The 72,089-nt window shown below is 37.3% G+C and overlaps 2 protein-coding genes across 2 annotated transcripts; both read right to left on the bottom strand.

Moving 5' to 3' along the window:
• Positions 1–30,528: 30,528 nt before the first annotated feature.
• Positions 30,529–43,157, bottom strand: MEPE (matrix extracellular phosphoglycoprotein; the record flags this gene model as incomplete). Its single annotated transcript, XM_080797443.1, has 4 exons — positions 30,529–32,007; positions 37,538–37,630; positions 38,551–38,604; positions 43,104–43,157. 4 exons carry the CDS (start codon positions 43,155–43,157, stop codon positions 30,529–30,531), a joined length of 1,680 nt encoding a protein of 559 aa, XP_080653569.1.
• Positions 43,158–57,121: 13,964 nt separating this feature from the next.
• On the bottom strand, positions 57,122–71,258 carry IBSP (integrin binding sialoprotein). Its single transcript, XM_080797127.1, has 7 exons — positions 71,179–71,258; positions 68,655–68,722; positions 68,511–68,561; positions 68,336–68,413; positions 63,992–64,054; positions 59,000–59,164; positions 57,122–58,179 (listed from the first exon to the last, which is right to left on the bottom strand). Exons 2-7 carry the CDS (start codon positions 68,706–68,708, stop codon positions 57,634–57,636), a joined length of 957 nt encoding a protein of 318 aa, XP_080653253.1. The 5' UTR covers positions 68,709–68,722; positions 71,179–71,258; the 3' UTR covers positions 57,122–57,633.
• Positions 71,259–72,089: the final 831 nt, after the last annotated feature.

The raw sequence follows: 72,089 nt of genomic DNA, 5'->3' as shown, positions 1-72,089 counted from the left end.
GGTTTTGTAATTTTCAGAAACTGGTTTTCAGTTTTTGAACTGAGAACCAGTTTTCAGTTTTCCTACATCAGTTTGGAATACCGCTTCCTGATTTATGAGGGCAAAGCCAGTGGAGAGTACTTGTTTTCATAAGCCGTTTTCACTCTAAGTGGCACTTCTCAAAAACACCATGATTCTATGATTTGGGCTTCTCATATTTATTTTAAGTTACTGTTTGGGAAAAGTTCCATATTACAGTAATGAAAACTATCTTCTTTTAAGATTAATTTCAACCATTGTTGGAGGTATTAATGCACAGTTGCAAGTAATTTACCCTTTCTCCACTCCTTAATCTATTTTACATTACCATTTTCCTTTACATGTTATAAAAATCATTTGCAAAAAAAGCAGCTAGATGAGAACTTTAATAGTACTTGAATCTCAGCTCTGGGTTAATGCTGCATGCAGTAGAAGAAAAACTTTGAGGAGTTCCAGTGTAGTTGTAACAGCTGAGAAGACAAGATTTATAGGCACGTAAAATTACTGAATGAATTAAAGGCATAAAATCATAGAACTCAGTTGATTGAGCACCTGACTCTTGGTTTTGGCTCAACTCACGATCTCAGGGTCCTGGGATCAAGCCCCGTGTTGGCCTCCTGATTCAGCAAGGGGGTCTGCTTGAGGAATCTCTCCCTCTTCCTTTGCCCCTCCCCCTGTTCATGTCCTCTATCCCTAAAATAAATAAATAAATCTTTAGAAAAATGGTAGAACATAGTTAAGCACATAGCGAGTGAAACAAAAGTATTCTATGTTACATTTACATAAATTCTTTTTCTAAGTTTCTCAAAAGAATTCAAAGAGTGAATAATGAGAGCTAACAATTTTTAACATTCATTGCATGTCTTATGCTGAACAAAGGGCCTTTGGGTGTATTATTTAATCTCCCACAACACTCTTTCCAGGTAAGCATTATTGTTACTTCTATCTTAAAGGAGAGAACACCGAAGCCTATAGGGACTAAATCATTTGTTCAACATCAAAGTGCCCAAGTTTGGACCCATTTCAGATTCTGATTCAAAACCCTGAGATGCTCTCAACCTCTTCGAACTTCAGATCACAGCCAACTTTCTAGGTCTTGAGAATGATTCAGTGGGTCATAACAATGATGTTAAGAAATTAAATAGTAATTAGCAGGGTACCTCCTACATAACATTGTTTTGTGAAACTTCTTTGAATATGTGTGTGTGTGTGTGTGTGTGTTTCAGTAGAATGGGTCATGATGTGAAATGTAATGCTTACTCTTTGTTGGAGGCAAAAATAAGTTTGAAAATACAACCACCATACTACTGTCTCTCATAGAAATCTTAATTAGGCATATAGAGAAGATAGAAAGAGGGATTTTTTTTTCTTTTTTTAGCTGAGGGATGAAGAGGTTGAGACCCCAGAAGCCAGACAAGACTACTTCTTAAAATGAGAAATGTATGGAATTAGGAATTCAGTTTGGCTTCACTGAGTGACAGCAATATGCAACATACTGCGCTAGATGGTACAATGACTACAAAGCTATAACGATGCCCTCCCTTCCCACACAAGCTTCAGGTCTAGAGGAATAGGTAATATCAGGGAGAGCGGTGATGGGTAAGAGAGTCATCCTGAGTAGTGTGAAGAGGCAGAGTAGGGGTCACCATGGTGATTTATTCGTTTATGATTTAAGGGATATTTAGAGAATATTTTATTCCAGGTCATCTCCCTGCCGGTTTCTATGGTATCTGAACTACCAGCAAAACTTAATGCTTGTGGGGGAGATGGTTTCCTTTTTGAGGGAAATGTAAATGATTTCCAGAGGAGTAGATATCAACTTTGTGGGATTAGTCTATAACACACAAAAACTTACCCCAAGGTTAGCTAGGAGGTGAGATTCCAAATGCCTTGACATTTATTGGGTGCAAAAGTAAGAATGACTTTTTTTTTTTTTAAGATTTGTATTTATTTATTTGACAGAGAGAGATCACAAGTAGGCAGAGAGGCAGGTAGAGAGGGAGGAGAAGCAGGCTCCCTACTGAGCAGAGAGCCCGATGTGGGGCTGGATCCCAGGACCCTGAGATCATGACCTGGGCCAAAGGCAGAGGCTTAACCCACTGAGCCACCCAGGTGCCCTAAGAATGACTTTTGAACGAAGTGTTGCCGGGTACTAGTTATCCAAGAAAAATAAGAGAAGCCAGAAGCTAAGAAGGGAGACCAGATTTTACAGTTTTACTTAGGACAGGCCTGGGCTAGAGTGGTACACCCAAGTGACTAAAAAGTAGGCAGAAAGGGAATAGAATTGGGATTCTCACAAAAGAACTTGCAGTCGGCTGGCACTGTTTGCCCATCAGTTGCCACTCCCCCTTTGCTGTCCCATGTCATAGCTATGCATTCTCAGCTGAGACGGGAAAGAGGACCGGTTTTCCATGGGAAAAGGGAACTTTAAAAATGATGTGGATTGTGAATTGAATTCCCTTTGATGCTTGTCTAAAGAAACAAGTAAGGATTAGAATTACACCTACCTAGTTTTGACTTTTGAACTTTAGTGGTTTCATCAAGAAAGTCAATTCTCTGAGATGGATAATCTGCTCTTTTTCAATCTTGTGTAAAATGCCACAGAAATATGGCTACCATAGGCTCTCTAGCAACCTTCCAATAATTTAATTCCTTAAGTCCGTATTATTTAGAAGCCACGACAATTGTGTCTCTTTGAAAGTAGCACCCAAAGAGACAAGGCCTCATGAACCCTGGATTTTATCTGGGTTATGAAGTTCATTTAATTATCCCAGAACCCCTTTAGTAAGGCTGCATGGTCTGGAGGGAGTGTTTCGGTTCCTTCCAGCTGCCTCAAAGGCATTAAACTGTGTTTTGTGCAACTTTAAACACCGATCTACATGAATGCTACTGGTTCAGGGAAGTCCAAAGATCTAGTACCTACAAAGGAAACAAGCATCCTAAATGTTTTCTTGGCCTTAGGAAGGAAATCTGTCTTCTAATGGTAGAGAAATGATTCTTCAGAGAGATCTTGCTGCAAATCAATGTCATTCTTGGGAAATGAGTAGAAGTCCACCTTGTTCCATTTACTATCTTAAAACAATAGGATCCTCCCTCAATGAACAGTAATACAGGCCATTTCCCACTGTCCATGGTGGACTCAGATTCGTTCATTGTATTGTGAATAAAGTCTTTCGGTTGTCAGGGGAGGTTTACTGCTCTGAACTATAGTGTGAGGATGTGTGTTAATCAGTTACAGTACAAATACCCAGTTGGACTTCTCAAAAATAATGCCAAGTCCCAAAGATCAGAAAGGCATAGAGGTTTTGCATTAAATTAGGAGCACAGATGTTCCAATTCATTTAAGAAGGAACACCTTACCAGTGATGAATGTCTGAAACACCTGAATCAATTTTACCACTCACGAAGCAAAATATGGCTAGAATTAAATGCAATTGAGGGCTTCCTTACTACATTTAAAACAATTATAGTAAGAGCATTTAATATGAGATCTATCTTTTAAACAAATTTCAAGTGTACAATATAGTGTTGATAAGTATAGGCACGATGTTTTACAGCAGATCTCTAGAAATTACTTTGCATCACTGAAACTTTATACCCATCAAAGAGCAACTCCCCATGTCCCCCTGGCCTCTGGCAAACCACCATTCTACTCTGTTTCTATGAGTCTTTTACTATATTAGGTACCTCATGTCAGTGAACTCCTTACTACCCTTAAGGTGGCATGAGTGTGGTAAATGAGATATAAGAGGGAAAATTGAGCAATATAATGGTCAAGGGCAGGCGGACATTTCCCAGATGTAGCTTGAAAACATTCCAAATTTATAGTTAAAGATAAATAATGTTTTTTGTAAATTCCTTGTTCCCAGTTGTGAGCTGTCTGATGTGATCATGACCTTGTCAGCAAATTCTATTTTCATTGTGACTGGAAAATCTTTTACCTCATGTTCACTTTGGGGAAATTTTAGTCCTTACTGTTCTAATTTCTTCCTTCACTGATTTGCCTTCTTCTCTTTTGTCTGAGAACCTTCATGGAAAGTTCCACTCATTGGTCTAAGAGTTTCTTCCCCAATGTCATCCTAAAGTGCTATTGTATTATACAGACTTTATCTTAGTAATTGCTATTTCCCTCACATAAAAAGATACTGTTCTTTATTGCTGAGACCTAAGTTGTGAGGCAAGATAGCTGGCACAACCTCAATTCAGTATTACTATTAATATGAGTGAAGTAGTGACAGAAGAATTCTATGGAAGTAGAAAGAATACCTGGTATTTTAAAAATGGATTTTATGATATCCTCAGTTTCTCCTAAAACTATTATGTGATTAATATCAGTTAAGATAAAATTTGTCCTGGTGGTGGGTATTATGGAGTGCACGTATTGCATGGAGCACTGGGTGTGGTGCATAAACAATGAATTCTGTTACACTGAAAAGAAATTAAATTTAAGGGACGCCTGGGTGGCTCAGTTGGTTAAGCAGCTGTCCTCGGCTCAGGTCATGATCCCAGGGTCCTGGGATCGAGTCCCACATCGGGCTCCTTGCTCGTCGGGGAGCCTGCTTCTCCCTCTGCCTCTGCCTGCCACTCTGTCTGCCTGTGCTTGCTCTCTCGCTCTCTCTCTCTCTCTCTGACAAATAAATAAATAAAATCTTAAAAAAAATTAAATTTAAAAAAAAGATAAAGTTTGTTTTGTTATGAAACCCTTTTAAATTTTTCAGAAAATATTTCCCAATGATTTAAGTAAGTCTGTGATGTGTCATAAATGCGCCTAGAAATTGATGGATTTATATGGTGTATATGTAGAAATATAGTAACCTCACTCCAATACTCTTACCATTGGCATATACCAGATTTGAGTAACACTGTAAATTATCCTGTACTGTAGTAGTTAGGGAAGTGCATCAGGGTTAATATCTACATTTCTTCATTTATTAGAGAAAGAGCGAGGAGTGTCTGGGGGAAGGGGCAGTGGGAGAGGCAAAGAGAGGATCTTAAGCAGGCTCAATGCCCCTCATAGAGCCCAATCTGGGGCTTGATCTCACAACCCTGAGATCATGACCTGAGCTGAAATCAAGAGTCAGATGCTTAACTGACTGAACCACCCAGGTATCCCAAGATTTATATTTAAAATTGGATGCGAGACACCAGGGGGTGGTTCAGTCATTAAGTGTCTGCTTTTGGCTCAGGTCATGATCTCAGGGTCCTGGGATTGAGCCCTAAGCCCCACATCTGTCTCCCTGCTAGGCAGGAAGCCTGCTTTTCCCTCTCTATCTGTCTCTTCCCTTGCTTGTGTTCACTCTCTCTGTCAAATAAACAAAACCTTTAAAAAAAAAAAATACTAGCCAGAGGATAAACTTACATGCCTTCTGTTTAAAACAAGCAAACAAATAAATAAAATAGTCTGCATTTGGAGAGGAGGGGAAAAAGGGAACATTCATGTGTAGTTTCTACACATTTTCTCCAATTATGATATATAGTTCAACTCTATTCAATATGTAATTAGTCCTATGCTTAGTGCTACAATAACGAATGTGGGAGATAGAAAAGAACTAACTGTTCCACCTCGCCCCAGGGAGAAAATTACCATTGACAAGATAAGACAGCCCTCACAGGAAACTGCACTGTATCAGGGAATTAGAGAAACTTAGGTTCAGAGCTTACCCCTTGAAATCATTCAGGTGTATTTTTGCAGAAACCTAGCACATGATGAGATTATGAGTGAACCTTAAGTTGTTTAAGAGCCCATATTTTTGTGGTTGTCTCTTGAATTAGACATGGCAGCTACAGGAAGCCTAGGAAATGAGGCGGACAGAGAGTGGGCAGGGGTGATGCTTGTTTTGTCCCACTGGGTTTCCATGAAATTTTGTATTAAGTGGCCTTTAGTATGTTTGCTGAATCCCACCCACAGGGGAAATGTTGCTGTTTTATTGGAACTTGAGGTAAAATAAACTTCCATGTCCTGGACTTCCTGGCCTGCTTCAGCAAGCCAGCCCGGAAGGTACTATGTCCAGGGGGCCCCCTGCCTCTCACCCCACTGTAAAGGCCTTGCTTTTGTTGCCCTAAGGAGTACACCTCTTCTTGACATCCCGAATCTTCTTATTCTTTTACTACAAGGAAACAAAGATTAAAAATACAAGTTTTCTGTCTAAAAGAGGAGGGAAAGACAAAGTCTCTAACTTTCCTATCAGTGGAAACCACTCGTATCTAACTAGCGGTGATCCTGCAGGGCTGGCTCCACGGGCAGGCTGGCTTGTGGGTAAGTGGCCTGTGTTGCCACGTGGACGCCACACTCGGAAGGGACCCACACTGGGACTAATGCTCTGCGGATGCCGTCTTTAAATGAATGATTATCTTTGAACTTGTGTTCTCTGAGTGAAGTCTGGTGAGCTAGGGAGCATGTGCTTGAGAAGCTTTATAATTTAATACTTCTAACAACACCTTCCCCCTGCTCTCTGAATAAGAGGCCCTGCGTTTGTACTGGGCTTTGCAAATTATGTGACTGCTCTCGTCTCTTTGGGGAACTCTATAGTTTTTTTGTATTCTACTAATAACAGCATGCCATTTGAGAGTTTTCTCCAAGAAGTGGTTATATTCACCTATTCAACTTATATCATGACATTTTGTTGCAAACCTTCTTGAGGCTACTCTGTAGAGTCATTCTACACTAATAACTGACCTAGTCTGTTTAGGCTGCTATAGCAAAAGTGCCATAGAGTGAATGCCTAAACAACAAATATTTATTTATCACAGTTCTGGAGGGTGGGAAGTCCAAGGTCAAGGCACCAGCAGATTCAGTGTCTGGTGACAGCCTGCTTCCTGGTTTTTGGACAGCTCTCTTCCTGTAACTTCACATGGGGAAAGGGGTAGGGTAGTTCTCTGGGCTCTCATTTATAAAGGCACAAATTCCTTTTCAGGAGGGCTCCACCTCCCAAAGGCTCACCTCTAAATGCCATCTTATTGGGGTTAGGTTTCAACATATGAATCTGGGGGCACACATTCAGTTTACAGGGAATCATGAACAGGAGTTAACTATCATTAGTATCAGTATAAGTAATTCTAAAATCAAACGTAGTTGTCAAATGTAGTTGTCATGGATACTGAGGGTATTTCTAAAGATTTTCAGAAATGTAGCATATAGCTTCCTAAGAGGACTATCTTCAAGGAGATTTCACTTGGATGTATAAATACTGATAATTTAACAACTCAGTCTTATAATTATTAGTCATGATTACAAAAAAGTTACCTGTAGAATTAAAGTAAGCTGAAACCTTGCTCTCTGATCTGATTTCACATCTTAAAAAGACCCAAATTTTCTATAGACCTGTTTGGGGTAAATGATCTAGTTCAAGAATGTGAAACACCTAACAACTAACATTTTCAACTCAGGATAACCTCAATTACAGAGAAAAATATCCATATTTAGCTAATTCAAAATTATGCATAGATATAACCTCTAATTATAATGATACAATATGCTTAAGTAGCAGGATGAGCTTTAGAGAAGTCAATTTAAATACCCACCTATAATGTTGGGGACTCACCAAGAAAGAATAAAGGCTTATCTGTGCCATGCTAGCTACACCACAACTCCCCCTACCCCCCCAAAAAGAAGGTAAGAATTTCCTTTTCTTTTTTTCTTTCTTTCTTTCTTTCTTTTTTTTTTTTTTTTTGGTAAGATTTTTATTTATTTATTTGAGAGAGAAAGAGGTGAGGGGCAGAGGGAGAAGCAGACTCCCACGAGCAGGGAGCCCAATGGTGGGGCTTGATGAGGGGCTTCACCCTAGGACTCCAGGATCATGACATGAGCTGAAGGCAAACACTTAACAGACTGAGCCACCCAGGTGTCCCTGAGAAGGTAGGAGTTTCTAAGGTTCAGTGTTTCTTGAATCTTATTGTGTTTAAAAAATATCCGATAGGGCTTCAAAACTGCAAGCTTCCTGTGTGAACCGAGAGAGACCCTGGTTCTTTTGATCTGCAGTGAGACCCAGGAATCAGTACTATTAATTCCTGGAAATATTTTCTTCATTTGCCCAAGTTTTTTCTGACCTCCTTGGCTGCTGCTTCTTTGTGTTTTTTGCTGGTTCCTCCCCAGTTCTCCTACCTCTAAACTTGAGTGTGACCAAAGGTTCCAACCCATACTTAGACTGCATTTCTATTTTTACTCACTGTTAATGATCTCATCCTCTCTTATGACTTTCAAACTATCTATATGCTGATGACTTCCAAATTTATATCTCTTGTCTGATTTTTCCATAAGTTTTAGAGATTGGGTGTCCAGCTGCTGCCATGACATGGCCTTTTGGGTGTCTAATAGGTATTGTCTTCATTTCAGCTCTACCAGAAAGGATTCAAATACTAGCAGATTTTTTCTGTCGTTATATTTTTGTTGTTATGTTTTATATTGGAGTAGGGGAGATAAAGGTAAAGAAATGGAGAAATGAGACAAAGAAATGAAGAAATCCAATAAAGGATTCATTGTCAAACCAGCTACCCTCCGGGCAAATGGAGTGCTGGGAGAATTCTGGAGACCAGTGTAAAACACAAGCCTCACTTATTCCTCCTGAAGGGCGAGGGAACTGGGGTATTTATACCCCCAATCCTGTCAGTTACTGGTTGACAGCTGCTCTTGGAGGATATTAATTCTCTAGCACATCCAGCCACTTTTGGTGGAAAGCAGACTCCTATGGCAAAAGAGCATCATCAGGCAAAGATGTAAATTTCTGGAAATGGGAGTTGGGCGGGTGTACAGTGGAGTGGCTAAGAGGACAGATGAGGACCATAAACCACTTCTGCCACAGACACTTCAAACTTAACCTGTCTTCTGATAGTCATTGCTTCCAAACCCACGCTTCCAACAGAACTTCCAATCTTAGAAGTGCAGCTCCTTTCTTCCGTTGCTCTGGCTGAAGACCTTGGAGTCATTGCTGAATCTCTTCTGTCCTTCATCCTCCAGATCCCATCAACCAGCAAATTCTGTCCTCTCTACTTCTGAAATACACCCTGAATCCAAGTCCTTCACTTCACCGCTATTCCAAGCCACCATCACCTCTTGTCTAGATTGTCCCAATAGCCACCTTAGCTGTCACACTGCTTCTACCTTTTCACCCGTCTTAACCAGACAGCCAAGAGGTCCTTTTAAAATGTAGGTCTGGGGGTGCCTGGGTGGTTCAGTGGGTTAAAGCCTCAGCCTTGGCTCAGGTCATGATCCCAGGGTCCTGGGATCGAGCCCCACATCGGGCTCTCTGCTCAGCAGGGAGTCTGCTTCCTCCTTTCTCTCTCTCTGCCTGCCTCTCTGCCTACTTGTGATCTCCGTCTGTCAAATAAGTAAATAAAAAAAAATCCTTTAAAAAAAAATGTAGGTTTGGATGATGGAGCTTCCCTGCTCAAACACAGATACTTTTGCATTCCACTCAGTGAAAGCCAAAATACTTCCTATGACTTATACAGTGTTATGTATTGGCACTTTCCTGCCCTAAATTCATTGTATCTCTGACCTCCTCTCTTACTCTGACTACTCTCTTTTTGCCAGTCATATCAGTCATACTTAATGCTCCTCAAACATGCTAGGCAGGCACAGTCCTGCCTTTGTATTTGCTGTCCCCTCTGCCAGCAGTGTTCTTTCACCTGATATCATTTTGGCTTGCTTCCTAACTTCCTTCATTTTTTTAGTCAAAAGTTATTTTTCATTGAGAATTTTCCTTGCCACCCTATGGAAAATGTTAGTCCTTCCCACACATTCCTAACTTAGTATTCCTTAGTATTTGGCGCTATATAGCATACTATATATTTTAATTTATTTAACTTATTTATGACCTGTATCTACCCCAGATCTTAAGCTCCTAAAGGCAGGATTTTTTGCTTACCCTCAATGTTTGGTATTATTTTTTGGCTCTCAGTAGATATTTGTTGAATAAATGAATAAAATTCATAGTACTCTACTTTTTTTAATTAAAAATTGTTAATTGAAGTATAACATACAGTTTTATAATAGTTTTAGGTGCATAATATAATGACCCAACATTTCTATACATGACTCAGTGCTCAACACAGTAAATATACTCTTAATCCTCTTTAGCTATTTTACTTATCCCCTCACCCACTTCCTGTCTGGTAACCACAAGTTTGTTCTTTGTATGTAAGAGTCTGTTTGTTTGTTTGTTTGTTTGTTTTTTATCTCCTTTTTGTTTATTCATTTGTTTTGCTTCTAAAATTCCATATATGAGTGAAATTAAATGGTATTTGTCTTTCTTTGACTTATTTCACATAGCATGATATTGTCTACATCCATCCGTGTTGTCACAAATGGCAAGATCTCATTCTGTTTTATGGCTGAGTAATATTCCAACGTATGTATATACCACATCCTCTTTCTCCATATATCTATCAGTGAACACTTAGGTTGCTTCTAAATCTTGGCTACTGTAAATAGTGCTGCAATAAACACAAGCGTACATATACCTTTTCAAATTAGTGTTTTCATTTTCTTTGGGTAAATACCCAGTAGTGAAATTACTAGATCATATGGTAACTCTATTTTTAATTTTTTGAGGAAACTCCATACAGCTTTCCACGTGGTTGTACCAATTTGCATCCCCACCAACAGTGCATGAGGGTTCTTTTTCCTCCCTATCTTCATCAACACTTGTTATTTCTTGTCTTTTTGATTCTAGCCATTCTGACAATTGTAAAGTGATATCTCATTGTGGCTTTGATTTGCATTTCTCTGATGATTACTGATGTTGAGCATGCTATCATGTGTCTTTGGGCTATCTGTATGCCTGCCTTAGAAAAATGTCTACTCAAATACTCTGCCCATTTTTAATTGGATTATTTGGGTGGGGTTCTTTTGGTGTTGAGTTATATGACTTCTTTATGTATTTTGAATATTAACCCAAATACATTAATCAGTTATATCACTTGCAAATATCTTCTCCCATTCAATAGGTTATCTTTTTGTTTTGTTGTTGGTTTCCTTTGCTGCACAAAAGCTTTTTATTTTGATGTCATCCCGATAGTCTATTTTTGCTTTTGTTTCTCTTGCCTGAGAAAATATGTCTAGAAAAATATTGCAAGGGGTGATCTCAAAGAAATTACTGCCTATATTCTCTTTTAGTAGTTTAATGGTTTCAGGTCTTGCATTTAGGTCTTTTAGTCCATTTTGAGTTTATTTTTATGTATGGTGTAAGGAAATGGTCCAGATTTATTCTTTCATATGTAGTTGTGCAGTTTTCTCAGGACTATTTATTGAAGAGACTGTCTTTTCCCCATTGTACATTCTTGCCTCCTTTGTCATAAAGTAATTGACCATAGAAGTGTGGGTTCATTTCTGGGCTTTCTATTCTGTCCCATTGATCTATGTGTCTGTTTTTGTGTTGATACCTTACTGTTTTGATTATTATAGCTTTGTAGTAGGTCTTGAAATCTGAAATGGTGATCCCTCCTGTTTTGTTCTTTCTCAAAATTGCTTTGTGTTTCCATACAAACTTTAGGATTATTTGCTCTAATTCTGTGAAAAATACTGTAGGTATTTTAATAAGATTGCATTGAATTTGTAGATAGCTTTGGGTAGTATGGTCATTTCAACAATATTATTTCTTCCAATCCATGAGCCTGGAATATCTTTCCATTTGTTTGTGTCATCGTCACTTTCTTTCACCAATGTTTTATATTTTCCAGAGTACAAGTCTTTCACATCCTTGGTTAAGTTATTCTGAGGGATTTTATTCTTTTTGGTGCAATTGTAAGTGGAATTATTTTCTTAATTCTTCTTCTGCTACTTCATTATTAGTGTATGGAAATGCAACAAGTGTCTGTATATCAATTTTGCATCCTCCAGCCTTACTGATTTCATTCGTCTGTTCTAGTAGTTTTTTGGTGGAGTCTTTTGGGTTTTCTATATAGACTATCATGTTATTTGTAAATAGTGGAAGTTCTACTTCTACCTTAACAATTTGGATGCCTTTTATTTGTTGTTGTTGTCTGATTGCTGTGGCTAGGACTTTCAGTACAACTTTGAATAAAAATGGTGAGAATGAACATCCTTGTTTTTTAAAAAAATTTTTAAAAGATTATTTATTTTAGAGAGAAAGAGAGAGAGAGCATGCAAGCAGGGGGAGGGGCAATGGGAATGGGAGAGGGTGAGAGAGAATCCCAAACAGACTCCCCACTGAACATGGAGCCTGATGTAGGGCTTGATCTCTGGACCCAAGATCTTCACCTGATCCTAAACCAAAGTCAGATGCCCAACAAACTAAGTCACCCAGGTGCCCCATGGACATCTTTGTCTTGTTTCTGATCTTAGAAGAATTCTCAGTTTTCACCACTGAGTATATATTAGCATAGGCTTTTCACATATGGCTTTTACTATAAGTATGTTCTCTCTAATCCTACCTTGTTCAGAGTTTTTAAAATCATGAATAGATGTTGTACTTTGTCAAATGCTTTTTCTGCATCTAGTGAGATGATCATATGGTTTTTTCCTTTTATTCAAATCTGAATCATAAAGCCTTTCAAAATTAATTCATATGCCATATCTGACAATGAGAAGAAAATACCATTTCTCCATGGCAAGAAAATTATTTACCAAGACAGTAGAAGAGATTAACATTACTTAGTATAACATGCACAGTGGCACAAATTGGCACACTCTTTTCAAGAATGATGAAAAATGGCTACAATATTTCCCCTTCTTTAAACACAACCTTAGTTAAGTAGTTGTTACTTGAGAAGTTGCATGTCTCAGGACTTGACTTTGTGATTTGTTTTTGCCAATGGGTTTTTAGCAACCATGAGGCAAGCAGGGCATTGGAAGGACTTACATGTAAGACTTTCAGGAGAATGAGACAGAGGTAGCCTGCTGGAGGACATAGAGTGATGAGGAAGAGAACTAAGCAATATTGCCTGCCAAACACCAGACACGTGAGTGAGGCTGTACCAGATCATCCGACACTCAGCTAATAAACCAGCTTACAACAGTGGCCTGAGAGAACCCAGGAGAGAGTGGTTGAGCAGTCTAGTCTGAAAGAGCCACCTAGCCAAGTCAAAGGTCTATGAGCTAAGTAAAACTGTTATCGTTTTGAGCCCATATATTTTAAGGTAGTTAACAATATTTATTGATATATTTTCTTGAATCAAATCTACATTTGTTTTCACATTTTACGATTTTCCTTTGGTTCCTAACATTTATTTATTTCACATTCCTAAAGGGATTTCTACTGAAGTGTATATGTCCCTAATTACTCTCCAAATATATAAGAATTAAGCCCTACCCTTAGTATTTGATGAATATATCCTATCCCTTCCTCCATCTAAACCACATGATTTGACCTTCTTATTTAAAGATTTGCTGACAGTAATATGTTATCATTAAATAAAGAAGATTAGCTTAATATGTTCTAAGTATGTAACCTATAGAAAATAGCCTACTTATTTAGGCTGCTTCCTATAATAGGTGTGCTTTGTACCATGTTGTGAATGACATACATCAATTCAGCTAGTCATAATTTTCAAGTTTTTCTAAGTATCAGTAGTCTCCAATAACTAGGAGTGGCTGGGAGTTACAGGACTCCTTCTCCAGAAACTTGCTACCATAGTACTATATTATAGTGAAAACAATCTCAGATAGAAATTGCAACATAATTAAGGATGGATTAGCAAACAGACAAAAACAACCAAGGCACAAGAAGACCTCACTGTCTGTTGTTTTAGGCGTTTCCAAAAAGTACCTTGCATGAAAGATTCACTCTTAGGCAAATGCAATGACATTTTGATGACAGGTTCAGCTTACCTTCTACTTGAGTTAGGAAATAGAATCCCCCATTAATTGGGAGGCTTATTCTAGACCTTAGTCTAGATGAACTAGGCTACTGGGTACATCAGACTCTTTCACTCTGTTCACTTAGAAAAGAGATACTTGTATGATCTTCCTAGCTTGCTGTATGTTTTTGTGGGTTTATTTTGTTGGGAGTTCACTCAGCTTTTTTAATCTATAAGTTTTGTCTTTTGCTAAATTTGAGAAGTTTTCTGCCATTATTTCTTCAAGTACTTTTCCGTCCCTGGCTTCTTTTTTCTCTCCTCTTCAACTCCTATGACAGGAATATTAGAACTTTTATTATAGTCCCACTGGTCCCTGAGGCTCTTTTTTTTTTTTAAGTCTTTTTTCTCTTTGTGTTGAGATTCGGTAATTTCTATTGTCCTATCTTCCAGTTCATGGATTCTTTTGTTTGTCTCTTCCATTCTATTGAACTCATCCACTGAGTTTTTTTATTTCAGCTACTAATTTTTCAGTTCTAAAATTTCCATTTTTTTAAAATATTTCTGTTTGTTTTCTGAGACTTTCTTTCATTTGTTTGGAATATGTTTATAAATTTCTCATTGAAGAATTTTATGATGGCTGCTGTAAGGTTATTTGTTAGATGATGCTAACATCTTTGTCCTTTCAATGTTGGCATCTGTTGATTATCTTTTTTCATTCAATTCAAGATTTCCTGTTTCTTTTTATGATGAGTGATTTTCAGTTGAGTCCTGAATATTTTTATAATAAACTATGAGACTCTGGACCTTGTTTAACTTCTGTTTTGGTTGACTTTCTCTGACTCCGCTCCAAAAGAGGAGAGGTATGCCCTGCCTCATCAGGGTCAGGGGAAAGTGGAAGCTCCAGTTTCCCACGTGGGTTCTGATAACATCTAGTGCTTGTGTGTCTGTGGCTCCACATTACTCCAGGCAATGAGATTTCTGGCTTCCCATGTGGTCTCCACTGGCACCATAAGTGGGTGGCATCATTAGCACTAGGTAGTGGTGAAAGTCCTAACTCTCCACTAGATGTTCTCTGACATCACTTCAGTAGAGAGGTGTAGGATGGAAGTGGATCTATACTCCCCTCATGGTTCCCAGGGATACCACAAAGGAAGCTCCTCACAGGCTGGCTAAAATGAAAGTCTCATTTTCCTTCTTAGCCTTCTCTGACACCACCCCAGTTGTGTGGGTGAGGGCACGGGACATCTTCTTATAGCCTCTCCAATGTGGAAGTCTAGACTCCTCACTTAGCCTTGGCTTGCATCTGTGGGAATAGGGCCACACATTTTTCTGTAGTGTTTGGAAGAAGTAGAGTAATTATTATCTAAAACGTTCAGTCTTGCTAGGTTGCCCTATTCCTGTTCCTTTGACTAGAGAGTGCAGGGTTTTGTTGGGGCTTATTTTTAATTTTTTGTCTACTACTGTTGGCATTTCTGGGTTGCCAGTATCTCCAGCTCCAAGTCTGACATGTATGAGGCAAAAATAAAACTGAGGAAACTTAAAACCTTGTCATTCCTTGGATTTCATGGTCCCTGGAGTTTAATTCTCTCCATTGCTCAGAGTATTGTTTGGTTTGTTTTACATATATGTCCAGGGATTTTAGTTGTAGTAAATGGAAGGAATAGGGAAGATACCTGTACTCCATCTTCTCAGAAGTGAAAATCATCTATCATTATTTTTAAGAACAGTTTTAAGCTCACAACACAGTTGAAAGGAAGGTACAGGGATTTTCCACATACCCATTTCCCTCACACATGCATTGCCTCCACCATTGGCAACATAATTCACCAAAATGGTACGTTTGTTATCAAGGATGAATTTACATTGACACATCATAATCATTCAAAGTCCATAGTTTATCTTTGGGTTTACCCTTGGTGTTATACATTTCTATGGGTTTGGACAAATGCGTGATGACATATAGCCATAATTGTAACATCATACAGAGTATTTTTCACTGCTCTAAAAATCCTATTTATTCTGTATATTCATCTCCCCTTCTCCCACTGGTCTTTCTACTGTTTCCATAGTTTTGCCTTTTCTAGAATGTCATATAATTGAGATAATATAGTTCGGTAGCCTTTTCAGATTGGCTTCTTTCACTTAGTAATACAAACTTAAGTTTCCTGCATATCTTTTCATGGCTTGATTGCTCATTTTTTTTAGTGATAAATAATATTCCACTGTCTGGATGTAACACCATTTATTTATTCATTCTCCTCCGGAAGGAACTCTGGTTGCTTCCGAGTTTTGGCAGTTATGAATAAAGCTGCTATAAATATCCCCTGTGCTGGTTTTTGTGTGGATATGTCTTCAACTGCTTTGGGCAAACACTGAGGAGAGGGACTGCTGGCTGATAAAACGAGTATATTTACTTTTGTAAGATACTGCCAAACTATCTTCCAAAGTGTCTGTACCATTTTGTATTTCTATCAGCAATATGTGAGAGTTCCTGTTGCTCCACATCCTGGCCAGGAATTGATATTATTAGTGTTCTAAATTTTGGCCATTTTAATAAGTGCATAGTGGTATCTCATTGTTTTAATTTGCATTTCTTGATGCCATATGGTGTGGAACATCTTTTCATATGCTTATTTATCACTTGCATATCTCCCTTGGTGAAGTGTTTGTTAAGATCTTTGACATATTTTTTGATTATGTCATTTGTTTTCTTATGTTGAATTTTAAGGGTTCTTTACTTATTTTGGATAACAGTCCTTTATTAGGTGTGTCTTTTTGTAAATTTTTTTTTCCCAGTCTGTGTCTTGTCTTTTAACTCTCTTGGCAGCTTTTGTAGAGCTCAAGCTTTTAATTTTAATGAAGTCCAGGTTATCAATTGTTTCTTTCATGTATCATACCTTTGTCGTTGTATCTAAAAAGTATTCACCCTACCCAAGGCCATCTGGGTTTTTTTCTTGTATTATCTTCTAGGAGTTTTATTGTTTTGCATTTTACATGTAAGTCTCTGATATATTTTGAGTTAATTTTTGTTGAAGGGTATGAACTCTGTGTCTAGATTAAATTTTTTGTATATGGGTATCCAGGTTTTCCAGCCTCATCTGTTGAAGAGACTATCTTTGCTCCATTGTATTGTCTTTATTCCTTTTCAAAGCTCACTTGACTATGTTTATGTGGGTTTGTTTCTGGGCTCTCTATTCTATTCCACTGAACTGTTTATTTTTTATTGTTTTTGTTTTGTTGTTTTGTTTTTGTTTTTGCCATACCACACTGTCTTGATTACTGTAGCTTTATAGTAAATTTTGAAGTCAGGTGGGGTCAGTCCTCCACTTTGTTCTTCTCCTTCAGTATTGTGTTTGCTTTTCTGCATCTTTTGTCTCCCCATATAAATTTTAGTATTGGTTTGTTGATACCCATAAAGTAACTGACAGTATTTTGATTGACAATGCATTGACTTTATACATCAAGTTAGGAAGAATTGACATCCTGACAAGATTAAGTCTTCCTATTTATGAACATGGAACATTTCTCCATTTATTTATTCTTTGATTTTATTCATCAGAGTTTTGTAGTTTTCCTCATATAGATCTGTACATATTTCGTTAGGTTTACACCCAAATATTTAATTGGGGGGTACTAATGAAAATTGTATTAGCACTTTTAATTTCAAATTCCATTTTTTCATTGTTACTGTATAGGAAAGCAGTTGATTTCCTGTATATTAACTTGTTTCCTGCAATCTTGCTAATCATTGCTTATCAGTTTCAGCAGTTTGTTTTTGTTTTGATATTTGGTTGATTCTTTGGGTTTCCAAATAGATGATCATGGCATCTGTGAACAGAAAAAGTTTTATTTCTTTCTTCCTAGTGTGTGTGTGTGTATATATATGTATATGCATATACATATATATATATCTTTTCCTCCTTTTTGCTTTATTGCATTAGTAAGGACTTCCCATATGATGTTGAAAAAAAGTGGTGAAAGAGGATATTATGATATTTAAATCTAAATTATCACCATTTTTTGCATAGTTTTATCACTATTCTGATTTTGCCATTCTTTTCTTTTCTTTTCTTTTCTTTTTTGCCATTCTAATTTTAATACTAATACTGGTTGTATGGATTTTAAAAATCTGGAAGAGCACAGGGGAGCCAACATTAGCATGTAACGGGGCACTGCCCTAGCCTCCACCTTGTTCAAAATTTGTACAAATAACTGAGATGAATGTTAAAAGACAATAATATATTTGGTAGAGTGGGTGGCCCCCATATGGGCCTCTTTGGCATGAAGATTACTTTGAGTTAAAACGTAATCAAGACCCAGCCGATTCAGAAAAAGCTCTTCCTCTTCAACTGCCTAAAAAGAATTGAGATGTATAGGACCTACTCTAGGAAGAGGGCTATCACAATAGATAACTACATTACATTATGAACTAGACATGGTAGACAGAGAGGAACCTAGCTACACCTGTTTGGTCAAAGTCCTCTATGTGCCATTGTTTCTCAGTGGCCCAGCAAACATTGTTTACCAAATATTTACTCTTTTTCATCTTCCTGCAAATTGCATTCCTTCCCTTTGAAGTCCCAGATACCTACCCCCATACCCTCATGTTACCAGACTCTCTTTGGAATTTCCATGTCCGTGTGGAATCCCCATACGTACAAAATTAAATTTGAGTTTCTACTGTCAATATGATTCTTAATCCAGCTAGAAGGACCTTTGAAGGGGACAGGAAATTCTTGCTCCTTGACATTTGCATCTCAAAAAACTGGCAGCAGTAGTTAATATGTAGGATCATAAAATCAAGATTCAAAAAATGTTGATAAAACAATATCATAAATATTATTCTATGCATCTTGATTCAGAAAATAAATTATATAATATAGTATAAAGAGCAGTATTGGTCTGGTATTGGTTCTTATGGAGCAAGCAACAAGCAAACAACAAATGGAAGGAAGATAGTGCTTATGTGATTAGAAATTTAGAAAACAAAGGAAACCATTATTAAATCAGCTTGCATTTTGGGCCAAGCACACATCTTGTAGATGCTACAGAATCTATATTAACAGAAGGGAGTGGTCAGAATAAGGGAGGTAATTGTAACATTGTATGCTAAGATGTGTGGATGATATGTGGGCATTGTGCCCAACTAATTGGAAGTGACAAACCTGGTCCACTGAAAAGTGTTTAATTTGATGAGGAAAAGGGTAGAGAACATGAAAGATGCCATGTGGAAAAAGAATAAATCATTGCCTAGAACGAGAAGTGCAAGGTAGTGAGCTCCCTGTTACTATGAATATTTAAGCAATGGCAAATGGACCAGCTGTCAGGGATTAAAAAAAAAAAAAAAAAGTGATCCTGCTTTAGGTGAACACTGGACTAGATGACCTCTGAGATCATTTCTTCCATGAATCTATGCACCTTTATAGGCTGAGTTAAGAAGAGAATGGCGAAGTGTTAATCAGAGGCTTTAATCTCACAAAACAGAGAACAGCTGGTCTTTCGTCTTTAATGAGATCCAGATATTAATACAAAGAACAGCTATTTTTCATTAGGATAAGTAATGGGATATGAGCATTATAAAAGAGAGGCACCTGCTCATATATTTTAAAAAATAACTTCCTATAGGGAGATGTCTGCAAATTGAAACACGAATAAGAAGAAAAAAGACTCTTTGTCTCAAGTGTTCTGCTTAATTTTGCACCAGTTTAAAAAAAAAAAAAAGTGAGTGAGGTTGCCATCTAGTGACTGTTTTCTGGTTTTCAGTTTAGGAGGTTCTGGTATGTTAGTCTCGCTTGGAAGTTTCCCCAACTATGGATTCCGGACCTCCACCTGAAACTGGAATCAGAATCTTTGGAGATGGGGCTCCAGAGGTTCTGCTTTATTTTAAATATCTTCAGATGATTACTCTGGGCCTAGTTTACCACCAGTGTTTGGAATTAATTGCCCTGGGAACATGCAGTGTGTGGGATGAAGTGCTGCAGGAGCAAATTTATGGGAAGGGCAGTATTTACCTACTTGCTCCAAAAACCGGGTTTTAGGCATATGCAACTTGGTGTTGCGTCTCTGTATCTCTGATCCCAAAATAGGCTTGGCACAGCTAGAATTGACCCTCCTCTATACCTGAAGATACACAATCAAAGATGTTTACTGTAATACTAGTTTTAATAATGATTGACTAAAAACTATGCACATGCTCATCAGTAGGGTTTGCCTAAAAAAACTGACAGTAAATACAAGCACTGAAATGACCATTTAAAAAGAATGAGGTAGGGGCGCCTGGGTGGCTCAGTGGGTTAAGCCTCTGCCTTCAGCTCAGGTCACGATCTCGGGGTCCTGGGATTGAGCCCCACATCGGGCTCTCTGCTCAGCAGGGAGCCTGCTTCCCCCCTTTCTCTCTGCCTGTCTCTCTGCCTACTTGTGATCTCTCTCTGTCAAATAAATAAATTAAAAATCTTTAAAAAAATAAAAAGAATGAAGCAGTTCTATATATGCTGATACCCTAGTTGTATTATGTGAGAAAAGCAGCTATATTTTTAGCAGAGGTGATTCTGAGTCAATGGTCTGGAGTCAATCTTAGAAACACTGCATTAATGAGTAGAGAGAGTAGTATTTGTGACCTAAAGCCATGGATGGAACTTAAGGATTTTCATTTTTAACATATTCCTCAAATGATTCTAATACAATCAATGTTTGAAATTACCAGCATAAGCATCTTCCCAGGTACCCTCAAATCAGCTTCCTCTAGGTCTGTGGCCAGTTCAGCTCTTCCTCTGTAATAATCTGGCATTGTGGGAATGCTTTCAGTCTAAACTGAAGAGATAGCATGCCCATGAAAATATGATTTAAAGTCAACTTCCAGACACTCTTCAAACATGGAACTTGAGACAAACTCTTGTGAAACTCAACTTGTTCCCAGTGTGTAGATGTGGCCGCCATGTGGAAAGTAATCTGGTGGCTTTAGCGCTATGGCAAGCCATCATGTCATGTACAAATCAGTCATTCTAACAGGATGTGACTGCACCCTATGTCTCTGTAAAAGAGAACAGAAAATGCAATAAGGAAACAAAGAAGGAACCAAAGATGGAAAAGTTGAAAGTGCAAAAAGAGCAAAAGCTCACTATGGGCTGATCTGAGATGTGTTTGCTACTTTCCGTTTCCCAAAGGTTGGGGTTCTAAGCGGCTATCTCCTGTTAATAGAATCTTCCTTTAGCAGAATCTGTAAGCAATAATCTGTGAGTCTGTAGTGTTCTCCTACAGAGTTGAGTTTCACGACCTGTTTATTTAGCATTAGAGTTCTCTCTTCACAGAGACCCAGACTGTTGAAAGGAATGAGCCTCCTCTAGGGAAGGCCCCTCGATTGGACAAACATCTTCTAGGTGGGAGATTGAGGAATCATTGAAAATAGAGAAAGCTGGGTGCGAAAGCCCCCCTTGGGCCTACCCAAGCCTCCCTATAGCCAATGGAAATGAGTCTCCACTCTGACTCTCCAACTTATGGTTTACAGGGATGATGTAGTCTTGAGTAGATGAGGTTTTATTATTTTAGCTTACTCTTGATCACTTACTAAAAGCATCTGAGAGTAAGCCTTAAATCAGTTTGCATGTGTTTTTTGTCAAAATAATGTTTATAGTTTTTCTAATCATAAAAGAAAAGAAAAATTCGGGGTGTTGGGGTGGCTCAGTTGGTTAAACATCTGATTCTTGATTTCAGCTCAGGGCATGCTTTCAGGGTCATGGGATCGAGCCCTGTATTGGGCTATGTGCTTACTGTGACATCTGCTTGAGACTCTCTCCCTCTCCCTTGGTCCCTCTCACTACTTGCACGTGTGCATGCACACACACACTCTCTCTCTCAAATAAATAAATAAATAAAATTTAAAAAAAAAAAGAAAAGAAAAATTCAAAGGAAAAATCACGGATGCATCAATACATTTTCCCTTCAGTCTTTTCTGTAGGCATACATTTATATACATTTTAAGAAAACTGGTATTAACTCATGTCTTTTTATCATTAAATATAATATTTGATTGTATGGATGTGCCTTAGTTTCTGTATTCATTCACCTGTTGAGGGACATCCTGGTTGCTTCCAGGCTTTGGCAATTGTAAATAAACTACTATAAACACTAAAAGAAGAAAAGAAAAAAAGCTGATACAAAACTTTATATTCTGTTTGGTATCCTGTTCTGTTAACTTAAGGTATCCTTTTACCACAGTATTAAATATTTTAAGCCATTAAAAATTTCATTATGTAACTCTATCACAATTTGTTCAATCTACTTATGAAGGATATTTGGTGTTTTCTGGGTTTTTCTCCATTAAAAATTCTTTTTTGGTTTTTAAAATTAAATCTGAATGCCACTGGTATTTCACTGTTGTTCATAAAATTATTTGTTTTTAACATACACATTCTTTATCATATTTAGGAGTATACCACTTCCTGGTATTTCTTGTTTACTAATAATCTGAAAACCAGAAATTGGTGTGGAGTATTTGAGAATGGCATTTTGTAATTTTCCAGTTTCTCAGTTCAAAAATTTAAAGTCAGTTGTGCCCTTTTTCTTTCTTTTAAAACCTCATATCCAGTCATCAGTGAATTGTGTCTACTTCATCACACACACACACACACACACACACACACACAGAATCTGACTACTTCTCACCACCTCCCTCACCTAGAACAGCCGTCAGACTTTAACCTGCTTTTATCTTTACCAGACTACGTTGTGTTCTCCATCACAGTAGCCAGAGTTATCCTTTTAAGATAAGTCTGGCCATCCACTTTTTGTCTACAATCTCTAACTAGATTCCTGTCTCATTCCTTAGTCTACAAGGCTCTGTCTTTTATGCTCCCATTGCTTTGACTTGCTCTCATGCCACTGCCCATTTGTACATCCACTCAAACCATGTTTGCTTTCCTCAGTACACCCAGGGCCTTTATACTTGCTGTTAATTCTTCCTGGAAAGCCTCTTTCCTTCATATCTACATACAAGCTCCGTCCTCTTCCTTGATTCTGCTTGAATGTCAGCCCAGTGCAGCCTTCTCAGACCATTCAGTTTAAAAATGGCAATTCCTAATACTCTTCCCTGCTTCTTTCTACATTCATTATTATTGAACATACTTTTCCTTTTTTATCTGTATACTGCTTGTCTTTCTTTCATTAGAATGTAAGTTCTGTGAGGGCATCCTCAGCACTGATGATAGTATCTGGCATATTGTAGGTGGTCAACAGATCTGATCTGAGCTCAACCTAATTCAACTATCTGTTGAATGAATAACAATGTCATTGTTTTTTGGTAGGAGTGGAGCTACTATAATGTGATATATTATAGAATTAGATTGTATAATATTGAACATTAATATTTTAATATTATAATACTACATATTTATAATTTATGTTTAAAATATTTTATATATTTGTTTATTTTAGAGAGAGTGAGAAAGAGAGCACAGTTGGGGAGAGGGGCAGAGAGAGAGGGAGAAGTAGATTCCCCACTGAGCAGGAAGCCTGATGTGGGGCTCCATCTCAGGACCCTGGGATCATGACCTGAGGTGAAGGCAGATGTTTAATTGACTGAGCCACACAGGCGCCCTATAAGATTACTTAAAGAAGTACTTTTGCACATCCAGGATTAATTCTTTTTGGTCATACTGAATGACTCTATAAGGGCACTTGATGTAATGAGCACTGGCTGTTATATACAACTGATGAATCACTAAATTCTACCTCTGAAACAAATTTTAAAAAGTACTTTTGCTAAATCAAAATAAAAAGCTTTTGCATAGCAAAGGAAACCATCAGCAAAACAAAAAGACAACCTAGTGAGTGGGACAACATATTTGCAAATGATATGTACAATAAGGTATATCCAAAAAGATATCCAAAATACATAAAGAACTTATACAACTCAACCTAAAAAACAAACAGTCCAAGCAAAAAATGGGCAGAGGACTGAATAGACACTTTCCAAAGAAGATATAAGATGACAGGCACATGAGAATATGCTAATCATTGGGAGTGCAAATCAAAACAACAAGATATCAACTTATATCAGTTAGAATAGCTGCAATCAAAATGATTAGAAATAACAATTGTTGGCAAAAATGTAGAGGAAAAGGAACCCTCACCACTGTTTGTAACAATATAAATTGGTAAAGAGGTGCCTGGGTGGTTCAGTCGATTAGCGTCTGCCTTGGGCTCAGGTCATGATCCCAGGGTCCTGGGATGGAGCCCTGCGTCTGGCTCTCTGCTCAGCGGGGAGCCTGCTTCTCCCTCTCCCTCTGCCTGCTGCTCTGCCTGCTTGTGCTCTCTCTCTGTCAAATAAATAAAAAAAATCTTAAATAAATAAATAGGTATACCCACTGTGGAAAATAGTATCAAGGTTCCTCAAAAAATGGAAACTAGAAATACTATATGGTTCAATAATTCCACCACTGGGCATTTACCCAAAGAAAATGAAAACACTAATTGGAAAAGATATATGCACCCTATGTTTATTGTGGCACTATTATAATAGCCAAGACATGGACACAACCTAAATGTTCATCAACAGGTGAATGGATAAGGAAAATGTGGCATATCTATTATCTATATATAGATACATAAAGGCAGACAAACACACACAGAGAGTCAAATATTACTCAGCCATCAAAAAAAGGATGAGATCCTATCATTTGAGACAACACGAATGGACCTAGAGGGTATTATATTAAGTTAAATAAGTTAGACTGAAAAAGACAAATACTGAATCATTCTACTCCTAAGTGGAATGTAAAAAGAAAAAAAAAACCCGAATAAATAAACAAAAAAGCAGAATCAGACCTCTAAATAGAGAACAAACTGATGGTTGCCAGAGAAGAGGGGGGTGGAGAGATTGCAAAATGGGTGGAGGGGAATAGAAGATACAGGCTTTCAGTTATGGAATGAATAGATCATGGGAATAAAGGTACAACATAAGGAATATAGTCAATGATATCATAATAGCAATGTAACAGGACAGATGGTAGTACATGGGTAGTGAGCATAGCATAATGTATAAACTTGTCAAATAACTAAGTTGTACATCTGAAACTAACGTCACATGTGTCAACCATACTCAAATTTGAAAAGGTAAAACAAATTTTTAAGTACTTTTGTGATTAAATTTGCTTGGATTTCCCAATTTGTGCTCATAAGTGATGTTTGTCTTACAGTTTTCTTATTTTGTTCATTTTTTAAGGGGTCGATATCAAGGTCATCTTAGCTTTACATGATGAAGCGGGCAGCTTTCCATCTTTTTCATTACTTCCAAAACAGTGCACAGTGCACGTGTATCATGTATCATGCCAATTACCTATTCATTGAAATTATGAGAGAATATACTAGCAAATCCATTTAGCAATAGGGATATTTTGAGAAGTAATTCTTTGATAACATTTTCCAATTTCTTTCCTGGTTAACAATATATTCAGGTTTTAAGATTTTTTTTAGGATTTGTATGTTCCCAGAAAAGACTACTTCATAGAAATATTCTAATTTATACTCACAAAATTGTTTTCATTTCATATCTTCTATTTTACCCAGTGTTATATTCTTATTTTCATTAGCAGTTTGCTTTACATTTTTAATCTTTTCTTTGTCTCTCTGAGATCTTTCAGAGACTTCTCTATCTTACTGCTTTAAATAAAAATTGTAAAATTGTAATTGTTTAAATTCTATTGCTAAACTGTTAGGGAGCCTGATGCGGGACTTGATCCCAAGACCCTAGGATCAGGACCTGAGCAAAAGGCAGACACTTAAGGACTGAGCCACCCAGGTGCCCCTCTGTGTTTTTTTAAAGATTTATTTATTTATTATTTGAGAGAGAGAGAAAGAGCAAGAAGAGGGGCAGAGGGAGGAGAGACTCTCCAGCAGACTCCATACTCAGTATAGAGCCTGATGCAGGGGTCGATCCCACGACACTGAGATCATGACCTGAGCCGAAATCAAGAGATGGACACAACTGACTGGGCCACCCAGGTGCCCCTAATATTATATTTTAACACCTGTGATTCCAGATATCAATATCTCGATTAGCAGGGTTTACCTTATTAGAAGTTGTTTGTTGAAATCTGGACTTCTATGAAAGCATCACAATGTCTTTGCCACTGTTGCCATCTTGAGTACCTACTTAGTTCAAAGCAGGTCCTAATATGCTGAGTGAAGAGCAATATTATGTTTTTTCTAGACTATAGCAATAGTCCATGGATATTCTTTTTTTTTTTTTCAAATATTTATTTGACAGACAGAGATCATAAGCAGGCAGAGAGGCAGGCAGAGAGAGAAGGGGGAAGCAGGCTCCCCGCTGAGCAGAGAGCCAGACGCAGGGCTCCATCCCAGGACCCTGGGATCATGACCTGAGCCAAGGCTGAGGCTTTAACCCACTGAGCCACCCAGGCGCCCCATCCATGGATATTCTTACAGCCAGTCTTCTGCCTTCCAATTCATCCCACACCTCTCACCCACCACCACTTCCCCATCCTATAGTTGAAGTGATCTTTCTTAAGCCCTAAAATACGTATAATATCATTTAAGGTCATTGACTATCAGGCTCTCATTTGTCTCTTGGAACTAACTGCCTGCAGCACCTCTGAATGTATAATACCTTAAGGAAAATGGATTTTACTTTATGTTTGCTCTTACCTTCAGCTAGAGTCATGTCTTCCCTCAGAACTCCTATAATCTCTTTATTTATGTTTCTATTATTACATGTACCACAGTTATCTTATATCTCTTGTACGCCTTTCTCCTTGACTAAATAATAGTCTCAATAAGGGCCAGGAGCATCTCTTCTCTCCTTTTGACCCCCTTGGAATTTTGTAAGATGTAGTCATTCAGTAAACGTTTTACAATAGAGCTGAATGTTATGTCAAGCAGAATCAGATATATCATCCCGACTAGCTAGATTGCTAAAAACAGAGGAACTCTAGCTGCAAAATCAAGGTAGATATTTTTAAGCAGAGAAATGTAGGATGGTGGGGTTGGAGGGAGTAGCCAGCATTGGAATAAATGCCAGAGCCTGGAGCAATTTTTTTCTTTTTGGGCACAAGGTGGCAGAATATGCCCATTTCAATCATTGCATAAAAGGCCCCTTTGTGAAGCTGGAATTTTCTGCCCTGTTTCGGAAATCTATGTTTGTTTTAAAAAAAAAAAAAAGTGAAGCAGTACAGCTTGATGGCTGAAATTTGTGTTTGGATACAACACAGACCCACGGCCTGACTGCAGGTTGTGCTTCTGGATCTGTGGTCCTTCAGTTTTGGTCTCAGCCCTCTATGTCTGGATCCCTTGGCAAGGCATCGAAGATATTGAAACATTTCCAGTTTCCCTTAAATGGATGAAAATCTGAACATTGTCAGTGTTTTAAGTGACCGTGCATCAATATTCAAGCTTGGTGAGAAGAAAATCTGAGAGAATTGAAATGTGCAATTTCTCCACTAGATAGCAGACTAAGACTGATGGCCTTTGGAAGCTCCTGCCTGCAATTACCCGAAGAAAACATCCGTTTTCTCTACCAGTTCATTTCTTTTTTTTTTTTTTCTTCTACCAGTTCATTTCTTTTCTTTACAACACCAAGTGTTTTTCATGTGAAGAGTCCATTTACTTGTAAAAGTCTGATATAATCTGGGATATAAAAAGAGGGTTGATTTCAATTCATTTTTCTGCAATTTAAATTCTGATGTAGTTTTCTTCATTTCATTAATTGCTCAGGTTGTGTGTGTGTGTGTGTGTGTGTGTGTGTGTGTGTATGTGTGTACATGTGTACCAAAATTGTCTTTTATCTTTAAAAAAGCAAAGTACTAGAAAGAGTTTATTCTGGAATTCTGTTGGTGAGTAATTTATTAAGAGATATGTCAATTCTTTTCACAGACACTTATTACTGTTGTACCTGGAAGATGGAGACTAAATGAGGGAAAGAAGATATTTCTTGTTTTCAGGTTCAACTTGCAGGTTCTCTCTTGCTGTGTGTGTGTGTGTGTTTATGTGTGTATGTGTGCACGCATATGCATGTGTATATGGATATGTACACACACTGTCCATGTATATGTGTCTGTATATCCATCCATCCATATATTGAATGCATATTCTGTATTATGTCTATCCATCTATGTGATGTATGACAGTACGGTAACTGTTTAAGAGCAAACATGGCTGCCTGGATCAAATCCTAGATTACTAGTTGGGACACTTAATCACAGTTCTGTGGCCCAGTTTCCTCAATTGTAAATTGGGGATAGTAATGGTACCCATATAGTCGGACGGAGTGCAGATGAATGATTGTAACAGAGCACAGCACATTTAGCTGTTACTATTTGGGTGTATGTGGAGAATCTGATTTTTTCCACAGCTTATATTGCAATTTTTATTTAGCAAAAAAAGTACCTTCTATCAACCTAGTGTATGTACAGTTTAGACTTTTTGAAGGCACCGTGGTGTTGTATTGACATTGCTGTTTTCATTTGTGTTATATACATTATTCAACTCAATAATCTAGGTGCTGTCCAGAATGTACCAGTCATGATTTCTGCTTTTTGGAAACTTGTATCTTAGAGAGATAAGAGAATTGGTAGGCACTTTTCTCTACCTTCTACCTTTCTTCTCTTGGTCCTTCTCATTTAGAAGAATATCAGAAACAGAAAGGTTTATGAATTAGTAATTCAATTCAGCTAGCAAAAAAAAAAAACACAACAGTTGCTTAACACATAGAGAATTATTTTATTCACAGAACAAGCATTCTGGGGGCAGGAAGCTGATGGAGCTGGTTTAGTGGTATCTCTGTGATTATTTTGTCTTTTTGTGTTAGAAGACCTACATTTCTTCTGTGTGTCTCTTTTACTCTCACACTTCTACCACACTCACAATACCTCTGACACAAGACAGGTAGGTTTTCCCCTCACACTAAGCCCTTGTGTGATACCAGCTGTGTGTCCTACAACTTATCTCAATTTTGACACTATCTACCTAGAGATAGCCTCAGATCCCACAGGTTAAGACCTTAGTCCCGTAAGACTGCCCCCTCCCCAATTCAGATGCCAGTTGTATGTCCAAGTTGTCACCTATGGTTCTGACCTATTGGATATAAATAAGTGTTTCCCATAAAACCCTCCTCGGTTTCAGTTAATTGGCGAGAGCAACCCACAGCATTCAAGAAAACAGTTTACTTCCTGTTTCCCAATTTATTGTAAAAGAATATGATAAATGCTACTGATGGACATCCAGATGGAGGAGAGGTGAAGGGTAAGGTACGTGGGAAGAGGTACAGAGCTTCGACGTCCTCTCCAGGTAGGTTACCTTCTGTCCCCTCCACGTGTTTGCCAGCCTGAGAGCTCTCAGGACACCAGACATTTGAGGTGTCTCTGGAGGCTTCATCACACAGGCATAACTATTAACTCCATTGCCAGCCCCTCCTCCCGGAAGAATGGGGGATTAGGACTGAAAATTTTAAATTTTTAATCTGGCCTCTCTGGTGACCAGCCCCCATCTAGGAGCCCACCAAGAGCCACCTCACTAGAACAAAAGACCCAGGAAATTCCAAGGGATTTAGGAGCTCAGTGTCAGGAACTAGGGTCAAAGACCAAATATTAGAACAAAAGATGCTCCTAGTGCTCTTATCACTTAGGAAATTATAAGTTTTCAGAGTCCTATGCCAGGAACCAGGGGCAGAGACCAATATGTATATTTTCTGTTGTCTCACACCTTTTCTTCATGGTTACAAAATGCTGCTGCACCCCTGAGCATCATGTTAAAGTCAAGCGAAGAACTAGGGTAAGAAAGGAGGAAGCATGGTACTAGCTATAAAAGCTTCTGTTATCAGGAAGAGCAAAAGTCCTCCAGAACGTCACTCCCCTCCCTTACCAGGCAGCTTGCGTCTAATTTCCAGAAGAGTGTCAGAAGGCCATTAGCTGGAAAAGCAACTATATGAAAGATTGGGGGAAAGAAAAAAACTAGAGGTGATTTGGGATCAGCCAATGAAAACTCTCCACCAAAGTAAGTTTTGGTCTGGTCTTTGCACTTGTGCTTTTCCTTCTCAAATTATCGCTGTTCCTCCCATTCCCTTTGCCCCTGTTTATCCTATTTCCTTCTTTGTCTGGAAAAGTGGTAACATGGACCTTTGTTTTAGGAAATAAAGCTTGCCTTATAAGAAGTTATAAATGTGCAACACAGGAAGGAAGTGTAGAAAGATATGAAGCAGGATATCTCCGGTATAGCACAGGGAGGTCAGATGAAGAAGGAAATGCTGGCTTAAGCACAGTGGGATGAGGGAATGTGGTTAAGCTTTATTCAACAGATTAACTTCGCAACACTGCCTTTGCCAGAAGCAGAACTAATCTTGTTGCCTCCGAAATAAAGCACCACAGACAACAGACTTTTTAATAGATTATTTAATTACAGATTATCATATGAGCAATATTATTGCTTTTCATATCTATAAAGCAAACAAACGAAGGCTTTTGTGACATTTACAAACTAGTTTAGAATGACATCTATTCAAATGTTACCTATTTCACATATCCTTAATTAATTTTTCTTCTCGAAAAAGAGCATGGTAACTTTGAATAGAATCTCATACTGTGACTTTTCCAATAGCAACAAATCTCCCCAGGAGGCCAGTTTTCTTGGCTTACTCAATTCTCTGCTCTGCCCTTTCTTACCTGGTCTGCTCTCAGGTGGCTCTCCTTTTCTGTCAGGTTACAGATGGCTAGATATTTGAACCTTAATCCTGCTGGGAATTTCTAGTGGCTAATCACCATCACTCTCACTGGAACTGCCGCTGTCAGATGATTCACTACTGTCATGCTTTCTAGGGGGGCTAAACCTTCTCCTGGAATTGGGTTTTCTGTAACCCCAGGAGCCTTTCCTTTGTGGCACACCCTTATTCCGTGTAGAATTTTGTCTGTGGGGTACATAATGATTCTTTCTGCTCTGTGTTATTATAGTCTCCTCATTATTGAGGCCATTATGGGAACCTATTTCATTTTTAATTTCATTATCAAGATCATGAGAAGGAGCGAGCTGGCCCCGACTTTTGCCCTTACTGGGAAATCCTTGTTTTTCAGTTGAGATTACTTGATTCCTATTAGAATGCTCCATATCTTTTCGGCTACCACCTTTGCCATTTTTTGGAATTTCATTATAATTAGTACTTTCAGCAACATCCCTACTGCCTTCTTTCTTTTTCTCTTTTGAGGGTAGATGAGGATGAGGGTAATGAAACTCTACTTTCCCTTGGTGAGCATTTTGGCTGTTGGCATCTACTCTGTTTCCTTCTTTTCCAGGGAGTTCCTTAAAGTTGGTGCTACCTATGATATCGTTGCTGCCTTCCACTAGACTTACATCAGCAGTGCTTGCCTCTTTTCTTGTTTCATCCCTGGTTCCAATGGTACTTCTGCCACTTTCTTCTTTCTCTGGAATCTCATTATAACCTGGCCCTCTTGCATCAGGACTGATGGTATTGGCTTCACTTGGGCCAGAAAACTCTGTTTGAATATCTGCACCTTTTAAGTCAGGACCAATAGGTTCTCCTTTACCAGAAATGTCCTTAAAAGGTTGACCATCTCCACTGAAAGGAGGGATATCATTGTCGCCCCTTTCTTGAAGATCTGGGTAACCGCTGCCTTCAAAATCACTGGGGATTTTTTTGACTTTTGGGAGCTGTTTTGGATAGCCAATGTTGTGTTGGGTATGGTAGGTGCTTTTGCTTTTAACTGGAATATTCTGGGCTTGGGGATCTCTTTGATAATTCTTTCTATCTTTTGAGGAGACTTTAACATAGTTCATACTTGCTGGGATTTTGCTTAAAACATTCTTGGGTTTGTTCTCTTTGTTTTCTTCTGCCAAGAGTTCAGTCACAGTCCTTGGCTCCATTATATATTGCAAATTATTTCTGATGAGAGTTGCACCATACTCTTCTTGGTTACGGAGTTTGTTGACAGCATTGTCTTCATCCTCAGCCCCGTTATTCCCAATGGATTCAGGATAAATGGACATCTTTAGGTCACTGTGGGCATTTCCTTGGTTATTAATACTATCATCTTCATTTGTTTTCTGTCTGTTCTCAAAAAGAGTTTGGGTTTTGTTACTTTGGTAATTTTCATTGGCTCCAAGAATGAAAGAGTTTTTCTCTCTTTCCTGGGCAATGTTTTCTTTAGGTGCTGGCTCTTGATTTCTTCTCTTACCAGAATTTTGAAGAGCAATATTGTCTTTGTTTTTTTCTTCCTGCTAAAGTGTAATTTTCAACATAAAGTATTATTTTATGTTAAATTTTAAAAAGTTAATAATTCCTAAGCAATTTAAAAATAATTACCCACCAGATACTTAAGAGAAAGACTATTAACTCAATAGAGGTTTGTTGGTAGAGATAATTTAGAAATGATCAAAGCAAGTTTCATGGATAAAGAAGGAGCAAGCTTATCAGACACATGAAAAAATGTTCATCATCACTAGCCATCAGGGAGATTCAAATTAAAACCACATTGAGATACCACCTTATACCAGTTAGAATGGCCAAAATTAGCAAGACAGGAAACAATGTGTGTTGGAAAGAATGTGGAGAAAGGGGAACCCTCTTACACTCTTGGTGGAATGCAAGTTGGTGCAGCCACTTTGGAGAACACTGTGGAGATTCCTTAAGAAATTAAAAATAGAGCTTCCCTATGACCCTGCAATTGCACTACTGGGTATTTACCCCAAAGAGACAGATGTAGTGAAAAGAAGGGCCATCTGTACCCCAATGTTTATAGCAGCAATGGCCACGGTCGCCAAACTGTGGAAAGAACCAAGATGCCCTTCAACGGACGAATGGATAAGGAAGATGTGGTCCATATACACTATGGAGTATGAGAACTACAGTTCTAGATCATAAAGTTGAAGTATGGAGATCTAGACAAGGAAAGTCCCCTGAGTGATAATGGGATGGAAAAGAGAAAGTGAAGAAGGAAAGTGAAGTGTTTATACATGTATCTCCATTTGTCCTTTTTGGGGGGAGCCTATAAAAAGGCTGCTTCGTAGGCTGCACTTTACCAACTTGAGGTGCAGCCAAGTTGCAATAAACTTGGCAGAACAATATGGTCAAAAAGAAAAAGGAGCTGACAGCAACTTTGCCCATGACACTCACAGTATTTCTATGGCATAAGCTAGATATGAAAGTGTCTGAGAGTCTGGTTGGGAATTTTCCAGAGGGTATCCTCCACAGTGATACCCTCTGGAATCAGAGGTGGCTCTAAATCAATGAAAGATGGCTCTAAAAGGAGTCACGTAGAAGGAACATACACACTATGGACAAAGGTGAGTCATACTCAAACACAGAGGGGTCTAAATTGTCTACGAGAGCCAAGAGAGACTGAAACACCACTGGGCCCCAACCAAGACTGTACTATGCTGATCCTAAGCTATGGAAGCCAGAGACTTCATTTTAGAATACAAGCAGGGGGGATAGCACACAAGTGGTCAAGCAACATTGCCCATGCATGTCTGAGGATTCCACGTCTTCCCTTCCACTGTGGTGGGAGCCATGTTTGTACATATGGTATATTGTATGTAGTGGATGATATATGCCATACCCTATTGCCTCATATATCTGTATGCCATCTTAGAGGAGAGAGAGAGTATCTGAGTGTTTTTACCCAAACTAAAGGACTTACTTAAAGAACTATTATAATGATTTGATAACCTTAAGTTCAAACGGGCTGAATTTCAATTAATTTCTGTACACTCCCCCCTTCCTCTCATTACCCCTTGGGGGGGAACTCTTGAGCAACAGAACAATTATAAACAGAATAAATAAGATACTTTCTCTCTACCTCCAAATTGTAGAGTGAGGTAAAATTGACAACACCATGACATAGGCTTTTGAACTGGTGAGTAATATGAAATGGAAATAAGAGGCATTAATTGAGGGACAGGGACAAGTAGGAAATGCCGCTGGGTGCCCCATGTACTAAGCAATACCTGATGACTCATGGAATGGCAGAGGCAGTAGACCTGCAGGACCAAAGACGGGGGTGTAGAGCGGTGGGACAGGGACCTCATATCCAACTGGGGTTCTCACAGCATACAGAGTGCTAGAGCATTCTAGAACCTGAGACTCAAGGGTAAAGAATTTGGTTTTATTTTGCAAAGGGTGAAGAGCTAGTGAAGGTTTATGAGCAACGGATTAACAAAATAAAAATCAACAGTTCAGGAGGAATAGTGGTAAGAAAGAACAGTTAGGAGGATTTGCAGTGTTCAAGACTGAAATATAATCACTTGGATTTGGATTATGCCAGAGTAAAACGATACAAAGGAAAAAAAACCTTCTACTGGTGTTCAGCTAGAAGGTGGGTTAATAAATAAAATGGACTGGAATATTGATCTGCAAAAATGAAGGCAAGAGAAAAAGAGAACAACTTTAATATCAGACAGATTGATGCTGTGAGAATGTAGCACCCGAGCTCCAAAAACAATACCTAGTTAGAGAAAGGGTCAGGTATCCCAGCCTCACAGGGTCACCCAGGGCAAGTCCTTCCCAGTTTCATGACGTATGGTCAGCTCTTCCTTCCTTGAACACTTTATAGGCTAATTGCTTGTTACGTTTTATGTGAAATCTTTTCATTTATATTCTAATTTTCATTATGTTCTATTTTTCAAGTTTTTTGTAACCTGCACCTAGTAACTGATGCAACAATTATTAAGGTTATTTCCCCTTTCATATGCAACCTTTTTAATATTTGGATTTTTTAATATTTTTTAATATTTAATATTTATTAAATATTTAATATTTTTTAATATTTAGATTTTCTCTAAATTCACTGGATGCTTTCTTTCTCTTCTCCAAGTTGACACTTGTGGTTCTCATTTATTAGGTCACTATGTTCAGGGCTGTCATCTGACTACAGATCTCCTTTAGCTTGTGGGGTCCCAGATGGCCCCAGACTCCGATGTGGCCTGGGTAGCCCTGAGCACACAGCTTCTAGTAGCTTCCTTGCCCTGGCCACAGCCCTATTTTTACTAATACAGCTTAATTTTGTCCCACTTTTTTTGGCCACCACTTTGGTCTGTTGGCTGCTATTGAGCATGTAGACATTTTCTTGAATGTATTAATTATATATGTGCAAATACATGAGTGTTCCCAGATGGAGAAAGAAGTATAGACAGGTTGGAGGCTTGCACTCACACAGCAAGGGTGTAGGGAAGGTAAAGGAGATGGAAAGCCCACATTCAGGGAAGCCAGGATAATGGGGAATCACATTTAGTGGAAGAGCAGGCAGGAGGAGTCGAATGGTCTTTCTTGATCCGTCAGTCAAGGGCTGGTTGAAAGTAGGTGTACTATGGAAAGAGCACGGTTACTGGATGCCCAACTCTGCCATTGATGAGCTATGTGATCTTAGAAACCTTATTTTACTTCTCTGTGGCTCAGCTTTCTTAACAGTAAAATAAGAAAAATGGTAGTTATCTTTCAGGATTGTTGGGGGAATTAAATGGTTTTATGAAATGTTATAATGTGTGTAAAGTATCTAAAACAATGTCCATGTGTAAGATGAATTCTGTATAAATGATGGTAACTATCATTTCATATAGAACCATATATAGCCCTTTATCAAATGGCTGTTTGCTTTCCTACCTATCGTGAGTGATGGGAGTGATAGTGGTTTGATTATTGGATGCACAGCTGTTTTCCCAGGCTCTGTCCCTCCGTAACTGTTGCGGTGGTAAATGGAGATGGACTAATTCTGGACCCTTCTATCCATGTACTACCTGAGTATCACCCTCTGGGAGGGTTCTGAGAGCTTGCGACCCCTGAGACTATGCTATCCTTAATGTATTTCGCATGATCTTCCTTTTTTTCTCTTTCTTTGGGCTGAAAATAAGAATACCATTTTACCTGGAGGACTGCTTGTTTTCATACTTGTATCTCTCTGTTGGAAGCGGTGGGGAAAGTGTTGAATCAGCTCATTCTTGAATCTCAAGATTAAAAATACCTTATGAAAATGTCTTCTACCTTTAGGAAACTGCTTATATACAGCATGCAAGAGTTAGAACTTGTAGTGTCTTTAAGTTACAATTTGAAATTATTTATTTGTGGGAATTATGATATTCCCTGATCTTTTATAGTGGCAGGAATGTTCTGAAAATAAGTAAGATTTTTCTGTGGGGAAAAATATAATAGAAACAAACTTTATAGTGAATTATTGCTGAATTAAAAGTATTTTAAACATTTGACTTATTTTAAGTCATTGAGTCTTGGAAAGTTTCACGTGGACATTTATATTTTCTTTTGAAATCAAGTTCATTTGCTCATTGTGAATATAGCCTTTTGAGTTAAACAGATGCGTTAACAAATCAGTAGATTGGGATCATCCCTTTCAATTTTGTTTCTCCCCCTACTCTGCGGTGGGAAATTTTGTTTTCTTTCTGGCGCTTCAACTGCTTTAAAAACAGTAGCATGTCTACTAATAAATTAAGTGCATTTCACTAAGGACTGAATAGAGTTCTTTTATAGATGAAAACATGAAGCAACTTTTAAACTGTGGAATGTGATGGTCAATCTTTTTTGTATTTGTTATTTTAAATGATTTCTGGTTGCATCACTGACTGCATGGTGGTCCTTATATCAGTTGGCTGGTCTGATTTCCTGTGCTCTTTCTATCTCCATGCCCTCGTTCATATTATTCTTTTCGTCTGGAATGGCCTCTCTCATCCACTTGTTTGCTCAAATTTCTCTCAACCACTTGTTTGCTTAAATTGTACTCAACCTCCAAGGCCCAGCTCAATTATTTCCATTATGTAAGCTTTCCCTAAACACCAGACTAAGAACTAATCTTTTTCTACTCTAAGCCCCTAAAATCATATTTTTGGGGATACTACTCTCACAGCACTTTGCACATTCTGTCTTGAGTTTTATAATGACTTTTATAAATGCATTTTTTTTCTTTTCTAACTCTAAGTTCCTGGAGAGAAAGAATTAAGTTTTCTCAATCATTTAATCTCACATAGTATCTTGCACAATAGGAAGAGCTCAACATACATTTATTACAACAAATAAGTTTTAACTTACTCAATGTAACAAATTAGCTTAACAGGCAGTTAGTCTCAGAGATGCCATCTAAAGAATAATGAGCAGAACAAAATAACATTCTGAAGGGAAGCTACCACTTTCATGGGAAATGCAGCCAGATTTGGAAAAAGTAAATAGTCCTTTTGCTGATGGCATTTTAAGCTGTTTCCAGCTCTTCGGCCAATGAATCTGCAAAAAGGGGCTGAATGAAAAGAATTATTGTCCTATTCCAGGGACAAGGCCCTTATTCTTTCTCTTCCAAGCATTCTGACCCAGAATGGAGTCATCAGTGGAATGAATTTAAGGGACACTAAAACATGTCACTCTTTAGGCTAAAGTGATTTCTCCCATTAGTCTTCTAAGCCTCATCATTAGAACACATGATCGATTATGTCCAGAAACCCTCCTTATAAAAGATCAAACATTACTTGGAAGCAATAAGCAAAGGTCACGGGCATTAGAGGTCCACCAGCATCACACCTGCTGGGGCAGGTCCCGAAGCGGGGCAGGATTTGGGCTAAGCTGTAGGGTGGCCCATCTGTGTGAGTTCTGTAACAGAGATGTTTAAGGAGCCAGGGACTATGGAAAAGGGCAAAAGCACCCACCACAGACAGAAACCCAGAGTAATTAAAATAAATTTGTCTCCTCTACAGTTTCCCCTAGGGTTAGTCCAGATTTGGCTCATGGTAAGGATCTTCTCTCAGAGATTCAGCTTACCTTTATGTCACTTTGATTTTTCCTCCCAGAAGATGTGTAAACATACTTAAAAATATAATACCCGTGTTTCTCATGGTGGCCTTTGTACGTTATCTACAAAAACATAACATTGTATTAAGATGTGTTTATATCTTATTAACTTGTCTGGCTCTCTTTTTGATTGTATGAGATATTCTTTAACTTAAGTGAAGTCAAATTTTGCTTCTGCCAAATGGTAGTTCTTATAATCACAGAAGAGCACCTATAAACCTTGTCCCTTTCTTTTCTACGTGTCTGTAAGTCTGTTTGCTCTAAGGATGGCTATCAATGGCTCTCTCTCCCAGGGTGTATTAATTTTATTACCAAATTTCAATGGACAGGGAGCATGTGGAGATATTTGCAGGTGGGAGGGGCTGTAAGGAATAGGAGAAATGTGGGTTTTACAGTATTCATGTCTGATGTCAAATTGGAAAGACACAGCATGAATATTCAGACTCTGATGTTTGCCATTTTTGCCTTTGTAATTCTCAGCTGAGATAAAGAACAGAAGATTGTTAGGTCCTAGAACAGAATTTCTGAGGCTGCCAGGAGAAACCATGATAGGCTGCAATTTGGTGACATGAAAAGCTGAGAATACTTGTTTTACTTTCTACGTGCATATGGAAAAGTAACTCCATGTAAACAGAATTCCACATTAAGATTCGTTAACTCCCTTTCCATTGTTTCCTCCCTCATTTGTTGTTTTGTTCTCGTGTATATGTGTGCAAAAATAGCTTGCTAATAATACACCAGGAATTTTACTCACTTCTTCTGGAGAAAGAAATCACAGTGAAGAGAAACAAGTCCCCATTCAGAATGTTTCTCTTTCCTATCAAACGTTGTTTGAATTAAGTGCTAAAATTATGTTGTGTAATTTTGCATTTCCATTCTAAGTGCACAGGAATATTTTGACAGTTAAAAATTTCCTCTCCTGAGTTTTTTTTTTCTTTAAAAGAGTTGAAAAAGATTTATCTGAGAATAATAATTCTGTTTACCCTCTGTTCTTCCACACAGTCTTCCTTAGTTTTCTCAGTTTGTGGCAGAAATGTCTGGAAGGAAACAAGAAATACAACTTCACAAAACATTCATTCTTTCGTCAATTTCTGCCAACAATAAATGTCTCATTTATTTTTCTCTTACTGGGTTGTATTATTCAATGTGGAAAATCATTCCAACCAAAGAAGATGGATACATTAGTATTTGTTTTAGTCTTACAAAAGAGGGTGCCAGCATTCATCCACCAGAGGGAGACAATGACATCAACATTAGAACCACACTCAAGCACAGAATTGCCAAGTTGGGGAGGGGTGTCACTCCAGATATGGAAACTTGGATGTTGCTGATATCAACTGAAAAATAAATTTTCACTGGCACATTGGAAGTTGTTTAGTATCAATGAACCAAAATCAGAGTCCAGTGATGAGAATTATAAGTTTGCATGAATTGCATGAATTCAGAGTTTGCTATACAAGCAAAGACTTGATGCTGCTGGTGGTCCAGCAAAAGTAAAACCATAGTTCTGTCCATAAGGTGTAGGATCATGTCCAAGGATGAGACTTTGCTGTTGCCAGTCACCTGAGCAGAGATTTCTGTCAGGGAAAGGAAAATGGAGTGGCCTACGGATTGGGACAAATACTCTTCTTGATCTGCATCAGACATGTCCAAAGATCTTGAGAATACCTGAGGTGAGAGGTAGCTATTGAGGTGGAGAAAGGCCAGAAACTAGGAAGGAATAGATTCAGGCTGCATGTTCTAGGTCTTTGGGCTAAAATTTTGGTGTCACAGAAGAGCACGCAGAAGATGACCTGAGAATTTGGAGCAAGTTTGCTGTGGAAGAACAGACACAACAATTCTTTTATTCCCAGTATTTTAATTTTTTAAAAAAGATTTTATTTATTTCTTTGACAGAGAGGGAGAGATCACAAGTAGGCAGAGAGGCAGGCGGGGGTGGGGGTGGGAAGCAGGCTCCCTTCTGAGCAGAGAGCCTGATGCGGGGCTCGATCTCAGGACCCTGAGATCATGACCTGAGTCGAAGGCAGGGGATTAACCCACTGAGAGCCACCCAGGCACCCCGTATTTTAATTTTCTTATTGATTTTTGAAATTCCTAGTGTATCTCAGATTTGGGAAGAGGAACCAGTGGGTGGGACTTGTTTGTGTTTAAATGCATGTGCTAAAGTGGAAAAAGGAGTCATGGTGGTATCAGTCATAGAAAAGAGAGAACCCCGCAAAAGAAAAAGTTCTTAATCACCCAGAGAGTATTCTTCCTGAATAAATCTTAGTGTTCTGTAATTTTCTGCAATAATATATAGGCAATTATCCTTTCAGATAATGTGCTTCTGCTCTCTCAGGAATGACTTCTACAAACTTCTGCTCTCTCTGGAATGACCTCTACAAACTACATTTCTTGAGCAACTTTGCCATCTGGCTTCAGTCTGGGTTTAGCTGACAGGAGGCCTAGCCTGAGATTGGAGGGTAGAAGGAGAGAGTGACCAAGTATGTCTTTTCGTGCTCTCTCTGTTTGGGTCTGCATCTCTGGGACTGGACACATCTCTTTTGTGGTCCTGCCTCTCTGCTGGGGCCCTTCCCCACTCAGGGCACTGAGAACACCACTTCCTTCCTTGTTTCTTCAGCCCAAGGGGTGGCAGTAGTTTTAATCTTTGGGTTGCCTCACTACCCATGATTTGCTCTTTCTGTTTGTCCTATACTTAATAACTATTCTCCAAAAAAAATCCCTCTACTGAACTCCCTGTCATGGGAATTTTATTTTATTTTCCTGACTGGATCCTGACTGATGAAATTGTCTCAGAAATAAACTCAAAATTTTAGTAAAAATGCCCTATTGGCTTGGCTCCAAGGCAGACCTGCCTAACAGTCCATTACATCCTAGAAACAGAAATAGTTTGTGAATAACACCTTCTGTTTACACAGCACTTTACAGTTTATAAGCTGCTTCTGTATACCTAATCTCATCTGATTCCCATAATAACCCCTGTGAGATAGACAGTAGAATAAACAAAATTATCTACACTTAAACAGCTGGTAGCAGTTGTAGAAGTAAAGGAGATATTTTAACCAAAACCTTTATCTCAAATTCCCAGAGTTAAAATAATAAATTTTTAAATGGCTTGCTACCTGCCAAAAAAATATTAATAATAAGAGGAAATGTTTCTGAATTTTACATTAAGTACCTTGAAGGTATATTTTATAATTCTATCCATTACTGACTTTTTTCTTATGCTGTTTTTTATTCTCTTATGCATGTAAATTTAGATCACTGCATCATTTCCCAAAAATATCAAAACAATGAAAATAATTTTGAATATGGGGTTATAGGAAAAAGAAAACATAAAAATGAGATGAGTAGATACTAAGGAAAAAACACAATTGTTTGGGATATTCAGCATCTTCTCATAGAACACACACACATGAATTAAAAACATACTTGTTAGTATAGAGTACCTTAATGAAGCTGGCAGTAATAAGTCATGAACTTACAACAAAGTAAATTTTAACAGTGTTTGTAGTCTAATTGCATGTTGATGAATATTAATTGAATTGCATGGCCCAATATCCATCTTTTGTTTTCTTCCGCTTCCAAATTTTGTCTTCGAAGGAAACCAGAATGTCACTCCCAAAATATGCTTCTTTGACATAAGAATTATTTTGAACTGAAGGCAGTTAAGTCATAAATGCAGAAAAAGTTCCCCCTTTTCTGCCTAAAGGTAGGAAACAAAGTGTCTTGTTACTGGTGACCAGCTCTTAACAGTTCAGAGATGATGCTGGAGGAATCCACAAATCTTGTGAAACTAATCCTAATCTTCCTCAGTAAGGAATATAAGGACTACCTAGACCTGGTTGGATTACCTTTAGCCCAAATCCCTTTGTCTTATCAATTTTTCACAAATTTGTTGTTTCTTCGTCTAAAAGGTGTAAAAGCTTCCTTCTCTGGTTACCTTTTTGGGTCTGCATTCTCTTATGACAGCTCCCATGCACATGTAGAAATTTAATAACATTTGTATGCTTTTCTCCTGTTAATCTGTCCTTGTCAGCTTAATTTTCTGACAGAGCCATGTACACAAAGAGGATTGAGGAAAACTTTTTTTCTCCTACAGTTTGAATTTAGAATATAATTCCAAAACAGATGTAAGTGACTCAATATATTCTAATTTCTGATACCACAATCTATTAATAAATAATTTAGGTAAATATCACATTTAGTCATTCATAATTCAAAATTTTGTCTTTATGTCCTTGCTGAGCCTTTTTCATCTGAAATATGCATCCCTCCCACCTCCCCTCACACCCACTTTTCTGTTTTCCCATGCTTGAGTGTGGCCCTGTAATGGAGAAGGCATTGTCTCCCTCTGGGGAAAACTGCTGGCTCCTTCTCTTGACCGGTGGTCACTGGATTGATATTGACATAACAGTTACTGGAAAATGGTCAGAAGGTGCCACTTCAGCTGCTCCTTGGAATGTGTTGCTCAAAATAGATTCATCCTCAGCTGGTGGGTTTGAGCTGGGTCAGCAAGACCCACTCAATCTCTGTCATGTTTAAGCACATGCCCCTGTGGTTGTGATTGAGCTGAGTTGTGTGAATTGGGCCTGGCAGATGTCTATTTTTAAGCAGTATGGCCCACTGCAGGACTGTCAAAGGATATGCGCTAAGAGGGGCCATACTTTCCTCAACTTATGTGGTCCTTACTGGATGGCATCATTCATGTTCATCACTGGGTTACCCAACTGGTCACTCAACTGGCCCAGGACCTATATTTAAGCACTTCCGGCAACAGAATGACTACTTGTTTCCATGCTCTCCAACTGAAATGGTTGTTCTGAAAGGCTAGGATGCTTTTCAGACATTGTCTAATTAGCACTGTGTCTGCACAGCAGAAAATATCAGTAACACTCAGCATTTTCACAAGATAATTTAGTCACATCCTGAATACTCATCTGGGTGAATCAGAGGGGGAAAAAAAGACAAAAAAAGAAATTGCAACTCAATTTATGTTAAGCTTAGGGGTCCTTCTCCCCATCTTTAGCTTTGCACATGAAGAGAAAATCATTAGCAGGATTTCAGTGTTGGTGGGTTACAAGAATAAGAGAAAAGGTCTGGTTTCTTTCCATTGCCAACGTATTTACAAAATCTAGTTGGTCAGCCTTAAAACTGTCAAGTCAAATTTTTTTCAGTTTTTAGTAAAATATCGAGAATCTCTTTAGATGTGTTATAATTTGGGTCTCTGAGCATTTACTCATTAACATTAGCTGATTTGAAACACTGTGGCTGGTATTAGTTTTCTCAAAAATACGCTTTTTGGCATTTCTTAAAAGGCAATATGTTGACATTTATAATTCAGCACATGTTTATTGAGGTCCTCCTTGGTGATAGACATTTGTATCAAGTGCTGGATGTTTTCTTTTTGTTTGGTACTTTATTGCAACTGAACTAGGTAAGGGTTACTAATCAAAAAAAAGAAAAAAATACTGCTTAGAAAAAATAAAGAGACCAGAAGATAATATGATGCATAAATGAGTTTATAAATGCTTACTGGTGCTGCCCAGGTCACGCTGAAAAGAAGCAGTCCCAAACAGACAATTTGCATCTTTGAGACTCTCTGCAAAAAAGATAATAATATTTTACCCTAAAGCATTGCCAAGTATGAACTATATTCCTAAGAATAAATAAAATACAGAAGTATATACAAACATCCTTCTCTCAGTAGTTCATTCCTTGTTTAAAAAAAAAAATCATGTATAATTTATATCCAAGTATAGATACTTTAAGAGCCTTCATATGTCTAATTATTCTGATGTGAAAGTGAAAATTGTCCAATATTATTAAAACAATGAAGTCAGTTGATAGAAATGAATTTTATAGATATAATTACTTGTTCTATTGTCAGTCCAAACTTTCCCCTTTTGTGTTTAGAGATAATTTAATTTAATTATTTCTATAATTCATAATAATATTAAGTTAATGTAACAACTCATAACAGACTCTTTACATGGATGCCAGCAAAGCAGGTCTCACTGTGAGGAATAGTCTTATCTGCTACCAGGATAGTCCCCCAATATATGTCCTCATATTCATTATATTCTGAGCTAGTAACCATCCATGGGCTGGAAAGTGAAACAATTTATGTAATCCATATATTAATAGCTAAAATTTATTGAGTACTAAAATACTAAAATACCTCTGTGCTAAAAGTTTTACATATATTCAATTATTGAGCTTCATGACAACCCTATGAGTTGATGGTATTACTCTTCCTGTTTTAGAATATCAAATACATAGAAAGTCAAATAACTTGCCCTAGAATTCCCAGGTATTGAGAGGCAGAACTGGGATTCATATCCAAGCAATTTAACTACAGAGCCAGTAGTCTTAATGATGACTCTATGTCATCTTGAATAAGTTTTTATTCTTTCATCTTATTACAAAAAGGTCTACATGTAGTTGATTTAAAGGCAAACAGTATTTTACATTGGGCTCAACAAAATTAGGTTTAAACATTAACATTAAGCTATGGATAAATGTACATGTTTATACTTTGGTGAATATTCTAAGAGGACCCAGTGAACTCATTTAAGTCAAGAAGCCATTATAGAAAAAAAATGTCAGTATAAGTGTGAATTACTAATCTCATGGTTTTGAGTAACATTAAGCATTTACCACATAGACATATAGCAACCAATATGAGCATAAAAAAATTTACACCACTTTTTGAGATAATCTGAGGAAAATGCTTTTAATGGCAATAATAATCTAAATACTGTTGTAATCTTGAAATATTTCAAGGTAAAAATTTTTATTTGAAGAAATAATGTAACTGTTAAATATATTCTAAAGCTCTAGGCTACTCTCTTCTAAAGAATATAATTTTCAGGATCTTAATTTTAACTGTAATTTAGCCATCCAAGTATTTTAGAGATAAGGACATTACAAATCATTTATCAAATGATTTAGTGTTGCTCAGTAGAAATGTCTGCACAGATGAGGTTTAAAACTATGAATGTGATCACATTATCCTTATTCTGGTTTGTAAGTGAAGGTAGAGAGTAAAATTAGTGCCTTTAAATTATGGTGGATCTTGATAATGCTAAGACTTAATCAAAGAAGAAGTTGCTATCAAGCTATCAATTTTAGTTGATGATTTCCAGAACTCGGCAACACATTTTATATTTTATAAAACAAAGCACTAAATATTACACAGTTGTGCTGAGCAGAGAATACTTTCAATATACATTTATTTTCAAAAGCAATCTCCCTACCTGGATGACATATACCTTGAAAATGTAAACTACATTATAAAGCTATTTGCTATCAAGAATATCAAGAGAGCCAAATTACCTGGTATCTTTTACCTTCAGAATACCTGGCTTCTTCCACAGGATTAGCTGTCTCTGGGCAAATTTTGCTGAAATTTAAAGTTTGTTAGAGTTCCCAATGACCAATCAGCATAGACTCACTTAGCACTAGCAAACAATTTGTTACCAGTGCCCACAGATAACCATAGGGGGCAAAGTAATTTTAATCTAAAAATGTTTTTGTGGTGAAAAGCTGCTATCAAATGTTCCAGAAAGTAGGATAAACAGAACATATAAATATCTCAGTTTGGTGTATGATGTTGTCAGATAATTCAAATTGATTTCAGAACTATTAATTAGGACTCTCTGAATAACAAGTTTGTAAGTGGAAACATTTTAGCTATCCTTTTGTGTAGAAAGTTTATAATTTCTATTTTTTCTGTATTAAACCCGGCAACACTTAACAAATATGTATTGGGTACCTAATATGTGACAGACACTGGGGAAACAGCAGTGACAAAGCAGACAGAAAAATAATAATCTGGTGGGGAAACTGGCAATAAACAAAATAAGTAAAATATATTGTGTAGTTAGTGACAAAGACAAACTCTAAGAAGAAAAAGTATTATAAGGAGAGGGGATGACAAACACTGGGGGTCAGGACATGGAGACACTGAGTTGAAATACTAGAAGGCCTCACTGAGAAGGTGACTTTTGAGCCATGTAAACACATGGCATCTAGGGGAAGAGCATTCTAAGTAGAAGGAAGGGAAAGATGAGAGCCCCAGAGACAAGACTCTGCTGACTTGTTCCAGAAATAGAGAAGAGGGCACTTTGGTTAGAAAGACTGAATGAAGTGAGTAGCAGGAAATGAGGTAAAAAAAAGGTCGTAGATGGCAGATGACATAGGGCCTATAGATCATTGCAAGGCTCTTGACTTTACCCTGAGTGGGAAGGAACCCTTGGAGGTTTTAGGCAGAGAAGTAACTGTAGAGTAATTGAGGTAGGAAAAGGCAGACATGGGCTAGGAAGCTCTCAAGGTAATCCAGGCAAATGGTGATTAGGAATCAGAATGATGACAGAAGGGATGGAGTAACTGGTCAAGTTCTGGATATATTTTGAAAGTAAAGCCAGTAGGATTCGTTGACATACCAGATGTGGAGTATGAGAGAAAATCAAGAATCAAGGGTGACTCCATAGTTTTTCGCTCTGAGCAACCAGAAGAATGAAGTTGTCTTTTATTGATAAGGGGGAAACTGTAGAAGAAGTGGTTTGGGGAGAAACATTGAGAGTTTTGGTTTAGATATGAATATTACAGAATGGTCAATTTAGGACATTGACTTTCTCAGTGAAACAGGTAGTACACCCATATTAGAATAAGCCTTTCTGGGGCAATTGCCTGCTCTCTCCTCTTTTGCCCATTCTGTGTGCCAAAATAGTGATTGCAATAGTTCTGGTTAAAAATATAACAATACCTGAAGGGATAATTTACATTAGAACTATATATGAAGCATTAATGTACAATAATGTAAGAATTATTTAATCCATACCAAATGAAAAGAATTGGTTAAACACAATTTTAACAAACTGTAAATAATATATAACAAGATTTTAATATAAACTTCCCATTTCTCCCAACTTCCAAAACAGACAAAAGCCAAAATAAAACAAAAAAAAAAAACAACCTTGGACAGCTTTAGCTGAGAGAATGGTGTCTTTTCTAGTTTCTGCTGAATGCCTATTTTTGCTCTGTCCAAATTCTGTAGATCCTTTTTGAGTCTCTGGAGCTGGTTTTTAAAACAGTTGCTAGGACTAGAGTTTGAGCACTTGGGCTGGAGCTATTGTTGATTTGACATTCAACCATGGATTTTAGAATATTTGAGTGTTGTCATTAATGACAGAGACATTTAGATCTAGTAGCTTTGGAGTCAAACAGACCTGAGTTCAAAAACTGACTCTATCACCTGTTTGTTATGGTCAGTTGCCTAAGCAACTAAATGGGATCTTTCTGAACTTCCATTTCTTCATCTGAAAATGAGGAGCATAGTCACAAGCTAAACTTTCATTGAATGATAACTTGGCTGTGAGCATTTTCCTCAAAAATATTTTCACCACATAAGGAATTGGCTGTAAGGCAATTTTGTCACAAAAGATAAAAAAATTACTGTTTGACAGTTTCGCTTAACAATTTGGGTTGATTTCTCCATTGACAACAGTACTCTCATTTTTATATTATTTAAACCTTACCCTTATAATGGTCTATACAATGGTGCAGAGTTTTGAACCTACATTTGCCACAGAACTTAATAGACATTTACCACCGGATGTGTGACAATATGCCAAGAACAAACAACAGTGTAGAAGGCTTTCACAAGGGGACACAAAGTTCAGTTACTAATACGCATCCTAGTATTTGGAAACTGATACGTCTCTGTTTTATTTTATTTTATATTTTATTTTATTTTAAGATTTATTTATTTATTTGAAAGAGAGAGAGTAGGAGTGCATGTGCATAGGCAAGCACAGCAGGGAGGGGTGGAAGGAGAGGAAGAGAGAGAATCTCAACCAGACTCTCCCTGAGAATGGAGCTGGTGGGGGGGAGTGCTCCTTCTCACACCCTGAGATCAGGACCTGAGCCAAAATCAAGACTCAGATGCTTCATATGATATGGAACAGCTGCACTGAAGTGTTGGTTTTCAAATCACTAGTTTCTGATGTGAAAAAAAAAAACTGAGTATCTTCCGAAAAAAATTTTTTATGAATACCATTTTCTCATTTAGAAAAGTAAAAGGTTAAAAAAATAAAATCTTTAAGGGAACACAATTATCAGTATTGTGATGACACTAATGATTTACTTAAGTCAATTTTTTTTACAATTGATTGGATGCTTGTTGACGGTTCGATGCTTAGTATTACAAACATGTATCTATCAGTTTTGTTACAGCAGTACTTCATAAAAAACTACTCCAAACTCAAACTCAAACTCAAAAAAAGAAAAAAAAAGAAAAAGAAAAAGAAAAGGACTAGGATGCTTAACTGACTCAGCCACCCAGGCCCCCTTATACTTCTCTTAATGGAGGAAAAAATTTTAGTGAAAAAAGAAAAGGTGTGATGCCAATGAGATGAATCTTCAGGCAAAAAAAAAAAAAAAAAGGTAGAATTCTGTGAATGGAAGACTTTGAAAACACGGGCCTAGATATAATCTACAGAATAAAATCAGTTATTTGTGCACTATTACCCCAAATCTGCACTATACATTTTCAATGTACTCAATATTTTGTATTTTGGAGCAAAGTGTTTTTAATGTTGTTATTCATTTTTCATGTTTCTTTATGCCCCCTTTAATGAATGCCCCTTTTATTTTTCGTGACTGTATCTTTTACGGCAAAGTTGCTTTACGGTCAGTTAGGTTTGCGAGAAAATGCTTGCGGTGGACAGGCTTGCTGCGGAGATGTTCCGGGTGAAGCCTAGAGCCTGTGAGGTATTTCTCCTTTATGTCACTGACGGGAAAATGTTTACTTCTATCTAGATGTATCGTGTTTAATAAGAAAATTCTTTGAATTTTAAGACAAAATATTGCTTAGCTACTAGTCCTAGCAAGGAGTAAACTGGCAGTAGCTAAATATATATGCTCCCAAAGTTAAAATGAATTCAGAGCTTCAGGGGAAAAAAAAAATCAACTTGGGCCTTAAATTTAGAACCTACAATTGACAACAGAAAAAAAAAAAAAAGAGCCTATTCTGGTTTTAAGGTTGCAGAGAAGAAACTGCAGCGGCGGGGCGGGGGGGGGGGGGACAACCTAGAGCGATCATTTGCTGAAGTTCTCTGAGGTGGAGTTGTTACTTCTACCCTCCTGACTTGCCCCGAGTTAAGCTTGAACTACAACACTTCAACGTAAGTTTTCTAAATGTTTTTGTGTCATAAACAGTTTTGCCATAACATTAGTTAGGAATAAATAACCAGAGATAAAGAACTGTGTTCTATTAAAAAAAATTATCCTCACACCATCCCTATTAAACTGGAAAACAAAACAAAATTAGGAAGCAATAGAGAAGGCAAGAAATGGACGCTTGGATTTTCTTCTGGTGTTTGGCTGACAGTTGAAGAACGGACACCTCCACAGATTACGTACCTAGCCTGGCTTTCCTGGGTCACACTGACCCAGAGTCGATCCTCAAAGAGATTTTAAGATGAAAGTAGCCCATGGAACATGTTGCATTTTGTGGTGGCTTTTTCATTTCTTACCCTTCACTTAAGTGAGTGCAATCATATAAAATGTTAGTTAACTAGGAACCTACACTATCAGTTCCAGCTATTGGACCCTCATCTGGGAGTAAGGTTTTAGTTGTTTTGTCTTGTGTTCCCATCTATTTCTGGAATGTTCCACCCATCTTCCCTGTACTTGTGCTCTAAGCCCAATTGCTTTGATAGATATTTTTAAAAAAATATTACAGGAAATGATTTTATCTTCTGGTATCTTGATCCCCAACTTATTTTTTTTTCCCCAGCTTATTTTTAACACTATTCTGCAACACATTTCTCTGTATCATCTTAGGCAATTAGAGGTAAACGTATTATTATACACAGAGGGAGAGGGAGAAATTATATATAGTATATAAATATATATATAGTAATTCTTTTTTTTCTGATTTACTTACACAGCACATGTACATTTCCTCTCCAGACTCAGTGAGGTATCAGTACAGTGTTGTGATTAGAAAATAGGGGCTGTGTTGAGTAATTTCCTTTTTACCTATAAAATGTCTATAAATAGACATTTTAAAGATTTGTCAAGGCTTTAGGCTTTTCATAGAAGTATTTATTCCCCCTTAATCTTGAGAATGGAGTCCAGAATGGGTGTGCTGGGAGTCTTATCCTGTGTTTAGAGAAGAAAAGGTTTTTGTTTTAAATATGTTTAATATTTATGTTTAAATATGTTTAAATATGTTTAATATTGTTTTAAATATGTTTAAATATGTTCATTCATCCTAAATTAAAGAAAAAAAGGTCACTTTTTCTAAAACATCACTTGCAACCAACTTTCTCATCTACCCTAAAATTATTTTTATTTTTAGTTTTTATTTTTTTTCAGTATTTGAGAATTTCAACAGAAGTACATAAAAATTTCAGCCAGATAGGGAAACATGGAGGGTCACAGAGCAGCATGAAGTTAGCTGTGTCCTTTTCTCTAGGCTATTTGTTTACTCATTCAGCTATTACTAGCAAAGAGAAGACATGCCAATATAATTTACTTTTATTTTTATATTAGAAAGATGTCTTATTACACCTTAAAATGTAACTCAGAGGATGTAGTTAAAATATAATTATAATGATACCAGTCTTTTCCTTCAGGACATGGTGACATTGCTGGAAGTGGCTGTAAAACTTTGTTGTTACCTCAAGGAGGGGAAATATCTTTCATTCTCAAAATAGTGTTTTTCAGAGGTTGCCGTTTTGTTTTTCAGGACTAAGAATCTTGTCCTTAGGAGACAGAATATGACAACATTTACCAGCTAGTTATTCATTGCATTGGGCACATACTAATATTTTCTTACCAAATTGGAGCATATGCCCTCTTCTCAGTTTTTAGTTTTCAGTGTTAGTATTTTATTTTAGCTCTTCTCTCATGACTTTCTTACTTCTCATGAACCCAGATTTTCTCTATGCTTGTCAACTCCTGTTCCAGTTATCTATTGGTCTTTAAAACACCAATATAGGGGTGTCTGTGTGGCTCAGTCAGGTTAGCAACTACCTTTGGCTCAGGTCATAATCCCAGAGTCCTGGGATTGAGCCCCATGTCGGGCTCTCTGCCCAGCAGGGAGCCTGCTTCTCCCTCTCTTTCTGTCTGCTGCTCTCCCGGCTTGTGCTCTCTCTCTCTCTGTCAAATAAACAAATAAAATCTTAAAAAAAAAAAACCAATATATTATTTTCTCTCAAGGTTCTGTAGTGTGATTTGGTTTAGCTATGAGATCCTCACTTGGGATCTTTCATTTGGAACATTCAGAGAGGAGAAAGTGCAAAGTCTTATCCAAAGATTGACTGAACTGTCCATCCAAGATGGTGCCTTGGTGCTTCTCCATATGACCTCTCTCTCTCTGGTAGAACAGACTGGACTTCTTACATGGTGGCTCAGTACTTTAAAATACTCAGTGGGCTAAAAGCTCATTAACTGGATTTGTTGGCTTAATAAAAATTCCCATGCAAATTACATTCTATCATATTCTGTTCTTTCTCAGGTGGGCTCCTCTGTCTTATATTTCATGAATTCCAGGTCTCAACAGAAGAAGTTGTTAAGCCGGTTTTGTGAATTAAGCCTGGAATTTTTATGGAGTCATTGTCATTATGTTGGTCAAAGCCATCAGATCCAGAGGACTGCAGAAGTAGTTTTTCCATGCCTTGATGTAGAGAAGTGACAGTGTCCCATTGCTGAAGAGCTTGTAGAATGGGGATATCATAGGAATCATTTTTGGAGACTATAGTGTGCCCAGGTCAATCTCTGATAACAGTGCAGGTATTGAGCTTTCAAAAGGCATTCAATTCAGAATGTTTGGTATATCTGTATTAGTGAGGGTTCCCCAGAGAAACAGGACCAGTAGGAGATATATATATATTCATATGTATGTGAGCCCATATATGTATGTATGTATGTGCATGTGTGCATGTGTGTTTGTTTGTTTGTTTATTTATTTCCATATAGGCTCACATGATTATGGAGGCTGAGAAGTCCCATAGTTTGCCATCTGCAACCTGGAAACCTAGGAAAGCCAGTGATATAAATCCAGTCTGAGTCAAGGGAACAGATGGCATAAAACCCACTCTAGGGGCAGGAGAAGACAGATTTCTTAGTTCAAGCAGCCAGGTAGGAACCAAAAGCTGCAAATTCCTCCTTTTACTTTTTGTTTTATTCTGGCCCTAAGTGGGTTGGATGATGCCTACCCATTGAGGGGGACAATATACTAAGTCCACATATTCAAGTGCTAATATTATTGAGTTTTACTTAGAGATAATATTTCATTTGGACACCTCTGTTGACTCAGAATTGCTGTATCAAACACCAGAAATTTTTCTGAATTTTAAAGTAGAGTTTGAAATAAAGGGCCAGACTTCAAGTTAAAAAAAAAGAAAAGATCATCAATTTACTAATAGTTTGTTTATATCCTAAGTGATAACAGCAGCTAAATTTTAAAATTAAACAGTTTTTTTTAAAAGATTTTATTTATTTATTTGACAGAGATCACAAGTAGGCAGAGAGGCAAGCAGAGAGAGAGGGGGAAGCAGGCTCCCCGCTGAGCGGAGAGCCCGATGCGGGGTTTGATCCCAGGACCCTGGGACCATGACCCAAGCCGAAGGCAGAGGCTTAACCTACTGAGCCACCCAGGCGCCCCAAAATTAAACAGTTTTTCATGGTTATGACTTTATATAATCATCTAAAATAGGAGTCAGCAACCTATGGGCTATGGACCAAATCTGTACCATCATCACAAAGTTTTATTGGAACACAGCCATATCTGTTTGTTCACATACATCTATGGCTGCTGTTGCTGCAATGACAGATTGGAGTAGTTGTGGCAGAATCCATATGAACTTAGCCCAAATGCTTACTAACCCAAATGCTTACTAACTGGTCCTTTAAAGAAAAGGTTTACTGACTCCTGCTTTACAGAAAAGTCTGGTGACCCCTGAGTCAAATAGTGAGGGTTAAATTTGTATTTTAAAAAGAGATGACAAGTTCTCACACTGATGCATGTCTTCTCTTTTATTTCTATTAACATATAATGTATTACTTGCCCCAGGGGTACAGGTCTGTAAATCATCAGGCTTACACATCTCACAGCACTCACCATAGCACCTACCCTCCCCAATGTCCATAACCCAGCCACCTTATCCCTCCCCCCACCACCCAGCAACCCTCAGTTTGTTTCGTGAGACTAAGAGTCTCTTATGCTTTATCTCGCTCCCAATCCCACCTTGTTTCATTTTTTTCCTCCCTAACCCCCACAACCCCCCACCCTATCTCTCAACTTCATATCAGAGAGATCATATGCTAATTATCTTTCTCTGACTGACTTATTTCGCTTAGCATAATACCCTCTAGTTGCAAATGGCGATTTCGGTTTTTTTGATGGCTGCATTTCATTGTGTGGAATGCACACACACGCTGCATCTTCTTTATCCATTCATCTGTTGATGGACATCTAGATTCTTTCCATAGGTTGGTTATTGTGGACATTGCTGTTATAAACATTGGGGTGCATGTGCCCCTTCGGATCACTACATTTGTATCTTTAGGGTTAATACCCAGTAGTGCAGTTGCTGGGTCATAGGGTAGCTCTATTTTCAACGTTTTGAGGAACCTCCATACTGTTTTTCCAGAGTGGCTGTACCAGCTTGCATTCCCACCAACAGTGTAGGAGGGTTCCCCTTTCTCTGCATCCTTGCCAACATCTGTCATTTGATACAGGTCTTATCTTTTTGGTACTCTAGGAGTCATAAAATTGAAGAGGGGAGGCCTGAGAAAGACCAGAGTAATTTGCATGGGAACTTTTACAATTAAACCAACAAGTCCAGTTAATGAGTTCTTAACCCACTGAATAGTTTAAACAAGGGCAGAAATGCTTACAAATATTTGCACTTGGATAAACAAAAGTCTGAGTGATTGCTTCATGGTTTCCCTTTAACTAGTATTGATTCTTTTTTTTAAAGTGAGACTCATATTTCCTGACATTAGATTATCCTTTCCAACAAAGTGTTTTTATATTTTTCTGCTTTTCTCCCACTTTCATTATTTCTTCTCTTGGTCATTCAGAGGGATTCACTTACCTAGAGATAGACTGGTTTTTTTGTTTGTTTAGTTTTTTTAATGAAAGGATTCCAAATGGAAAGTTAAAGTTTGGTTTTTCGGTTCAGAAGGGGTAATAGAAAATCAGCAGGGTTAGTCATGAAAGCAGCAGGGTGTAGAATATGTCACAATAGTAAATTGAAAAGCAGGGCAGGGTGAAATTTAGTGTTCCCCACTGATTAAATGTGGGTTACCTGACTGCCAGCCGGGGAGGATATTGATTGAGAGGCATCATGTTGAAGGAGGTAGGAGGGGCTTGAAATGAGGGGATGGGAACTAGAGCGACCACAGAGAGAGGGACAGAGTCCCTCTCTGTCCTGTGGCCACACTAATAACCACAGACCATGCACCCCCACAGTATGGCCTATGCTGAGAAGACTTTTAGTGTACCATTTCCTGGTGAGGGCCCGCATGTTTGCTGGGGCTCATCTTGTAGAAGTAATCCTCCTCATGTCCTAAGACCTATCTTAATTTACCCATACTCCCTTATGTGGCAGCCTTCTTTATGTGATCTAAGAAACTCATAAGCCTCCCAGACTTTGGGATCTAGAAGAGATGTGTAAGCGAAGAACTCTACCACCACTTCCTGAGAACCTGGCATGTCTCCATATGGACCACATGGGCAAAGGTTGACTACAGTCTGACCTGAGGCTTGGCCAAGTACCCTGTGATTCCTTCTGGAGCAAGGAGGGATAAGCAGCCTGGAGCAGAAATTCCAGAGATAGTAGCTCTCCCACCTCTCCATCTTCTGGAAGCAAAGCTATTTCTCATCCATCTCCCTGGTTTCAGTTGATCATAAGACTTTTAGCCTCTTCCCCTTTAAGGCTCTACTGCAGATTTCCTTGTAAGTCTCTCTACTTAGCCATATGTGAGAGCTGGCTCCTCCACAGCGGAATGACCTACTTCCCTGGGCTGTCTGTCATCTGGACCCTTTGGCTCAGTGATCATCCTCTAGGACCAGAGAGCTGACACCATGCTGATCCTGCTTTTGCTCTCTGTGAAAGTAATAAACTGTTTAACTTCATTTGAGCTTGGTGTCTCCCTGCTGGGTGAATCAGTGGTTATGACATGGAAACCTAGCAGCTACATCTGAGATCCTTATGGCCCTGTTACAAATCATACTGCCTTTTGGGCAGTGCTTGACAGTTTTGTCCTATTTTGACAAAGCATGAAGGGATATTTTCCTTGTTTACTCACAGTCTCTGTTCTCAAAAAGATCCTTTTTTGATCACCTGAGTATGACATGAAACCTGTAAAATTTTATCTTCTTATTAATACCAAAGTACAAAGAAGTAAAAACATAGATAGGGTTACTACATGCGCTCTTATCCAAAATTTCCTCTTTTGATTCCCAGTTAAGTTCACCTATTTTAAAAGGGTGACTTTTCTCTATAAAGAAAGAAACTGTGAGAGATATATGGGATGTGGACTTTGGAGCAGATTGCTTTCCTCCACTTCATAGCGGCATCATCTCAGGCAAGTTACTAAAGGTCCCTGTAACTCAGTTTGCTTACCTGTAAAATGTGGTAGACTTACAGTATTTGTTGAGAATGAGGTAATGTATGTAAAAATGAGGTAATATATGTAAAATGCTTAGAATAGAAGTGGCACACAGTAGGTGTATAATAAGCATTAGCTACTATGTCAATGAAAATCATGGTACTCAGACTTGAAGGTGCACAAGCATCACCTGTCCACTCCCAGTTTCTCATTGAGTAGGTCTTGGGTGGTGCTCCAGAATTTGCATTTCTAATGCTGCTGATCAGATGACTGTTCCCAAGGCCTCAATCTCATCAAAAGCTTCTGTTTACAAAGATGCATTAGGGCAAGAAAAAAATGTTTCTTGAGTTTCTGAAGGACCAGGTAATTATATAACAATTGGATGCATCCAAGTGTTAAGATGGAGAAAGGAAGGGGAGTGGAGAGGAGAGAGATGATGATCCTGAGCACTTCATTAACACCTTGGGCTCTGAACAGCAACTACTGAGTACATACCACATGTAAGAGATGAGGTGATGAGGACTAGAGGAGGATATTAATTTATTTTCAATAATACCATTACTCAAGCCCGTCTAACTTGAGAGTTCATGCACTTTGCACAATATGTAAAAACACATGCCAAAAAATGAGTTGACCCTTGCTCTGAAAATATTCTTTCGGGATGCCTGGGTGGCTCTTTCGGTTAAGCCACTGCCTTTGGCTCAGGTCATGATCCCAGGGTCCTGGGATCAAGTCCTGCATGGGGCTCCTTGCTTAGGGCGGAGCCTGCTTCTCTCTGCCTCTGCCTGCCACTCTGCTGGCTTGTGCGCGCGCGCTCTCTCTCTCTCTCTCTCTCTCTCTGACAAGTAAATAAATAAAATCTTTAAAAAAAAAAGAAAAGGAAAAGAAAATATTCTTTAGGGCTCAAGTCATTAAACCTGGCTAAGAAAATTGTGATATAGGACAAGCTTACTTTTCACCAGTGTTCTCATCATTAAAGATTTCCTGCTCACTTATGGCTTGACATCCATTACTGATAAATATACACTAACTAATAGAGTATAATGGTAAAGAGTGCAGATTCTAAAACCAGTCTGCCTTTGTTTTACCCTCAGCTTTGCCAGTTATGACCTTGTGCAAGCTGTATATCTCTTTGTGCCTGATTCAGTTCCTTCATCAATAGAATGGGGGATGACAAAAATACCTACCTGATAGAGTTCTGTGAGGATTGAATGAATTATTAGAATAATTGGAAAAATGTGAATATGATCCATATATTACAAAATACTATCATAGCAATGTTTAGTTTCTTTAGAATGAGAATGAGAACGGTATTGTAGCAATTTAGGAGAATTTCTTGTTTTTATACTAAATACTGAAGTATATAGGGGTGAAGCATTATGATGTCATGATGTTTGCAACCACTCTGTAATGGTGTGCGTGTGTGTGTGTGTGTGTGTGAGTTTTCTACTTCATCCTTCTCCCTACCCCACCTAAAACCAGATCAAATCAGAGTAGGGTTGCTAGATACAAAATAGGATGCTCCATTAAATTTGAATTTTATATAAATAATGAATGATTTATTTAGTATAAATATGTCCCAAATAATTCACAGAGGCCAAATAGTGCATGGAACATACTTAAACTAAGAAGTTTTTCATTGTTTATCTGAAATTTAAGTTTAACTAGGCATTCTATATTTTTGTTAAACCTGGCCACTCTAATAAGAGCCATTTATTCTCCTGATATATATGGTTGACCTTGCCCACAAGCATGCCAAAATCTTAGTTATATTGATTTATCCATGACAAAATACTTAGAGTTCTTCTGAGTTTTAAACCATACTGGAAATAAGCTTTTATCCTTTAGCTTAGTTGTCCCCCATTGGATTCATCGTTTTCAATTCTGAATCTCTCCCTCTCTTTTTTAAAATTATAATATACTTGAAAGGCTGCATTTTTATTTGTGATAGAACCCATGGATAGAATATACATGAAGATCACATAAAAATACATGAAGCTGATAATTAAACATAATATACAGTGTTGGGTAGGTAGGTGATTAAAGAACTACACATATTTTATATATACTGTCATTAATGTTAATTCATAGAAGCATGTCTTGCATAAAGAGTAGTTTTAGCAGATAATAATAGTACAAACATGTTAAAAATACTATTTATAGAACTACAACCTCAAAACATGTAATCGAACTCAATCTCATGGATTGGTTTAAATGGCCCTGATTTACAATAACCTTTCAATAATAAACCAGGGAAAAGCAATAAGAAGCCCATTACTTGCAGAAGCAATTACAGAAAATTACTTTGGAACAGTAGCACCATTCCACATTATAATATGCACATTTGTTATATTGCACCTTCCTGAGTTGAACTTTGAAAATGGTAGCCACATGAAATGCCAGAATGGAGGAATTCATCCCAGGCTGGGCCTTCACTGATGGCGGTAGTAATAATCTTGACCATCATAGCCATCGTAGCTACGCCCTTTATAGTAGCTGTATTCATCCTCATAGGCTCGGTAATTATCCCCTCGAGGTTCCCCATTTTCATTTTCATAGACTTCATATCCATTGTCATATTCATTAGTGCCTGTTTGTTCGTACTCTTCCTCATATCCGGTGGGGGTGGCTTCCCCAGATGGTCGGGTGGTAGTTCCGTAGAGCTCTGGTGGTGGAGTCGTAGGTTCAAACCCACCATCTGGAGAGGTTGTTGTCTTAGAGCCACCACTGTCCTGCTTTCCAGCCACCGTGGTTCCTTCTGCATGGGCTTCAGTGACACTTTCTTCTTCACCTTCTTCTCCATTATCTCCATCACTGCTGCCATTACCATTTTCTGCCTCTGTGCTGTTGCTGCTGGTGCCATTTATGCCTTGCCCATTTTCATCCACTTCTGCTTCATTTTCTTCATTTTCTTCATCTTCCTCTTCTTCTTCATCACTTTCCTCCTCTTCTGTAGCCTTGTGTCCTTTATCCCCAGCCTGTAAGGAAAAGTTTGAAAGAATCCAGATCTAGCTGTGAAAATGTAAAAACCTAAGACAGTTAACGTCATTCAATACAGGCTATACTAAGGCCTTGTTCTAGATGTATTTTTGAATTGAAGGTAGCTTAATTTACAAAAGAATTAGTGGGCGTTTTAAAAATTCAGAAACACCTTTGGTGGGTGTTTTAAGAATTCAGGATTAGTACCTTTGTCATTGGGTTTTGGTGGAGAAGAATGTACTTGATAAATAAGCCTTCTCTGTGTGAGATGCTTCTTATAGCTTTGCTGTTGACTTTGTCTTAGAGCCCTCTTCCCTGAAATACAGTGGCATCTTGCAGGACCTTTTATCCATTGCTAAGATGCTTGCTTGTCCTTAGTTTTCTGCTATAATGTAGGAAGTCAGTGTAATAACCTGGGATGAGAACTTGTGTGGGAAAAAAGCTTTCCTTCTTTATAAACAGGGATATTGAGTCTGCTCTTGCTTTTTCTTTTCTTTCTTTTTTTTTTTTTTCAGATTGTATTTATTTATTTGACAGAGATCACAAGTGGGCAGAGAGGCGGGCAGAGAGGCAGGCAGAGAGAGAGAGGGGGAAGCAGGCTCCCTGCTGAGCAGAAATGCAGGGCTCCATCCTAGGACCCTGAGATCATGACCTGAGCTGAAGGCAGAGGCTTCATCCACTGAGCCACCTAGGTGCCCCTGCTCTTGCTTTTTCAATGAATTAATGAAGGTAATATAAAACATCCTGTTTGGTGTCAAAATAACCTTAGATTTCAGTAAAGAAATGAAATCAGATTTAGCATTTTTGAGGAACGATTACCTTCTTGGGAAGTTGGATTGCAGCTAGACCTATATACCCTGTTCCAGGTGTGGTCTCTCCATAGCCAGGTGTGGTAGAAAGGGTGGTATTCTCAGCCTCATCTTCATCTTCGTTTTCATCAGAATTTGCATTCTCTTCATTGTTTTCTTCTTCATTTGAAGTCTCCTAGTGAAAATACCCAGAGCAAGATAAGTTATTTTAGCTGGAAGAGAACTCAAGATTTGTTGGTGTCATGAGCCACAGTTGAGAAAAACATTGTATTCCTCAGCCAGCTCATCACCTAATGCTAACAATTTCTTCCTCTTGTGCCATTTGCACTTCTCACCTCTTAGAACTCATCTCACAGTTATCTCTTTCTATTTAGCTCAACATAGTCTGTTTTAGACATTTCTGTATTCTATTTGATCAATAAGATATGCTTTTATAATAATTTCAGCATAACTAACTATATCCTCATATTATATCCTGGATGCCTTAGGCTTGTAAAGTCTTTTTTTTTTTTTTTTTTAAGATTTTGTATTTATTTATTTGACGGAGAGAGAGACACACACACACAGTGAGAGAGGGAATACAAGCAGGGGGAGTGGGAGAGGGAGAAGCAGGCTTCCCGCTGAATGGGGAGACAGATGTGAGGTTCCATCCCAGGACCAAGGGACCATGACCCGAGCTGAAGGCAGATGCTTAGTGACTGAACCACCCAGGCACCCCAAGGTTCTTAAGGTCTTATCAGTACTACTAAAATATGGTAGCAAACAGATTCTTACATTTGCTGACAAATCAGCTGAGAACTTAGACCTGTTTTTCAAGGTAGGATTATTATTCACTTAGAAAGGGAAGGTGAGCTCAGAAAAGCTAAATAACTTGCTTAAGGTCTTATGTGTGATGAAGCTGTATCTTTCTAATTTAAAAAGTTGAGCCCTTTGTAATGCACTGTGATGTTTTTGATGAGGAAGAGGATTTATATGAATGTTCACACTGCACCTAGGATATTTTTTCTGAAAGGAATTTTTATGGAAACGCCTCTCTTCAAACAAATTGATTGCATTGTCATATTTACTGGCAAAAAAGTGAGTATTTTTCATATGCTTTCAAGTGTATTTAGACAAAAAAAAATTTAATTCAGAAGTCATCTGCCAACATATAAGCTAGTTCTGTATTGTCTGCAATATTCAGAAAACTTTAGGCATTTGACAATCAATTTTACCATGCAATGAGGAAACTAAACACTCCAAGAAAATTTTAGTGGTATATAAAGTTATTGCAGGAAGATGTTTTAAAAAAATTAACACTCCTCAAATGAAAGCTTATTATAATCTTATAATATTACTATAATCTTATTTAACATTGTATTCTTGGCCTTTATGTTGTTAGGCAGTTGTTTGTTAATGGAGTTAGTCTGATGTGATTCATAGCTAATATTAAAAGTCAAGACTTTAAAACATGCATGGATGAAGAGGATGTGATACATGCACATATACATATACATGTACATATACATATACATACACATATACATAATGGATTATTATTCAGCCATGAATAAGAATGTAGTCTTGCCATTTGCAATGATGTGGATGGAGCTAGAGAGTATTATGCTAGTGAAATAAGTCAGAGAAAGACAATACCATATGATTTCACTCATATGTGCAATTTAAGAAATAAAACAAACAAGCAAAGGGAAAAAAAGAGAGAGGGGCAAACCAAGAGACAAACTCTTAACTACAGAGAACAAACTGATGGTTACCAGAGGGGAGGTAGGTGGGAGAATGGGCTATATAGGCAATGGAGATTAAGGCGGGCACTTGTGATGAACGCTTTTCACTGGAAGAGTTGAATCACTGTATTGTATACCTGAAGCTCATATTACCTTGTATGTTAACTAATTGGAATTTAAATAAAAACTTAAGATAATCCAGAGATTCCAAAACAAAATACTAGAAGAAGAAAATAAGTTTATATAAAGAATAAAAATTAAAAAAAAACACAACCCAGATTTATGCTGCCTTATTACTAAAACAGAGTGACTAAAGAAGAATATGTTTATTTCATCAAATTTGTAAATTCCACTGTTCCAATAAACTTTTGGGACTGCTAGAATCCACCCCAAAACAGTCTCTAAGCTAATTGTGTCAAATAACCCACAAACACCATGCTGTTTATTTTTTCTCATTTATGCTTTATTCCAACAGACTAAACCTTTCAGGGGAGAAAGAGGAAAGATTATTAGACTAGAACATACAATTAGGGTTCTGTACTGTCGTATTACACATGAAAAACCCGTCAAATAGATGGTAGTTCATGGTGAGGTCATGATTAAAGATCCAAACTCTCAACTCATGAACTTACGTATTTTCTCCTACAAAGCCCTTTCTTTATTAGATACTTTATTTAAGGATATCCTGTTGCAGTGAATTAAAAAGGAAAACAGGTCAGTCTATTGATGGGCATTAAGCATCAAATGTCTTTTTGAATAGAAAAATTGGCAATAATTTTTTTAAAAAGTATTATTAACCTATTAGAATGGCTAAAATGACTGAAAGAAACAAGTGTTGGTGAGAATGTGAAACAACTGATAAACCGATAGAGGGAGATCACAGTATACCTGCTTTGGTTGCCTCTACTCAGATTGAACATAAGCATACTTTTTGACTTAGAAGTTTAACCTCTAAGTAAAATGGCCTCCAGAAATAAATGCATATGTTCACCAGAAGGAGTACTAGAATGTTTGCAATAGCCCAAACTTGGAAACTACCCAAATGCCCATCAACAGGAGAGTAATACATTTTGGTACATTCACATCATGAGATACTGACAGTGAGAATGAATGATATACAGTCATAGAACGATTCAGATCAGCCTTTGAAGTTGAGAGTGGAAGAGACAACACACAGAATAATGTACAATGTGTGATTCCATTTACATAATACACAAAAATAAGCAAAGCCAGTATCTGTTAGGACTTAAAATAGCAGTTACTCTTGGCGGTTTTGGTTAATGAATGAAATGAAGCACAGTGTATGTGCTGCTTTTTTATATGGGTTACACTTGTGTGTTCAGTTTCTGAAATTTCAGTGACCTCTATATACATGATAATTGTGTATATTATATTTAAATAAAAGTTTTTTTAAAGTGAGGCTGAAGGGTTTAGGAGTGGAAAAAAATGTTTGATCACCAAATAGAAAACATTCCCTAGCACCCTCTCATATGAATAATTCCTGGGGATTCTATGTATTTAACCTGAATTGCCAATGAAATTTTAGGGAGGAAATGGGGAAAAAGGAAGTTCTAGAATCTCTTCAGGATAGAAGCCTCCAGGCTTATTTAACCACTTTCCTATAGTCACTTTCAATGAATGATGTTTGGAGTATTTATTCTCTGAAGTTTTCAAAACCAAACTCCCAGATATTTTTGGATACCATATATTGTATAAGAAACTGTGCTAGGTAGTGTGAGGAGGTATAAGGAGAATACAACACTGCTTCTCCCCAAACCAGAGATGAAACATATGGTCTCTAGTCCTCTGGGTCATGAGAAGTTTCAGATAAGTTTTGGAAAGATGATAAATGTTCAGAGATTGTTGGCAACATTCTGAGTGTGCATGATTTCATCACAGTTTTAAAGGAGTCCTAATCTTCCTCCATTCCCAATCACTTCATAACAAATGAAGAACCTTTGCCAAAAGGTATGCAATCTAATTGGGAAATCTAGTTGGCAAGGCAATTTTGTGATCACTGTACAGCAAACAGTTGTAGTTAAATGGATTACCTCAGCTTAGTTGTTGTGTAAGATTACTAAATGGAACTCTGGGTAAAATTCTGTAGGGTTTAGTAGGTGGCATTTTTCCTGGTACTGGCTTGATATTCTTGTAAGGTCTTCCTTAAGCTATTAGGGTAAATTATAGTACTGGAGATGATACTTTTTAAAACTATCATATCAAATCATATAAAAATGATTTTTATGATTAAAAAATAAAACTAATTATTTGTCACATTTAAAGTTCCCATACCATTTTATTTTCAAGATAACAGATGTTTATACATGATCCATTTTTGACTGTCACTGCCCATTCATAAGCAGCACTTAAGAATACCTGAATTTAGAAGGTCCCCAAAGAAGTGGTTAGCTATAATTTACTCTCCAGGAAAATGTACCTAATTAGTATATTGAGCAAGTGTGTCAGTTATAAACATGTTAGCACAATTTCCGAGATATACAGATGAATTTTAACTGTGAACTCGGCTAATTTGTAGTATGTAGAGAACTATGCAGTACTATGTGTAGAATCTGTAGTACTATAAAATGCTATATATATTTATATATCTTGAGTATTCATATTTCTATAAGAACATAAATTTTATTATTAGACAAAAAGACATATGAAATTCCCATATAATTCCCACATAAGAACATTCCCACGTAAGAAATTCCCATATAATTCCCACATAAGAACAACCCTACTTTGTGGGTCAAGAAAGACCAATGAATTGCAATATCATTGTAGAAGATATAGATTAGCTTTTCATATACTACCCACTTAGTAAATTGAGTTTAAATTTAATCCTTAATACAAGTATTGCACTGAGTTTAGGTACTTATCTTTTACCATCATGTTCTGCCACCTAAGTATAAATAATACTTTCTTTTCTTTTTAACAGAATTTATAAAGTATAATTATAATTTATTATAAGTTAACTATAAATACATTATAACGGAGACATTATAATGTAATTATAATTACACTTAAAATGGAGACATTTTTGGTTTTGTATACCGCTTACAGGTTACTTTAATGTCAAATTGCAGTAGTATTTTAAACAAGTCATTTTAGTTGATTCTAATTTCAATAACATTCCCCCTGTCCAAAATAGAAGACTGTGGGTAGCTGGTAAACTGGCAACAGCTGTTTGCTGAGTCCAGGTTACAGTAGACCAGTTTCCTATTTGTTTTTATGGTGCCTGGTTTGTTATGAAAAATCGTGCAGAAATTCCTTACCTCTTCTTCCTCCTCTTCTGAGCTGTCACCATTTCCGTCTTCTTCAGATGAGTCACTACTGCTCTAAAAAAAAAAAAAAAGTGTTTATATATGTGAATTCATACATATATGGATATCTATGTACATATTTTTATACACATACTTTCAACACCAAAGAAAATTTCCTGCTGATTGAATTAAGATAAAATACGTACAAATATTTACCCTAATGAGAATTACCATCTTGATTGATTTGTTAGAACAGTTCTCATATGAACCTGAGAGATATAAGGAGATTGGGTATATATAAAATAAGGTTAGAAAAAGGCATCTTTAGTGACCAAGATATGAAATGAGATACACAGGAAATATGTTGAAACATTTTGTAGAGCAATGAATCACAGAATTGTCTAACTCTGTAACAACAAGAGGATTATCTGGTTCAATTTATTTTACAGAGAAGGAATTAAGCCCAGAGCAGTTGTGACTTCTCCAGCCAGTTCAAAGCAAATGAACTAGCACATAGATCATGTTATTTTATTTTCTTTATAAAATATAAAGGAAATGATGATTAGTCTTATTGTAAAATAAAAGTTGTTGAATGATTCTTTTAAATAATGAGCTCCTGATGAATTTAAATTAAAATTTGACTTGAAATTAGATTTACACATAATTTTTAGTATCTTTCAGTCTAATTAAAGCTGCTTCATAAAATAAGCCTCTCTCTATTTATAAATGAGATTATATATATATGAGGTAAAAATGATATAAAAACAAAATTAATTCACTTACTCATTTAGGAGAGTTATAGAGTACCATCCCTCTAAAGAGATCAATATTGAATGAGAATATATTAAACCAAGGAGTCTGCATATAAGAATATAAGTTAACAAGCTTCGCTACTTTTTAAAAGGAAATATAAGTCTAAACACCTGTTATCATAAACTTTAAGACAGTAGAGGAGATTTTTTCATCTTGATAAATTAAATTTTCTTTCTCTTTCTGCAACCACTCCTAATGGTACCAGGTAGATAAATGGATACCCAACTTAAGATGCTGTTTTCTGGGATGCCTGGGTGGCTCAGTGGGTTAAGCCGCTGCCTTCGGCTCGGGTCATGATCCCAGGGTCCTGGGATCGAGTCCCACATCAGGCTCCTTGCTCAGCAGGGAGCCTGCTTCTCTTTCCGTCTCTGCCTGCTTGTGTGCTCTCTCTCTCTCTCTCTCTCTCTTTCTCTCTGACAAATAAATAAATAAATAAATCTTAAAAAAAAAAAAAGATGCTGTTTTCTGCACTACAAATCTTGGCTTTGATTCTGATGACCTAGTTAAGTTCTGTGAGTCTTAGAAAATACAGCTGCAAAAGAACCTCATGGTTAGAGATCAGATATGAGGAAATACTCATGTTCTAGTCCTGTCCAGGGCTGTTCTGTAGGGCTCATTATTCAGTGGCCATGCCATCCACCCAAGAAAAGGGAATGCTTGTCCCCTTGAGCCAAGAATAACCTTGGGTGGAAAAGAGAATAATTAGACCTGCTCTTCCACTTCCATGACCTTAATTGTTGTGCTTTCCCAGCCTAGAGGGTAAATAAAGCATGGTATTACAGTAAACTATTTCTATTTGTTAGTTAATAGAGAGGACAGCATATTTTTGCAACGTATTTTGTCTCAGTGGGAGTGTTTGACTCTTTTTACAAGCTTCCTGACCCCTAGCCTTCTTGCTGTTCCAACCACATGACTCTTCAGTTAGTGTCTGCAGTGAGAACAATTTTAAAGCTTCATGAAATGCCCCGGAGCCTTAACATTTTCTTTTTTCCTTTCTTTCATTTATGCCAATTTGTAACTAAGACATATTATTCTTCCAGAAGTCAAATACACACACACACACACACCACACATACACACACATATATGTATGTATATGTATTTTACCATTACTCCTTTCAACTTCTGTCATTCCCATTTATTCAATCCCAAAAGATCTATTTCAGGCATTATTTTGAGAATGAGGATGGTAGCAAGGGAGAAAGTTGGAAACATGGACAGTTTCCCTATGTCAGACACTGTGATAGCTGAGATCAGTACCATGAAAGAAATATAAAGTTTCTGCCCTCAAAGAATTCACATACAATTCAAATAACATATGATTCCTGAAAGAAGGCATTTCCTTAATTAAAAATGCTTAGGTTGTTAAGCTTATTTATGCTTCCATTTCTATAGCCAAGCAGATAGATAAGCTATAGGTAGACTGTTTATAGCTTTATAATTGATATGACATATTTCATGGAAGTTGGTATTTTAGAAATGATTATAGGTAGGGGTGCCTGGGTGACTCTATCTGTTAAGTGGCCAATTCTTGATTTCCTCTTGGGTCATGATCTCAGGGTCATGGAATTGAGTCCCATGTTGGGCTCCATGTTCAGCAGGAATCAGCTTGAGGATTCTCTTTCTCCCTCTCCCTCTGCCCCTTTCCTTACTTGTGCACATTCTCTCTAAAATAAATAAATAAACCTTAAAAAAAAATAAAAGAAAAAAAGAAATGATCATATGTAAACACAGATTTATTTGAATAAAACAAAAATTTCAAAGCCAATACAGCTTAATGCATTTTGGGGTGACAATCTGAGCACCAAATACTTGATAGATTTAGCAGAATAAATAATACAGAGCTATGGGAGATATATAAGTAGACATGTAGGGGAAAAAAATTCTGGAAATCAAGCTTTGTAAAGTAGGAGAATAAATCATCAATACTAGGTCAGATCAGACTGTTGGATTGGGGCATATATTTTATTGAGTATTTTAATTTATTTATTTGACAGAGAGCAGGAGAGCACAAGCAGGGGGAGAGGGAAAATCAGGCTCCCTGCTGAGTAGGGAGCCCGATTGTGGGGGGGCCTCAATCCCAGGACCCTGGGATCATGACCTCAGCCGAAGGTAGATGCTTAATGACTGAGCCACCCAGGCATCCTGCTACCAGATATTTTTAAAATACAACTGTCTTACTAACAAATTCTACATTAGTTGAAATGAGTTTGTCTGCATATAATTTCTCTAAATATTGTATATTAAAAATCTACTTAGAGATTTTTGAACTTCGAATTTATCAGTAATGAAAAATATAACCTCTCCTAATATCTTTTCACTATGGCTGTTTTAACTGGATCACATTTATATATCTATAAAAATTTACAGATGGGAATATCTCTATGTGATATTTTAGAAAAATTGTGGAGCTAGCCAGAAATTTAAATTTTTATCATTTCCATTTAGTTTAAGAAAGAGAATGAGGCAAACATTCAAATGAGCACTGTTTATTTGTGGGTCTGAAGTATACCAAAGAATGGAAGACAATTCTGAAAACCCACAACTCTTGTATCATCTGTGTTCATATTTCTGTGGCCACACACATTCCCCATAATTATTATGGTGCTATAAATACTTTAAGATTATCATTTCCTATCATTGTATGATAGGAACATGGGTTAGCCCAACATATGGTAGGATGCTCTGCCAAGCCACTGTGCTGAGGCATCGTTTTCAGCATCTTGACTGCTTTTAGCATCTCAGGAGTCCCGGGTCAAATGGTGCATAATTGGTGCCCTGAACCCAAACTGTATAGTAGTAAAAATAGCACAGTTCTGGTTTGTTGAGTATTTTAAATCAACACCACACCCTCAAGTTTTCAAAGGCTTTCTTCACCAGTAACCTAGTAAAAACACAAATTCTTATTTTTAGTGTTTGTTATTTTCTTTTTTGTTTACAAATTTTAAGGATGTTTTGTTTTTCTCACAGACATTCTCATAATTCACTTCATGAATTTCTCTCTCTCCTCTACAGTTCTTGAGCCACACTTCTGTTATTGTGACCAACACAGGTCAGAGGTTCAGAAAATCTTCAGCAATCACCACTGATTATCAGCAATGTTTTTAAAAATGGTCTCTGCTATTTATGAAGTTAGTCTTTAACTTACCAGGTAAAGGGCTCTAAATTATCAGATGTTAACAGCTGTATGGCAGTATTGTCTCAACTATAACATGACAGTTAGTGACTTCATCACTGACTTAATTGTCAACAATAGATAAAGTGTTCATTTCATCAATGTGTTAACCAGAATACCTGAACTCTGTACTAAGGTGTTTGCTTTTATTATATAATTCTAGACTGGGCCCAAATGATATGTATATCTCTGTTTTAAAAGAGAACTTAGGAATAAATTTTATTGTATTGTATTAAAAACAAACTTTTTATAATAATTAAATCTTTCTGGCTGGCTTTCAGTGAGAATTGAATTTAGTTGTTTTAGAGTTAAATTTGATCCCCTTTAAATTATAATGGGTGGGAAAGAAAATTATTTTTTATGCTTACCTGAGCTGGAAATCGTTTTAGAGGAGGATAAAAGTAGGCATGCTTGTAAAGAGAATATCGTGGCCGGTACTTAAAGACCTGCGTAACCAAAATAAACGATATATTCATGTTTAATGTACAATAAATCTAGAGGAAGTATATAGTCAGACCAAGAATGTATGCTAAACATAATTACCCCATTTTCTTCAGAATCCTGTAATTTGGCTCTTCGATGCAAATTTTTCATCTGTTTGAAAGAACATTTAATTATTACATACTCTATCTTTTACATAAAAAGGCAAAAAAGGAAATAACTATAGGTTTTTAATATAGAACTTACTGAGAAAGCACAGGCCATTCCCAAAATGCTGAGCAAAATTAAAGCAGTCTTCATTTTGGTGATTGCTTCTGGAATTAATGAAGTGGTAAAGTTAATAAATATTAAAACTAAGAGTGTAACTTTTTTACTCATACTAGAAGATGAAATATTTGTTTTCATTTCTGTCCAGTTATAGTTTTGACTAAGACCAATTTTCTGACTTTTATTTTAAAATTATTCCTTTTTTAAGTGGTAGAAAACTAACTTTACCTGTCTGTTTAAGTAACCTTTAGTTGCATACTTGTTTTACCCTATCAGCTGTGATTTGTCAGTGGCAGACCATTTCATTACTATAAGGGGCTTTAATGCTTGGTGTACTTCACATTGGGGCAAAGAGTCTTCTTAATATCATTGATATAGGAATATCAGCTAAGGAATTGAATCGTTAGTATAGTTATGTGACCGGGTTTTTTTTTTTAAATAATTGAAAACTAAGCAAAAATTGAAAACATTTAAATGATTGCTTTTACACCAGTGATTATATATATATTCTATATATTGGTTCTATATGGGTTTTGAACCAAAGTTTTATTTGTAAGATGGAAAATAGGAGCCATTTTCCTATGAATACCTTAGAATACTTTGTATTTTTTTTCTGTGTATGAAATGATCCTTAATATGTGAAATTCTATTCTCATAGCACATAGCACCAGACAGCCATGTCGAAGGATAACTCTATGAGAAGAGTTCATCAGAGTTTCACCTTGGGATATCAGGGGCAGATTTCCTCAAATCATGTTATTCTTCAGTTCCATTTAAGCTTTCTATCACTAGTCAGGAGACTGTCACAGGGTGGATCAAGGGCTTTTCAGGGTCAGAGCAGTAGTCATCATGGAGACTATGGAATTCTATGGAAGAATTCAATTCTATGGAAGAATTCTATAGAATTCAATTCTGTAGAAGAATTGAAGATGGACTCTCAGAATGGGAATAGTTCTCAAACAGTCCTTGGTTTTGCGGCCATGCAAAGATCTCACTTCCACATAGATTCCTCATAAATAAAAAGAGAGAGATAGTAAAATCCTATCCTACTTTAATTTCATTCTATTTGATAAAATCCTATTTTAATAGAGGTTGAATAAACTTAGCTAAAAGCCTGCTAATACCCACCCATTTGCACTGACATATGTTTAACTGAGTGTTTAACTGAGAGTGACAGCTCTGGCAACATTTTAGAAGCAATATGTAACAATGATGGCAATTTCCCCATAAACACACTTGGAAAAGTAATACTTAAAATGTATGTATGAAAGCCATGTCATATACTGTATTCTGCAGTTTGATTTTGCATTTTGTCATTAGCCACGTTTATTGCTTCCTTATTGAATATCTAACACTAAAACATTACACAGAGTAAAATTTAAGGCCTGGGAGACAGTGTGTTGGGTCCCAAGTCACATTCTATTTGTGGCAGACTGGGTTTTTTGATTTTGATGTCTACAGACTTCCTCACAGTTATGTCTACTTTAGTAAAAGTTCTTAATGGCCACACAACGATAAAAGAGGCTTTGCCCCTGAAGTGGGCCCATTTGTCTAAGAAGTTTTTACTGCTATTGGGGTGCTTAAAGTAATACTTTGAACTTTGTTACCCATGATCAGGCTTGCTAGCAAGCAGGGAGATTATTGCCTTGCAACTTTATTAAAAGAGTCGGAATGTTTATGATGTCTTAAAGAGCTAAAAACTTAAATACAGGGAACTATAGAAAGGATTTTGATTACATAAATTTCTCATAGCAAACCATAAAAACAACTAGGTGAAAACATAGCAGGAATAATATAAAAAGAACCAAGTGATTCATGTAGGCAGCAACTGGCTGCCTCCATAAATCTTATTTTATTTACTTTGTGATTCATAAAAAACAAAGACGTCTATATTGACTACTACTAACCCAGACAACAATTAAAACATTCTTAAAGGATAGTTTTAAAAGTCTAATTACAAGTTTTCATTGGGAAATGAACTACCATTATTTATTTCTTTAGTACTATGTATTTTTCTATATTGATTTTAGAGATATTTAGGGATATTTAGGGATATTTACACTTTGAAACTGAATGTATTGAAAAGACATTGTATATAACTGAAGTCTAGATTAGGCATAATTTATGGTGAAATATGCATTCATTACAGCAGAGTTACAAGTGAAAAATAGTATTTCAGTCAGGTTATCTTGAATACATCACAAGGAGAAAACAAATAGTTATTTGTGAGGTGGAGACATAGAAAGTAGGCCACAAGATTTTCTAGTTTATGTGCACAATATTAAGGACTTACTTACATGCGTAGGTTAATAAGCTTAACCTTTTGGAAAAAATCTAAACTCTGAGGTACTAGTTTAATGATAAACAAGTGTTAAATTACATAGCCATTCTATACAATTCAGTAACATCAACATTAAAATAAAAAAATTAAAAGCCAGATCTAGAGGTGTAAATTGTGGAGTGTTCAATTTTAAGAAAATGAAGCCATCATAGTAAATCTTACCCTTTTGGAGTTCTGGAGTGAGGAGACAGTCTCACAGGAGTGAGTGACACAGATTGAATATTTCCTCTGCTGTCTCACTCACTCATTTGCTTGCTGTGACTGGCTATAAACTCTTCTTTGCCTTCCAGCAGCCAATCGCTGTCATGGGCAAGGTGATGTCAGAATGTGGATTCTCACCAGAAAACCCCCAAACTTCAACACTTTTTCAAGACACAGTCTCAGTTGAATAAACATGAAATGTGGTTCTAGTGCCAAGAGGTTTGAATTGTGGAATTTAATTGAAGGTTCAGATGAAGATGAATAGTTTGAGTTCTGAATATATATAATAATATACTGGATTTGAATTAAAATAAGTAGCAAAAGATTTAACCATTTAAAAATTTTATAATTATACAAACTTTTCACTGTTGAAAGGAAACTTACTGTCATCAGATACAATCCTACATTATTAATTTAGTAAAAAAAAGAAATAATAGGGTGCCTTGGTGGCTCAGTTGGTTAACAACTACCTTCGGCTGAGGTCATGATCCCAGGGTCCTGGGATCGAGCCCCGAATCAGGCTGCCTGCTCAGCACTGAGCCTGCTTCTCCCTTTCCCTTTGCCACCTCTCCTGCTTGTGTTCCCTGCTCTCTCTCTGTCAAATAAACAAATAAAATCTTTAAAAAAGGAAATGACAAAGGAAAGGAGTTGATGAGCAATTAATATTTTAATATCAACTATTTTATATTTTTCCTAAAATATGCTTCAGTGACTCAGAAATTTAAATTGATATAATTGAAGTCAACACCATCAATTTTGTTCAGTTTACTACACTTGAATTATTGAGCTTTCCATTGAACCAGGACAGTGGAGAGCCTGTGTCCTAGGACATGAAGAACCAGATGTAAGAAGGATCTTGTCCCTGTCTAAAA

Source organism: Martes martes (genome assembly GCF_963455335.1).
Source record: "Martes martes genome assembly, chromosome: 2".
Taxonomy (NCBI): Eukaryota; Metazoa; Chordata; class Mammalia; order Carnivora; family Mustelidae; genus Martes; species Martes martes.
This window is presented reverse-complemented; position numbering and strand designations above follow the sequence as displayed.

Bases quoted from the DNA above. Each gene is read 5' to 3' on its own strand.
- IBSP (XM_080797127.1), bottom strand. From the start codon at position 68,708: ATGAAGACTGCTTTAATTTTGCTCAGCATTTTGGGAATGGCCTGTGCT. The intron at 64,055-68,335 runs GTAAGCATAAAA...TTTTTTTTTTAG, and splicing joins TAAAACGATTTCCAGCTCAG to AGCAGTAGTGACTCATCTGA. The intron at 58,180-58,999 runs GTAATCGTTCCT...TTTTCCTTACAG, and splicing joins CAATCCAACTTCCCAAGAAG to GCTGGGGATAAAGGACACAA.